The 71,712-nt window shown below is 43.8% G+C and overlaps 5 protein-coding genes and 2 pseudogenes across 5 annotated transcripts; 4 read left to right on the top strand and 3 right to left on the bottom strand.

Moving 5' to 3' along the window:
• Nucleotides 1-2,034: 2,034 nt before the first annotated feature.
• Nucleotides 2,035-7,120, bottom strand: LOC108389292 (olfactory receptor 7E178-like; annotated as a pseudogene).
• A 5,865-nt stretch (nt 7,121-12,985) lies between these two features.
• On the top strand, nt 12,986-13,951 carry LOC140845868 (olfactory receptor 7E24-like). Its single transcript, XM_073221014.1, has one exon. The coding sequence runs from the start codon at nt 13,022-13,024 to the stop codon at nt 13,949-13,951; it is 930 nt and encodes a 309-aa protein (XP_073077115.1). The 5' UTR covers nt 12,986-13,021.
• A 6,252-nt stretch (nt 13,952-20,203) lies between these two features.
• On the top strand, nt 20,204-21,160 carry LOC140845867 (olfactory receptor 7E178-like). The gene has a single exon (XM_073221013.1). It carries the CDS (start codon nt 20,231-20,233, stop codon nt 21,158-21,160), a length of 930 nt encoding a protein of 309 aa, XP_073077114.1. The 5' UTR covers nt 20,204-20,230.
• Nucleotides 21,161-25,018: 3,858 nt separating this feature from the next.
• On the top strand, nt 25,019-29,081 carry LOC118970723 (olfactory receptor 7D4-like). The gene is made up of 3 exons (XM_073219486.1): nt 25,019-25,139; nt 25,208-25,304; nt 28,040-29,081. Exons 1-3 carry the CDS (start codon nt 25,019-25,021, stop codon nt 29,079-29,081), a joined length of 1,260 nt encoding a protein of 419 aa, XP_073075587.1.
• A 6,782-nt stretch (nt 29,082-35,863) lies between these two features.
• LOC118970690 (olfactory receptor 7D2) lies at nt 35,864-39,262 on the bottom strand. Its single transcript, XM_037009142.2, has 2 exons — nt 39,214-39,262; nt 35,864-36,816 (listed from the first exon to the last, which is right to left on the bottom strand). Exons 1-2 carry the CDS (start codon nt 39,260-39,262, stop codon nt 35,864-35,866), a joined length of 1,002 nt encoding a protein of 333 aa, XP_036865037.2.
• Nucleotides 39,263-44,025: 4,763 nt separating this feature from the next.
• Nucleotides 44,026-49,320, bottom strand: LOC108403440 (olfactory receptor 7E24-like; annotated as a pseudogene).
• Nucleotides 49,321-63,344: 14,024 nt separating this feature from the next.
• On the top strand, nt 63,345-64,717 carry LOC108403441 (olfactory receptor 7D4-like). The gene has a single exon (XM_017670599.3). It carries the CDS (start codon nt 63,345-63,347, stop codon nt 64,266-64,268), a length of 924 nt encoding a protein of 307 aa, XP_017526088.3. The 3' UTR covers nt 64,269-64,717.
• The last annotated feature ends 6,995 nt before the right edge of the window (nt 64,718-71,712 follow it).

The following is a 71,712-nucleotide window of genomic DNA, read 5'->3' as shown; positions in this document are numbered from 1 at the left end:
AGAACGTCCCTTCTTGTTGGTTTGTGGCCTTCCTCTCCTGGGAGAAGAGCGATCTCTAGTGGCTTGTGCTGGGCAGCTGTGCACAGATGGGACTTCTGATTCTTGCCTGGCCGCTATGGAGTTTATCTCCGCTGCTGCTGTGGGAGTGGCCTGCCTCTGGCAGCTGCTCCGATCTGGCGCAGATGTGTTGGAGTTTGGAGGGGAAATGGCAGGGAGGTTGTTCATCTCTGTAAGGGGCCTCGGAGATGCCCTGCTATCTAGAGGTTTAGGGTGCCTGGAGTTCCCTGGTGCTGGGCTAAGTGTCCCAGGATGCTTCCATCCAGCTATGGCATCCCTGTCCATTTAAGACTTCCAAAAAGTACTCGGTTTTCTTTGTCCCAAGGGTGCTGGCTGCATGGACCCACTCACAGGTCTTACTGTCCTATTTCTCTAGTATCCAGGACCCCACCCACCTACTGTGTTTGCGCTCTGGCGCGGATGGCTAGGGCTGTGTGTTTAGCAGTCCTGGGCTCCCTCTCCCTCCCGCTCTGACTCCTCTCCTCCTGCTGGGAGCTGGGGTGTGGGACGCTTGGGTCCCACCAGGCCATGGCTTGTATCTGACCCCCTTCATGAGGCACTGGATTCTCACAGGTGTCTATGTGATCTGGTTGTTGTCCTGTGTCTCGTGGTCTCTCTTTTAGGAAGAGTTGTCTTTGTTGTATTTTCAAAAATATATGTGGTTTTGGGAGGAGATTTCTGCTGCTCTACTCATGCCACCATCTTGACCCCACCCCTATGATCCCTTTTTTATCCTGAGCTCACTTTGCAATCTTCCAGTTGCATCTCACAACGCAGCTTTATTTTCTGTATTCTGATTTATTAGTCAGGGTTCTATCAAGAAAAAAAAACCCACACTAGTGATTTTAATGAAGGTAATTGAATATAGGTATGGCTAAATAGTTATTGGAAGATGAAAGGCATATGAGAAAAAATATGGTAACACAGAGTCATCACTGAAGGATGTAGTGACAGCCCCTTAGGCTAAGGGGTACAGGGAAGTGGTTGGGCATTAGGGTGTGGTGTCGTTTATTGACCATTATTGGAAGAACCTAAAAAGAAGGCAGATGGAAAATCAGAGCCATAGTCTGAAGACTCGAAGCGCCACCACAGCATCACAACTTTAAACTTAAAGCATTAGTAAATATGTAAAAAGGTAAGTTTGAAGCAAACAAACAATAGTTTCATATCCATATATACATATGACCAGCTGTAGAGTTTGGAGGGAGAAGATATGAAAAAAATGTAACCAGGAATGTTGAGAAAAATCACACTAGGGACTGGCTGTGATAAGATAAACGCTTTTGTATCTTCTCCTTTATGCTCTCTGACCACGTTAAGATCTTCAGGATTGGACTGTGAACAGTAAGGAACCCAAACACAAGTCATTTTTGAACGAAACGTCTGATGAAATCCAAGAGTCCCGTGTTTTGGCTGTACCTTTAACCCGACCTGGGGTGCTGCTAAGTTTTTCCACACTTTTTCCACCCTCCTGTCCAACTGAATCTTAATCCTTGGTGGTGGGACTCGGGAAGATGCTTTAAAGTTCACCAGATGCACCCAATAGGAAGCCAACACTGAGGACCAGCAATATACAGTCTCTTACGCACAACCTACATCAATAGATTTGATTGAAGCCAAAGTTTTATGGACAATAGACATAGACAGTGAAAATGGTTGAGATACATTGTATACATATTTAAAAGGAGAGTTGTGAATTTCTACAGGGTGCCTGAGTCCTAGGTGACAAATGCAGAAGATTCCACAGGTGTAATAGAATCCCACTGTGCAGTGATTTTGACATACATGGGCTCCCAGAGTACTACCTTAATCCCATCGAAGATGTGCCAAAATAAACAATTTTCAGATATGATAAAACAAAGGAATGAAAACCATAAACTACAAGAATTATGTGGACAGTCATGTTTGCCAATTCCAGATGTTTGGTTTTACAATCTCTTCTAATCCACAAACTAAAAAAAAAAAATGGCCCAAGTATTAAAATGAGTCTATTCTGTTGAGGAGCTTCTGCACAGCCCTCTTGACATCCCTGTTCCCCAGGCTGTAGATGAAGGGGTACAGCATGGGGGCGACCACAGTGTACAACACTGAGGCCCCTGCACCCTTCCTGGGAGCATGTGAGACACTTGAGCTGAGGTACACCCCAAGGTCTGTGCCATAAACCAAGCAAACCACTGACAGGTGAGAGCCACAGGTGGAGAAGGCTTTATACTTCCCGCTTGTTGATGGAACTTTCAGAATGGAGGAAACAATTTTGTATTAAGAGTAAAGGATCCCCGAGATTGGAACACCCCCAAAGATGGCAACAATAAAACAGATGAATATATTATTGGTGGAGATATCATCACACATATGCTTGAGGAGTTGTGGAGCGTCACAGAAGAATTGAGGAATTTCCACTTTTGTGCAGAAGGTAAGTTGTGACACCATCAGGCAGTGCAGCTGCCTCAGACTCAGGGAGTCCAAAAGGCTGACAGAAAGAGACAGCAGGACCAGAAGGCTACAGAGGCGGGGGTTCATGATGGTCAGATGGTGCAGGGGGTGACAAATAGCTACAAACAAATCGCAGGTCATGACAGTCAGGACTACACTAGCCAAAGATCCAAAAAGATTAAAAAAAGAGAACAGAATCAGGCAGCCTACATAGGAAATGACTCTGCTGTGAGATTGAATGTCCAAAATCACCAAAGTCTGATACAGGAAGCCCTAAATAATGTTTGGTGATATTGGGGTTGCCCTTCTCGTGACTATCATGATCATCACATGCATGCTCATTTGGGAGTGCTCAGAACTGGTTTGCACAGATCCATTTCCTGCGCTGGCTTGGGCCATGCTCATGGGAGCGAGACGTGGTGGTGGAGGAGAGCGGGATTCTGTATGAGGTTCTGAAATCCCCAACAGAAAAGACAAGTGTAGGAGCCTCATCGGCTTCTGAGCTGAAACTTTGCACGTTGGAGCCCTCCCATCTGGCCACCTCAACTTCTCTCTGCTTATCTTCTTGATCAGGAAACAGCTCCCAAAGACCCTGACGCACCCACCACCTGTCAGGGCAGTCCCTGGTCTGTGCTGTACCTCAGTTGGGTCATGACTTAGGAGCCCGGATGCAGTGCCTTCTCCTGCGTGGTCAGTGATGGGGCTGAGGCTCTGTCCTCAGGACTGACAGGAAGACAGACTCAGGCATGAATCCCGGTGTGCAGATGATGAGACACGGATGAGGCGTGACCGAGACTGGCACCCAGATAAGGCTGGAGACACTGGATAATTGTTTTCTCCTCCTTGGCCCTGGGAGCTCAGTGCACAGAGCTCATCATTAAGTGAAATTGGTCCCTGTTCTCCCAACGGCTGAGGACATCCTGATCTTAACAGAAGAAAAGGATAAAGTGAATGTGTTTAGAAGGTTCTGGGCCCTACCTCCTCTCAGGAGAAGACTCATCTGTACACTTCCCTTCTGATTCCCAGTTTCAAGGATCTTCACATAATGCAGACTTTTTTTCAGTTCAATTGATGACTTTCAGAGCTTGATATTTGCAAGTCCATTGTATTAATAGTGTAAACTATGGGGAATTAGGTCTTCCATAACAAAATCAAAAGCTTTCTGTCTCCTGACTTAAGATCTGTCTCTAAGAGAAACTACTTCGCTTTCTTAGGGTTTTTTCCCTTTTATTTAAAGGACCACCCAAGTTCTAATTTTTCCCTTTCATTGATGTATGTTGGCATATTAGAAAACTACTGGTTTTTATACATTGACTCATAACTCCCTACTCCTCTTGAATAGCCCAGAGTGTTGAACAGGACTGCTGTTGGGAGGTCCGCAAGGGTGGGGACCTCTCCAGGTCTGCCTGAGCGAGGACCGGTTTCCGGGCTCCCCACGTGGGTGCTGGGAGGACGCAGGTGCTGTGCGCCGCTCTCCTGGGACCTTCCTCAGTGTCGGACCCTTGGGTCTGTCACAGGGAAGCTCCCACATGGCAGCTGGTTTCCATCAGAGCACACAGAGAGGTGACAGATACAAGGACTGGGAAGATGAAAGCCAGTCGGTTTTGTGCCCTAATCTGGGAAATGACATCCCATCAGTTCTGCCATGTTGTGCTTGTTGGAAGCCAGTCAGCAGGCCCAGGACACACCTGAGGGGATGGGTCTCCACAAAGGTGCGAATGCAAGGGGTGGAATCTGCCTCACCCTCCCTCAGAGCACTGGGCTCTAGGCACCAGAAGATGCTGGGGCTGTCTCCCTCCTTCCCATGGTAACCCAAACCCACCACACCCCAGTGCTCTCACTTAAATTTCCTGCAGAATAACTGGAAGCTGGGTAAAAATTGCCTCTGACTTGGTATTTGTGCAGATATCAAGTTCCTTGTGGACATGCAGCCAGAAGAAGCCAGTGTGGTTTCCCTTCTGTCACCAGCGTCCTTCTACTGACATTGCATCAAATTGCAGCTGTTCTGGCCCAAATTCAGCAAATGTCCCCAATGGTTTTCATTTTCTGCTCATTGAGAAGAGTTCATTTGCTCCAGAATATATTTTCTTTAAATTACTTTGGATCACAGACCCTGAAGTTTCCTCGAGTTGAAAATGCGGGCTGTGTGGTAGTGATGGTCCTTTGCAAGCTTCCGCATCCCACCCTCCGGCCCCACAGGACTCTGGGTGACGAATCCGGTGATTCATTTGTCATTACCAAGAAAGTTTGACAAAACCTTGATGGTGAAGTAGGAGACGCCAGCCTTATCCCACCAACAAACATCAGCAATTAGACAGCTATCCATGAGCACAACAGCTCTGGGACAGCTCGGGAGTCACTTAGGAAATGTCAACAACATATAGGGACAAAACACCCGGGAATAACAGGAATAGACACACTAAAGGGAAGGAAGAACAGCTTCATTTTGCCTGAATCATCCCTGGTTAAAAAGGCAGCATTACTTTCCCTCATACCAGGGTTCTTTGTCTATCATTCAGGTTTGCGTAAATGGATGTGCAAATAGAGAAATCTTGTAACGCAGTCATTTTCACTGGCTGATATCCTCCCACTGATGGCTGTGACCTCATCACCTGTCAGGTGCATTCCTTTCTCTAACAGCGGAGTTCCTTATCAATGTAGTCAGAAGGCGACATAATCCAGAGGGAAAAGTTGAGGTAAATCACATTAGTCTCAGGATGGGTTTTCAGGGAACCAAGACTAATACCAAAATCCATGTGTGACACCTTGGAGGACAGGTGGTACTTATTTTGCCATTTACACGCACATAATTAACATGCTTTCACTTATATGCAAGCATATTGGGTGAATATTCAAGTTTTCTTCCTATCAGCTAATGAGAAATCAATCTCTGAGCCCCTCATACAGACAAATCTGAGCAGGAGGACTGCAAAGAAATGGTAAAATAGATAAGACAAATCATGATTTCCATACATTACCTTTATCTTACTATATGAACCAAAATAACATTAAAAAAATATCTTGAGAATTGAAACACGAAGGTCTAAAGAAAATAAATTTGGAGACAGATGAGCCCTTACTGGTTGAGTAGAAACCAGAAGCCTCTAAAGATGCTTATAGAATTGGTCCTGAAATGGCTCTGGCTTCTCCTGGCAAAGATGGAAGGGCCGTGTTTGTGTAAGAGAAACCAGGGGGACTTCCTATGGCAGGGCCAGGAGCCCCACGGCCGGGGCTGCAGAAGTACCAGCAGAGTAAGTGCTTCTCTAGGAGAGTTTGTTGAGAAGATGGTGATGTGAATGGTGAGAACTATGTTAGAGGGAGAGAGACATTCTGGAGTCTTGTGCTTAGAGCCCAAATCCCTAATATCAGGCATTGTTGGTGCAGAGCATCTCAGATACTCCCCATGAGAGCTACCATCCATGTTCAACCCCATGTGTGCACCCAGTGATTGGACTGTTGGCCAGAGCTACTGACTCGCATCCAATGAATAATATTTAGGAAAATATTGGGGTGTCACTCCAACCTTAATGAATAAAAAGGCTCAGACTTTGAACATGCCAGCCTCAAGCCCTTGTGACAAAAAACTAAGCCAATCCTATGGCCAACTGCCCTTGAAAGCAGAAACCTGCCATGGTCACACGGGCAAGCTTGGGACTGGATCGTCTTCTAGTCGAGCCTTGAGGTGACTACAGCCCTAGCCTACATTTTGACTGTAGACACCTGTGAGACCCCCTTAAGTACTTAACCTGCCAAATTCCTGAGAAGTATGTCAGCATAGATAGTTGTTTAATATACCAACAACCATCAATTTGCAAGAAAAGTGAGAACCTAGGCTGTTCTACAATATGCACAGTTTCAGCCCAGAGGCCAAAATACTCAAAAGAGAAAAAAGAAAATCAACCTCCGATGCTAATATGAACACTGCAACCCAGGACTATGCAAAGAAAAATACAAGTTCCCCTTGGAGGCGTAAATCTCAGCTGAGGACATGGAAATATATTAGAACCTTAGTATAAGACAGTGAATTCTCCTTAAGTCTCATGATGAATTCAATGGAATTGCAGATTAAGTCACATATTATTTATTTTTAATTGAAAAAATATGATTGTTGTAAGTTCCCTGTAATTTTGAAGTCAGAAGAGCAGAGGACAGGTAAGCTTTCTCCTGGGAGAAGGGTCCAGGCTCTCCCAAGCACACTCACTTTTCTCCATTTCTCTTCTATTAATACCAGCAAGTCCTTAGAGATTCAGAGAACAGGGACCCATCGGGGTGGTTATGAGCTCTGTGCACTGAGTTCCCGAGGTCACACTATGGTAGATATTCACCGTTGTCTTCCTGCATGTCAGGTTGCTGGTTCCAGTCCAGTGGGCCTCACAGCCATGTCTTCTCCTCCCAGAATCGTTGTCTGCCTGAGCGGGTCCCTGGCTGGGTCGGTCTCCCTGCTGGTCCTGAGGGCAGGGCCTGCGTTTCCATTGCCTTCCAGGAAGGAGAGGGATTGTTGGCTCATCAGCCCTCGGTCATGCCCAAGCAGAGACACACAGTAGCCCAGTGAGTACTTGGAGGTGCTGGATGGAGGAGGGGCTAGAGGAGCTTCTTTTTCTTTATGAGGACAAGCATTTGGAACAGCCATAAGGAAGGGTGCCAGTATGCTACATTTCAGCTCAGAGGCCAGTGAGCTTCAAATCCCTGGTTCTCTTGGGGGTACAAGAACTCATGCATGCTTTAGCTTTCCTCGCACACTGGTTGTAGCTCTGGCAGACTTCTCCACAACCCAGAGCAGGAAATATGTCTTCCTATACTGTTCCCTAAGCATGAAAATGCTTCTGAAAGTAGGAATCATGTTGGTGGAAATGATGATATTGACCACACTCTCCTGAATGTTTTACCAGGGTTTCTAAGTGTTATGCTCTGAGCTTGGTTTTTTTAATGTAGCTTGTTAAATATAGTCTGCATAACCACCTCCAAAACGACAGACATTGTATTATTATCATTTTGCAGTGAAGGACAGCAATGTAACTGTGTGTCTTGGGTAGAAAGGGTTGAAGTCAGGTTTGAATCCTAAAGTCAGACTGCAATCACAGGACATTTGGATAATGTTCCGCTGTCAGCCTGACCCGGCATTTCCCTTGTCAGTCTCTGTAGGCTGAGACCCACTCCTCGCTGAGCACTTTCCTCCGAGGTCCCTGTGAGACCCCATCGGAGAGCTGTGTCTGGTACCTGATGTTACCTGCCGGGGAAGGTTACCTGAGACCATGGGTGGAGGTCACAGGAAGGGTTGGAACATGATAATTCGGGGAAGCTCTGTCTCACCCTGTTCCCTGATTTTGCTTCAGCTGTCTACTTCCTTCTGTATTCTGGTAGTTTAACCCCTTTCAATCTCTACGGGACACATAGAGCCAGAGTGTTGGATTATTTTCTTAGGAAAGAGTGAAGAGGCAAACCTGGGAAGTTTAGAGCTCTGCGCCTCTGCTTAAAATCTGATGTACAGGGAGACAGAGTGATCAAGGTCAGAACATGCGCCTCAGAGATCCATGTAATTTTAAGTCTGTCTGATCTATTCATGACTTATTGTGACACGGGGAAAGTTTTTAGTGTCCCTGAGCCTCAACGATGTCGTCTGAATTGATCTTCAGTGACACACCTGCACTGATTGAGAATTAGGTATAGGGAGTAGTGAGGATGTAAGGATGTGGTGTGTGTGTGCAGTAAGGGCAAAGTATATTTTACACATTATTATTGTTATTACTCGGTGCCATATAATCAAGTAAAATGTGCTGCCATATGAAGGTTTGGTTTTCCCTGGATCCCTGAGAAAACATTTTAGTTTTGTAAGCCTTACACAGGTGTATTCTGAGTACTGGAGGGTAACAACTGAATCTCATTCATTACTGGTTCTGTGGTGCATGCACCTTGCTTGGCACAGTGCAGGCTACGAGAAAACAATCTCGATTAAATATTTAGTAGATGCATCCCTGGTTCCCAGGAACAGAGCCTCAATGTGACTTCTGCACACTGTGTGTCTTCCCTCCCTCCAGGGATGTCCCACAGCACTAGATGAAAGATAACACCCTGCTGCGTATATCTCTGTCACAGATGTCCTAGGAGCCCTGTCATTTCCATTTAATAGAATCAACAGTATTCCATTAAAGAAATGTGGCTATTTTCTTAAAAATGAAAGTGACAAAAAAGAGTGAGAGAGAAAGGGAATAAATCTTATTTCAGGGCTTAAATACATTTTAGGACTTCTGGTCAATGCATGAATGAATTCCCTGGGACAGAATAAACTTTTACTTCTCTGCCATGTAATTTGAATAAAAGGCCATTAAACCTTTCTTGGGATTGTGTTTTAGCAATAAGCCTACTTCTCCAATAACGATTCAAATTGTGATTTGAAAACCATGACTGAATCTTTACCAAGTGATAACGTCTGTAGGTGCTGCCTATGTCCCAGAGCTGGGAGTCAGCCTCCGGGTGTCCGGGTAAGGGACACCAGCACAGGGAGCTGGAGAGAGTTACCCACACTCTGCATTTAGTATGTGAAAGATGTAGGACTCCGCTACAGGCCTCCTGATTCCCATCTGAGGGCTCTGTGCCCCTCACCAAAGCAGAATGATTATGTTCTTTTCAAACCTGCCTTACTTGTAAATGAGCAAATGCAATCAGAACCATTCATTCCTTCTCTTGGGATTTGGTGAGCTCATCTGTAGGGGCATGAGCCGAGGGTTCATGGTGGCCTTTATTGTACAACTACTGTAGGTCACAGAGTTTCTGTGCATAGATATGCATCTCATAAACCATTTTTGGAAATCTGAGGTGTGGAAATATTATTCCCTGTACAATGTGTGAATTTTCATGAAGACCTGTCATGGAAAGACAGATTCATTGCTAGACAGATCTTTCTGTTTCTATACCTTGACAACAAGAGCATATGGTGGAATTTGTGTGACTTTTCTATTGGAAAAACATATGTAGGGAACTCATGGTGAAGTTGCATATTACCAGTTTTAAAAAATCCTTTCTCCTTCATGCATGTATCTTTTGGAAGTTCTCACTGTGTGAGACAGAAGGAGCACAAGAATTTTATTAGGTGTGTCATAATAAGGAATTCACAAATGAAATTTATTTTTCAAGTAATATTAAGTATCATTCAAAGTGTTTGAAATACATATATGTACTTCACAGAGTCTCAAAATACAACATTGTGGCAAATCAGAACTCAGAAAAATTGTGTACAATGAAAATATTTAGGTAAGGTTCAAGACAACAGTTGATGGACACATAAATGAATGCTACTATCTAGCAGTATTGACAAGGAAATACATCTACCAAATTCATGAAAAGTGTTGTTTTTTGGGCAACTGGAGTTCAGAGACCTGGAATCATGTATGGATGGATATTATATATATATATGTAATATATACATATAATGGAATATTATTTAGCATTTCATGTGATACATGAATGATCTTGGAGGATATTATGGTAAGTGAAATTAGCCAGACATAGAAACACAAATACTGCTTCATTTTACTTATATATAGAATCTAAAGAAGTTGAACTCATAAAAGGAGAGATCAAATGATGGTTACCAGGGGCTTGGATGTGGGGGAAATGAGGAGATTTTGGACAAAGAACACCAAGTTTCAGTTACACAGAATGAATAAACTCTGGAGCTATAATTTACTGTTCGGTGACTATATTCATACAGATTACTGTGTTACATACTTGAAATTTGCTCACACAGTTGGTCTTCGGGGCTCTCAGTACACATGCACACTCACACACACACACACACAATCATACCCATGTGAGGTGATGATTATTTAATCAACTTGGTCATGATGATCATTTTACAGTGTATACATATATCAAAACATCACGTTGTATACCTGAAGTATGCTTAATTTTTACTTGCCAATTATACTTCAGTTGAGCTGGAAAAATGAATTCTTAAGGAAATATTATTACATATTTATATTTTTAGTATTGTTAGAGGGCAGTAATGTCAGTAGTAATAACAGGTAATGTTGTCGGATGATTTGCTACTGTGTGGTAGTGGCTCTCTGCTAGGCCTTGTGTGTGTGTGTATATACCCAAAGGAGTTAAGTGTAGATTTTACTGGTTCTGGGTGTGATCAGTGGAGCAGCACTTTTCAAAGGTCAACAAGCAATGATAATGATCCACTAAAACCTTGTCTGAGCACTTTACAGTTATCATTTTCTTTCTTACAGCAACCCTATAAGGTCATTTGAATTAATATACTTTAACAGATGAGCAAGCAACACAGGTGTTTGTATTTTCTATTCCTTTTCCTCTCTCTCTCTCTCTCTCTCTCTCTCTCTCTCTCTCTCTTTCTCTCTCTTTTCATTTCCCTCAAATGAATCATATTTTGACCTGCCAGGAGAAATGAACCCTTCTGAGTAGCCTTCAGTGAGTAGAATTGCAATTCCGCGTAAGAGAGGATAGACTTAAAAATGCCCAAGCTGGCATAAGAAGTCAAATATAAGGTTTCAGTCTGGGCCTTAGTCTTAAATTTCTCAACTGTGCATAAGAGGATTGGAACTGATGAGAGATGAACCCTTCACAAATGTGTTCAACTAGAGATGTATTTAGGGAGTTTTAACCAAGCACTACAAATAAAAACAGCAAAAAGTAAACTCAACCTCAGAGCTTTCCCTGAGATGGTATAACACTGATAGAAAATGACCTGTCAAAAAGCATTACATAATGTATACGATTGTCCAATCACTGCTATACATCTAGAAGCAATGTTGTATCGTATATCAACTATATAGAAATAAAAATAAATTTATTCCATCAAACAACAACAAAAAAAGATACAGCAGATTCACTGTAAGTTGCTTAACCGTTTAATCGCGAACACCATCTTCAGGATTAGGGATGCTGAATGCTTCTGTGCATGTAACAAAAACATATTTGTCCAAATATAAACTCCACCATGATGAAATAGTTATATATTTGAGTTATATTTGAGAAGCCTCTGACCACAGGACCCACCCATGTGAGTGAGCCCTCAGCTCCATGAGAGAATGGGGATCATAACAAATTATCATAAAAGTTCATGAAAAAATTGGCATATAAAAAATACTATCAGGTTATGCACATTCTATTTTAATTTCAAAACCTTAACTTCCCTAAGATTAAGGCTATATCCCAAATCAGGACAATTTCTTGTGTTTCCTGTGGATAAGATAAAGTACATTTGAGGGCTTGTTAATGTACTTTAATTGGAGAGTCATTTTTTTGTTAAAGAGAGGGATATTTATTACTCCGTATTTTTCTTTAGAATCATGGGCTGATATTTACTGTGTTCATTTTAGAATCAAATAAACAAGACAGATATCAAGAGGTAATGAGTTTTCAGAAGAGCTTGCAAATGAGAAATATTGCTGAAGGTACCAGGGTGTGTTGCCCTCAAGTGTGAATACTTTACTTGTGAATTTCTTGAATCAAAAATATATACACTGATGTAATATACATGATGTTGAGCATGTTTTCACAGGCCTGCTTGCCATTTGCATATCTTCTTTGGAAAAATGTCTATTCAGGTCCTCTGCCCATTTTTCAATCAGATATATTTTGGTATTGAGGTATATGAATTCTTTATATATTTTGGACATTAACCCCTTATCAGATATGTCATTTGCAAGTATATTCTCCATTCAGTAGATTGCCTTTTTGTTTTGTTGATGGTTTCTGTTGTTGGAAAACATCTTTTTAGTCTGATGGAATACTGTTTGTTTATTCTTGTATTTTTTCCCCCATATCCAGAAAAAAAATTGGTAATGCTGATATTCCAGTTTACTGCCTATATATACACAATGAGATATTATTCAGCCATGCAAAAGAATGAAAACTTGCAGTTTGCAACAGCATGGATGGACTTAGAGGGTATTATGCTAGGTGAAATAAGTCAGGCCGAGAAGAACAAATACCATATGATACCACTAACACGTAGAATGTAAAATGTAAACAGAACAGAAATAGAGTCATAAAAACAGAGAAAAAAACTGGTGGGGCTGAAGAAGGGAGATGGGAAAAAGAGGTGTGGGGGATAATGAGGGACAAACTTCCAATTATAAGGTAAATTAGTCACAGGGTTAAACGTACTGCATAGAGAATATAGGCAATAATATCATAATATCTTTGTATGTTGACAGATAGTGATCACACTTATGATGGTGTGCATTTACTAAAGTATAGAATTGTCTAATCACTATGTTGTCCACCTGAAACCAGATCAACTATATTTCAATTAAAAAAAGAAAATTCAAAAAACTAAACTTTTCACAAATTAAAAATATTTATTACACATTGTGTTTCACACAATATACAATGTATGTTAATACTACTATGTATTACGATATATATTTATAAATATATATTGCACACTTTAAATAATACATATATTTTCATACAAAATATAAGCAATACAAATTTGACTCAGTGCCTGTATTCTTGTTTTTTTAATTAAAATTGTATCTTCTTCTCCAACAGGCGTCCCACCTACATGGAACCTCAGAATCTTACAGGCGCTTCAGAATTCCTCCTCCTGGGCCTCTCAGAGGATCCAGAGCTGCAGCTACTCCTCTTTGGGCTGTTCCTGTCCCTGTACCTGGTCACCGTCCTGGGGAACCTGCTCATCATCCTGGCCGTGGGCTCTGACTCCCACCTCCACACCCCCATGTACTTCTTCCTCTCTAGTCTGTCCCTGGCTGACACTGGTTTCAGCACCACCACCATCCCCAAGATGCTGGTGAACATGCAGACCCACAGCAAGTCCATCTCCCATGCAGGCTGCCTCACTCAGGTGTCCTTTTTTTCTCTTTTTGGGTGTTTGGACAGCCTACTCCTGGCCGTGATGGCCTATGACCGGTTCGTGGCCATCTGCCACCCCCTGCACTACCCGGCCATCATGAGGCCCCGCCTCTGTGGCTTGTTAGTCCTGATGTCATTACTCATCAGCCTTTTGGACTCCCTGACTCACTGCTTGATGGTGTCCCAACTTACCTTCTGCACACATGTGGAAATCCCTCATTTCTTCTGTGAAGCTCCTCAGCTTATCCGCCTTGCCTGCTCTGACACCCTCAGAAATACCATATTAATTTATTCTCTTGGTGCCATCTTTGGTGGCATCCCAGTCTCGGGGATCCTTTACTCTTATACTCGAATTGTTTCCTCCATTCTGAGAGTCCCCTCTGCAGATGGGAAGTCCAAAGCCTTCTCCACCTGTGGCTCTCACCTGGCCGTGGTTTGCTTGTTTTATGGCACAGGCATTGGGGTGTACCTCAGCTCATCTGTGTCCCCCTCCCCCAGGAAAGGTGCGGCAGCCTCGGTCATGTACACGGTGGTCACCCCCATGCTGAACCCCTTCATCTACAGCCTGAGGAACAGGGACCTCAAGAGGGCACTGTGGAGGATTATGAGCAGAACAGCCTGATCTCAATATGTTTTATCCTTTTTGGTTCATAGGATTGGAAAATGCAGCAAAATCCAACATGCACAACAAGAAATTCTGAGTCTCCAGGCACATAGTGTATATGCAGTCATCTAGCTCTCTCTCTTTGTTTACAAAATTTGTCCTCTTAGTGTAACTGATGGAATTGGGAGATGGTTCCGGATTTACCACTGCAATCACAGCCACTCCGGGATGACGTGCAGTCATCCATCAGTCCACCCTTCTCACTGTCCTCATGCACCACCCACGTCTCTTGGGCAGGAGCAGTTTCCCTTCTATCATGGCAAAATAAACAGAGCTCCCTCTTTCTTGGTACTTATTGCTTCTTTATTCTTCTATTAATTATTTTCTGTTTCTTCAATCTCAATCCTACCTTTCAGATGAAGGCATATTTGAAATTTAGCCCCTTAATGATCTTGAGAACATTCTAAGAAGATAGGGAGAATATTTACTTTCCTGTCCAAACTGGACTCTTTTGAAATGGAAAGGTAGGCGCGGTGGAACCTAAGCACAGATGTTAAAGTTAATTCAGAACCTATGTTGTGGAGATAGAAAAGCCAATAGCGCCCTTTTTTGTACAAACCTTTTAGTGAAATTTGGAGTTCTGATTGGGTCAACTGTGGACCTCTGCTTCAGCTTCTTGTTTCCTCTGCTACAGCCTGGTTTCTTTACTCCCTTTGTTTCACCTTCTCTCCCTCCTTTTTCTATGTTTCTCCCCCACTGTGTCTCTCTTCCTTCTTTCCATACCACTGGATATACTTCAAGGCAGGTCTTCTCTATCCTGTTCATATTTGTTAATTTCTTCCCCCAGTCAGTGTCTTCACAGTCAGGGGTGTCCTCCATGCTGACAGTTGCATTATCCAATTTATGGACCCAGGCTTAAGTCAGGTTACCTTAATGCCTTCAGAGGCGCCATATATGTCCACGGATTTTTTTTGTGAAAGAGCAGCAGCAGAGGTATGCAAGGGTCTGGGCAGCAGCCCATTCTGAGGGTTCAGACTGAGCATGACACACAATGGCTGATTCCTCTTCTCACCAAAGTGCTAGAACCCACCCTTTCCCCTATAACTCTTAGCTTTCGGTGTGATTGCTACTTCCTGGAGGTAGGTCTTTATTGTGTCTGTGTGTGGTTTAAATGTTGGCTCTGTGTGAATTTCCTCTTTTCTATCACTGAGATATAATTGCCACAGAAAATTCATTTCAGGTGTACAGCAACATGATTCAATATTTGGGTATATCACAAAATGATCATGATGATGCCTATTATTAGACTCAGGTATACAACATAGTGATTCATTATTTGGGTCTTTCAAGAAATGATTACCACAGCCTCTAGTGGATTTACAAAGTAATTGATTTTATATTCAGGTTTTCCAGATGATCAGTTAATAAGAAATCAATCTCTGAGTTCCTCATCACAAGAACTCTGGCCCAGGTGGGCTGCAGAGCTGAGATTTAGAAAGATGCACCAGGTCCTCATTCCCATACATCCCACTCTAGCCCTCCATTGAAGCCCAAAGCACATTTTATTCAAGGGTTCAAACACAGAGATTCTAAAGACAATGCATTGGGAGAGAGATGAGCCCTTTCTAGTTGAGCAGAAATCAGAAGACTCTCAGCATCTTTGCTGAATTCCCTTCAACATGGAAGGACTGCAGTTCACCTTTACATCAGTGGAGGGCTCCTGCTGGTGTAGGAGAAGCCAGAGAGACTTCTGACCACATGGCCAAGAGAAACAGGGTGGGCTCTGCAGAAACACTTAAAGCAGTATAATTTCTTCCATGTGCCAGTTCTTCCCCAGCAAAGTTTTGCTGAGAAGATGCTGATATGGAGAGTTGGAGACTATATATGGAGAGTTGGAGACTATGGTAGCCAGAGAGACGTCTCCAGTCTAGGGCATAGAGCCCCAATCCCTGTGAGGGGAGGTTTTGAGAGTGGGCAGCTTTCAAGCTGCTCCTGACATCCCCTGCCTTCTGTATTCGTGCCTTGTGTATGCCATCTCTCATTGAGCTGCATCTTGGGATTTGCATGCCATGAGTAAAATGTCAAAAATATCTGGGTCATGCTCCAACATTAATGTGTACATAGACCCAAACTCCCAACTTGCCAGCCCCTTCTTCTCTGCCACCTGCTCACTCTGCTAGAAGAGAGCCACCACATTATCAGCGACCAGTGGAGAAGCCCACACGGCAGGGAACTGAAAGATGCCCAAAGTCGACTGCTCAAGAAGCACTGAATCCTGGCCTTGCCACAGGGCTGAGCTTGGCATCAGGTCCCCTGTTAGTCATGCCTTGAAAGGACCGCAGCCTCCATTGAGACTTCAGACATCTGTGAAACCCACTATAATATTTAAGCGAATTTTTCATTTGGAAATACACTGAAGTAGACTATTATTTCATGTAAAACATGCGTGCAGAAAGATTAAAACTTTGGCTTTCATTCAAGATAGCAAAAAACATACCATCCAAAACCCAAAAGCAGGACTACAGAGAGAAAAATGGGAGGTTCTCCTTAGAAACATAAATCTTAACAGAGAAAACAGAAACTGTATGAGATTCTTGGTATAAGAGACATAATTCTCCCCAGATAGCATGATCAATTCAATGAATTTGAAGACATACAAGTCGGCCATTGCTTCTTCTAACTGACAAAGAAAAGTTGTCTAAATTTAAAAAGTCTGTGAGGGAGACGCTAGGAGTAGCGCAGGGGAGCTTGCTTCTGAAAACAGGAGGGTCCGCACTTCCAAATACATTCCCTTTTCCTCCTCCTCTAATAATACCAAGTCATCAGAGACGGGGGAACATGGACCCGTTTGGCTAATTAGGAGCTCTGTGCACTGAGTCCCCAAGGACATATAAGAGTAAGTAATCTGCCTGTGCCTCCAGCCCTTTCCCGTTTTAGTCCCAATTTAGGGGCTTTGCATCTCTGTCCTCTCCCAGGATCGCCATTGGCATCAGGAGGCCCATGGCTGACTCTGCCTTCCTGCTGGTCCCGAGGACAGAGCCTGAACCGTCAGCCCGTGCTGGGCAGGACAGGGGCAGCGGATGCTCATTCCTTGGTGACACCCCTGCAAAGACACGGGACAGCCCGGTGGGTCCCATGGAGACGGTGGTGGGAGGAGGGACCGTCAGTAGTATTTTTTTTTTCACCATGAGGATAAGCAGCATATTCAGGAAAAATAGATGGGAGGCACCCGTATGCAGAGCTCAGCTCACGTTCTTGGCTAATATTCTAGTTCATGTTCTTAGTTCTGGGGGTCCCGAAAGCTCTTATTCACAGCTTTGCCGTTCTCCCACCTGGTCCTGCCATCACAGGAATCCCCCAGCCCCACCCGTCATGGCAGGAAGGAGTCCATCCGTTCACAGGCCACCTAGACACGTCTCTCCTCCCAGCCCATGCTTGCACTTCTCTCCCTGGCATTCCAGGCAGAGACCCACTGGTCACTGCGCTCTCTCCTCGGGCTCCTGGCGAACCACGGTGCAGAGCGGGGAGTCGCCCCTGCGGAGCCCGCGGCCACGGCTATGGCCGAGGCACAGGCAGAATCACCGAGCGCTGCCCTAGGGATGCACGCCAGACCTCTGTCTTGTCCCTGCTCTTTGATTTTGCTGCCAAGGCCACTCCTGCCTGCATTCTGTGCCTTTTCCCCTCTTGCTCTGAGGGAGACCTAAAGGCCGAGGGTTGGCCCCCTTGCCACCAGGACACGGCTCCACGGTAACCTCAGGGAGCCCACAGACTCTGGGTGTCTGCTTACACTCTCATTGCTAAATAGTGAACAGTTTCAGTGTATGGATCAGAGACCCAGTGTTTGATTTTGAATCTAACCTGTCCTATTTGTTACGTGTGTGACACCGGTGAACATTTTAGTATCTCTGATCCTCAGCGTTCTCATCTGCTGTCTAGTGGATGGATGAGCAGAGTAAGAGCAAATTAAATTAGACACTTTTATTATTATCAAGGCTAAGCACCAGAGACCCAGCTCAGTTATCCTGTGATCTGTAGACCTGGTTGCCCTTGATTCTGAGAGGATATTTTATTTTTGTCCTTATGCAAGTCGATGCTGAGCACCTGGTGGGAAACAACTGATTCTCACTCATTCCTGATTCCTCAGAACCTGCACTTTTCTTGGCACAATGTAGGGTATGAGAAGAACAGTTTCTGTTAAATATTCAATAGATTATTCCCGGGTTCTCGGAAACAGAGCACATGCCCTATGTGTTCCGCACACAGGATACCTTCTGCCTTTAATCTCCTTCCTTCCAGCGCCGTTCTGCAGTGCGATACAAAAGACAAAACAGTGCTTGTATCCAGGCCCCAAATTTTCCAAAGGCCCATTGTTTTCCATCTAATAGAGTCTTAATTGTGAAAAGCTGTGGAGAAAAATCTCCATGAAAATGAATAAAAGAAAAAGGAAAGAGTATGAGAAAGAAATATTTTTGTATAGGTTGAGGTTCACTTTATGATTTCTGCTTATCCCAGAAACAAGTTCCCTGGGGACACAATACACTTGTAATTCTCTGGCACATAACAGAATAAAAGGCCATGAATCCTTTCTTGGGATTGCACATGATCCACTCAGTCCACTATGCTAACGATGATCCAAATTCTGACTTAAAAATCATGAGTAAATATTGACCAAGTGATGACCTCTGTTGGGTGTTGCCCATGTCCTAGAGCTGGGACTTAGTTTCCCTGTTTCTCAGGAAAGGACACCAATCAGATCAGGGAGGCTGAGCATTACACACCCTTCATATTCAGTACATGACAGATGAAGGACTCAGCCAAAGGTCTCCTGATTCCCATTTGGGGGCTCTGTGCCCTCCACCAAAGCGGAACTACTTTCTTTTGAAACCTGCTTTACTCCTAGATGGGCAAATGGAGGTAAAACCATTCATTCCTTCTCAGGATTTGCTGAGTTCATCTGTGAATTAAGGGAATGGGCCACATGGCTTACAGGAGTCTTTATTACCTAAATGCTGTGGGCCATATGGTTTCCTGTGAATGGTAATGTACTTTGTAGACCATTGCAGAAATCTGAGCTATTGAAATATTATTCCCTGTAAAAGATGGGAATTTTCAAGTGGTTCTATCATGGGAAGACCATAGCTAGACAGACTTCAGGGATATTTCTGGTCTATATCTTGACATAAAAGTAATTACTTGATTATTCCTGATTTTTCCTTTGGGAAAAAAATGTAGGCAATTAGTAGTAAAATTTAATGTATCTGTTTTTTCAACTGAAACAACTATCTTTCTTGAATGTATCTTAGAGAAATTCTTACTTGTGTTACCGAGATAGGCACAAACATTGTATTAAGAGAGTTGTTAGAAATGGAAAATGAAAGTGAGGTCCATTCCTCAGGTAAGAGCAGGCATCATTTGCAATGTTTGAAGTATGTGTGCTTGCCAGAGACAATATCAAACCACAATACTGTGGTAAATAGGACCATCTCAGGAAACCACATGTGTAGTATGATAATATTTTGGTAAACTTTCAGGAAAACCGTGGGTCCATGAGTCAATATTTGGCATATTTTGGAATATGTTCTGGATTTATATATATATATACATATATATACATATATGGAATACATTATAGAATATTTGGAATATCTATTAATATTATGGGAATGCCAAATGGAAATCATATCCACCAAATTCATGATAGTGTCTGCTTTTGGGCCATTGAAGTACAGAGAAATAGGATCATGCAGGGATACCAAGAATAACTCAGTTTTTACTGGTAAAAAATATGAGTTCTGCAGCTAGTGTTACTAAATATGAATGTTTTCAGTACGACTCAGGGTTATAATGATAATAATTATAATAGGTAATATTAATGGAACATTTACTAAGTTCCTGGAGATATTCAGGGCAATGGTTCTCTATCCTGACTGTGTTAATGACAGAATCTTATGTGTGGAGATTCTGATTTGATTGGTTCTAGACTGTGGCCAGCACATCTGTAAATTGTTAAAGACCAATAGCTAATTATAATGATCAACCAGCATTGAGAACTACTGTCTAACCCCTTCATATTTGTTATTTAATTTGATTTCTTACAGCAACTCTGTAACATAATGCATGGGAGAAAAATAATCCATTTATTTTAACCATCTTAGGTTCTCTGGCTGGGGCTCTGTAAACTTCATGGACAAAAGACATCACAAGAAAAAACAAGCAGAACTTTATTAGTTTGTTCATGGCTAGTAGTAGTTATTTATTCCAACACTTTTTTTCTTTTCCTAAAGGTATTTCAGCTACATGGAACTCCTGAATCTTACAGGCATCTCAGAATTCCTCCTCCTGGGCCTCTCAGAGGATCCAGAGCTGCAGCCACTCCTCTTCGGGCTGTTCCTGTCCCTGTACCTGGTCACCGTCCTGGGGAACCTGCTCATCATCCTGGCCGTCGGCTCTGACCCCCACCTCCACACCCCCATGTACTTCTTCCTCTCTAGTCTGTCCCTGGCTGACACTGGTTTCAGCACCACCACCGTCCCCAAGATGCTGGTGAACATGCAGACCCACAGCAAGTCCATCTCCCATGCAGGCTGCCTCACTCAGGTGTCCTTTTTTTTTCTTTTTGGTTGTTTGGACAGCCTACTCCTGGCCGTGATGGCCTATGACCGGTTCGTGGCCATCTGCCACCCCCTGCACTACCCGGCCATCATGAGGCCCTGCCTCTGTGGCTTGTTAGTCCTGATGTCATTACTCATCAGCCTTTTGGACTCCCTGACTCACTGCTTGATGGTGTCCAAACTTGGCTTCTGCACAGATGTGGAAATCCCTCATTTCTTCTGTGACGTCCCTCAGCTGATCCGCCTCGCCTGCTCTGACACCTCCACCAGTAACATAGTCATATTTCTTGTTGGGACGATCTCTGGGTTTCTCCCCATCTCAGGAATCATTTTCTCCTACTATAGAATTGTTTCCTCCATTCTGAGAGTCCCCTCCGCAGGGGGGAAGTCCAAAGCCTTCTCCACCTGTGGCTCTCACCTGGCCGTGGTTTGCTTGTTTTATGGCGCAGGCCTAGGTGTGTACCTCACTTCGGCTGCCTCGTCTTCCCCGGGGAGGGATGCGGTGGCCTCGGTGGCGTATGCGGTGGTCACCCCGATGCTCAACCCCTTCATCTACAGCCTGAGGAACAGGGACCTCAAGGAGGCGCTGTGGAGGATTGTCCCCACCGCAGCCTGATGGCGAGGCTCGTGCTGCCCTTTCTGCTCAGAGGACTGGAAAAGGCAGCAAAACCCCAGCATGCCACCCAAACGCCTGAGTCCGCGGTCCCGTGGTGTATGTGCACGCACGCGTTCCACTCTCACAGGTGCTCCCCTCAGCATGGCTCTGAAGGAAATGGGACATCATTTTGCTCCCCCACACCCAGGACCCGGCCCTCCGGGGTTGTCTGTCGTCCCTCGGTGCACCCCTGTCACCCGCTCAGCCCCAGGGCTCTGGGTCAGGAGTGGTCTCACTGCGTCCCTGAGAAACCAACCTCCCGTAGCCCTCTCCTGCTTGTCACTCACCCCTTCTTCCCTGTTCCTCTCGTTTGTTAAGACTTGTTAGGAGGATCTAAACCATACCTTTAAAACCTGGACAAATGGTAATATCTTTCCCCTTAATGATCTTGACTGCATTCTGAGTAGATAGGATGAGTATTTAATTTCCTGTCCAAAGAGGGTTTTTTTTTAATTGAAAGGGACACTTTTAATAGTTTGAACAAACTGCTATCAGTTGGGACTTTTCTAGAGAAAATTGGATGCATATTTCCAAGGAAAGATGGAGAGGACTGTGGATAAAATGAAGGTTCTTGTTGCCAGGATTCTCACCTGGCCCTGGTCGGCTGGCTCACTACACATGTGTGGGCAATATGTTTCTATCGACACTATATAGAGAGCTCTGCCCAGTGCTCTGCATGGCACGGTGGCACGTCTGCAGGAGAGCAGAGCAGAGGCTGGAGTCATGGCAGTCCCGGGGATGGAGGCGCAGAGGACGGTTGTGTATATAGAGGGACCCAGAGGACGGCTGTGCGGACAGAGGGGCCCAGAGGCAGAGACTGGCTTTCTGCATGCAGACTTGCTCTGAGTGGACAGGATTTTAGTGACTGTCCTGCCACCATGGAAATAAAGTTGATTATAACCCTTTCACCCCAAGAGCGTTTTATTGTCATTTATTTGGTCACACTGAATCCATAGCAAACTTGCCTGGGGCTGAAACCCATTGGCAGGACAAGGACCTTTCAGAGCACAGATATATTCCCCCGTTTTTCTGATAATGATCTTTCCCATTTCATGCACTTTCCCCAATCATATTACATACGTGATTAAAGTTCACACATACCTATGTGTTAGGATATGTATATATCAGAACACATGTATACATATACATATATTAGCATACCTATATACTAATTATGTATTAATATATACTAATTATATATTAGTAATATATATGTATTAGTATGTGAAACAATATACATATTTATACATATATAATAAACAATTCACTTAATATAACTACAAGGTATGTCATTGTGTTTCCTTAAGAATTATAAAGGCTTACAAGTAATGAGCTGAACATTGCATCTAAGTCAGGAAAATAGTACTACATTAAATCAAAAGAAAGTTGATGGAAATAATGAAGATAATGACAAATATCAATTAAACAAAGAAGAGTACTGTAAAAAGTGTCAATAAATCTAAAAATTGTTTTCTTGACAGCATTAATAAAACCTATAAATTTCTTTCAAGATTCACTGAGGAATAAGAAAAGACAAATAACATTAGGAAATAAAACTGTCATGACTATAGAGATGTAAAGAAATAATTGAATGCTATAAAAATATTAATAATGTACAAACATAAATGAAGAGGACTAATTCCTAGAAACCGAGGACCAACTAAAACTGTTGGGCAGGAAAACAGATATGAGCGGGGTGGAAAGAGAATAAGGCCAGTAAGCCCACTAGAAGGGACTCAAAGAGTTAACCAGTTAGAAATAGAAAGCTCAGAAGGCCAGGAGCAACCAGGCCTAGAAGTTTGAATGCTCCCTCCCCAGATAAAGAAAAGTATCCCAGCATAGCCTATGTTTTCACTGTGTCAGTTAGAACACACCACTGTGAGAGTGACTTTAGCTTGCTCAAAGGCCCAGCTTATTCAGGAAGAAGAATTCTGTCTTAAGGTTAATATTGCATTTTAATCAAATGGACAGTGACTCAGCCCACCTTGGAGGCAGGGCAGACAGTCTTGACTGATATTCTTCCAGACAGAAGCTGATATCCTGGAACGGAATCAAAGTCGTGTGTTCCTTGTGTTAAGTTAAAAAAAAGAAAGAAACAATGTCTTAACAAAGATGAACATTCTGGGACAATTTGGCTGGTCTGCACGTGGCCGTTTGTTGTTTCCTGAAAATCCTCAACTGTCTGTAAAACCCCAGACCCTAAGCCTTTCAGTGCATTCCTCTCTCTGAGGTCGCCCGCACTTTCTAAGTGCGTAGCCTTAAAACTTTATCCCAAACTTTCAGTGCGCCTTTTCTCTGGGGTAGCTCACAGTCTCTTTCCCCAAGTGTGCACTTGCTGTCTTTAAATAAAGCTTAAACTTTTTCAGGGTGCTCCTCCTTCTCTGAAGTTGCCTGCACTTTTCTTTAAGTTTCTTTAAATAAAACTTTTACTCTGCTTCACTACTGTGTCTCTGCCCTTCAATTCTTGGCTGCGGTAGGGACAGGAACCGAGGAAAATACATACAAGGCTCCCGCCCCCACCAACATAATTGGCTCCAGAAGCTAATATAACCCTGAATAGCTAAACGTATATTTCTTTTATGATAAAGGCATTTAATCAGTGTTTTAAAATTTCCTATGCAAGAATAAAAATGTTTTCATAATTCCACCAGTGAAAGAACAGCTCAATCCAAATTGATATAAATGTTTACAAGGAAGAGAGAAAAGGGAAATGTTCACTTAATAAGAATAATTGCAGCCTGATACCAAAAGCAAACAGATGTCAACTCATTACTAAAAATAACTGAAAAATCTAAAATAGAGTGACCAGACCATCCAGCATTCTCCTTCTGGGCATATACCCAAAATAACTGAAAGCAGAGAGCCCAGCAGATAAGTGAACCATGATGCTCACAGCAGCATTATTCACAGTCACCAAATGGGGAAACTTCCCAAGTGTCCATTGTCTGATGAATGGATAAACACAGTGTCTCCACATACAAGGGAATATTATACAGCTGTGAAAGGGAAAGACATCCTGGCACATGCTACAAAATGGGTGAACCTTGAAGTCATTATTCAATGTGAAATAAGTCAGTCACAAAGGGACAAAAGGCTTTTTAATCCACTTTTATGAAGTACCTAGAATAGTCAAATTCATAGAGACAGAAAGTAAAATGGTGGTTGGTAGACCTGCACTGAAGGAAGAATGTGAATTTTTATTGATTAATGGGGACAGAGTTTCAGTTTGGGAAGATGCAAAAGTTCTGGATATGGATGGTGCAGACGGTCGTTCAACAATGTGAGTGTTTCTAATACCCCAGCACTGTACAGTTAAAAGGGTTAATATGGCCAATTGCTGTTCTATACATTGTACCATAGTAAATGAATGAAATGAAAAACCCCATCGATGTCTCTTAATCAAAAGGAAGTGAGGATGACAGGAAGGAAAGGAAGCCCCAGGCTCTTCGATGGACGTGCATTTTCTCTTTCCCCTCTTTAGTTGTATCTGGAAATCCTTAGGGACTGAGACAACATGGACCAATCTGCCTAATTATGAGCTCTGTGCTTTGAGCCCCCGAGGCTCCACAACTGTGAATAATCAGCCTGAGTCTCCAGCCCGTCGGAGTGAAAGTGCTGATGGTGTGGGTGCCGCGCCTGTGGCCCCTCCCTCACGGTCTTCCGCATCAGGACGCTGATGTCTGAGTGTCTTTCAGCAGGTCCTGAGGACAGACCTGAGCTTTCATCATCCGCCAGGCAGGGGAAGAGGAGGTTTGCCCTCTGCGGTTATGGCCCAGCAGAGTCACAGAGCAGCCCCGTAAGTGCTGAGGGTGCCGATGAATGGAGGAGGGGCTCCTGACAGTATCGTTTCCTCCTCATCAGGGCAAACAGCACAGCCCTGAGAGGCGGGAGGGCACCGACGTGCAGCTCCAGCTGCGCGCCCTGGGGAGTCTACCTCTTGGTTAGGCTGCAGCTCCAAGAACACTTGCTCAGTTCTGCTTCCCCCCACACCGGGTCTGGGTCTTACAGGCGTCTCCCACGTGGTAGCAGGAAATGGGTCGTGCTTATTTGGCCCCTGGTATGCAAAAAGGATCACAGAGGTGATGTTGGGAGGAGGAGGAGGACAGTAAGTACAACATCTAGAACCGTTTCTGGTGTGTCCTAAGTGCCAGGCTCTGAGCTGGGTATTGTATGGGGCTTCCATCTGCACAATCTTCCGCAAGGTGTACATGCACACATTACTATTTTATAGAGAAGGAAAGGAACATGGCATTTTTAAGGGAATTTGCACCCGTTATGAGTTGGAAAGGGATGAAGCTGGGTTTGAATCTGGGCAGTCTGACTCCATACTGAGGGCCCCCGGCCATCCCTTCCCTGTCATTCCAGGCAGATATCCTTCCGCTGCACCCCACCACACCCCACCAGCTCACAGTCCTCTCCACTTGGGGTTCCTGGTGGGTCACATTCCCTGCTGTACCAGCGATTGGAAGATTAGCCTAGACCACACTGTAGGGATCCCAGCAGGGTCAGTCCAGGGTAACTCAGCACAGCCCTCTCTCAGGGTCCCCCTACAGGCTTTCTCTGCAGCTGTCTGCTTCTCCCGTGTTTGTATGAACCGCCCCCTCCATCCCAAAGGAGACAGGAAGTCAGGGGCCTGGCTTCCATTGCTAATTGGAAATTGGAAAATATTTTAAATTTATATTTCAGATGTACCTGTGGTTAAGATCTCTGGACTTCTGCTCAAAACATTTTGAAGCCCAGGAAACAAAGTTGAATGCAGAGGAGTCACACTGACCGTTTACTTTTGACTCCCGTTTCCTCCATTTATTATCTGTGTGACATGGTGCAGGTCTTAATGTCTCTGAGACTTACAATTTTCATGTGAGTTGACTCCTAATTGGTGCAATGCCATGAGTAACATTTCACAGATAATGCATGCACCTTATAGGGTCCCTACATGATGGATGCATAAAATAAAATTTATTAGTAGTAGTATTAATTATAAGTGTGATCTTCATGTCATTTGACATAAATGTCTGGTGATCTGAAGTTACAGTTTCCCTACATTCCCTGAAAGTTTTTTATTTTTTACCTTATACATATAGGCACTTGGTGTATGAAGAAAAATAACTAGTATCCTTTATGTCTGATTCCCCAGAGCATTTATCTGATTGGCAAAAAGGAATCACCAGAAACAAACAAAAAATCTGTTAAATACTGAAGAGACCCTTCCATTGTCCACAGAAACAAAGCATAGACAATAAGCTTCCACACGCAGGGACTATTCATGCCTGTGTTTCATCCCTTATTTTAGGAACGTCCAAGAGGACTAGAGACGAGATAAAATAACACTTGTTTGTATCTATGTAGTGGACTTTCTTTGGGATGTATTATTTTCCATGTAATTGCTTCTGCAGCATTCAACTATTGGAAACTCATGGCAGAGATTTTTATAAATGTTAAAAACTGAAAGCAGAAACAGAAAGAGGAGGTACACCTTATTGCATGGGCTTAGATGCATTTTTGGATTTGAAGTCATTCCATGCGTCAGTGCCCTGAGATAGGAAAGCTTTTGATGTCCTTACCACATAACCCATGAGTTTTTGGTAAGATAGTTCATTAAGTACATTGTTCCAACAGTGATTGAAATTCTTGTTAAAAATAGTTTTTAAGTTCCAAATTTCCCTTAAGTCTATTTCCATTGTTTTTTTGTTTTGTTTTGTGTTTCAGATTCCACATGTAAGTGAAATCATATGGTATTTGTCTTTCTCTTTCCAACTTCATGGGTTTGCTTCATTCTTTGGTGTCTGACTTAATACCCTCTAGGCCCATCCATATTGTTGCAAATGACAAGATTACATTCTTTTTATGGCCAAGTAATATTCCATTGTGTCTATGTACCACATTGCTGTCCATTCATCCATTGATGGCCACAGATTGGTTCCATGTATTGGCTATTTTAAATAATGTTGCAGTAAACATATGGCTTCAGATAGCTTTTCAAATTAGTGATATTATTTTAAGAAGGCTGGTTAACAAATTCTTTTCATCAGAAAAACATGAGAGTATTACCAAGCTACTCCACAAAGAGTAAAAAAAAATGGTAAAGAGGGATCTCACATGCCAGCTTATATGGAGTCGATATCAATAACTGTATAAAATTAAAAATCCAAGATGTTTCCTTAAAATTTCCTCACTGTTAATCATTCACAGGTTCATTGCACAATGTCTTTGTGATCAGCAATGCTGAATGATTTATGCATTTAGCTAAACCATTTATATTAAAATTTGATGCCTTTGAAATCCAAGGATATGAATTATATATTAAATCACTTTTAAAAGCCCACCCACATATTTAAGTGAGCACATTTCCATGAAGGAGGGAAATCAGAAATCAAAGAATGAGGCACACCTATGAAGATAAGTGACACATAAAAATATCCTCTGCTTATGTGCATTGGACTTTAAACCAAATCCATCCAACAAGCTCTAGCACTTAGGAGAATCCTTATAATTATTCTAAATCAAGGGAATTCCTAGCACTTCATATGAATAAAATATATTTGACTGCTTCTTGACTTCCTTTCACTACAATTGTTTCCTTTTCTTAAGGGGGGAAGGATGGTTCTTATCTATGCTTTTGCTTTGAGAGAGTTCGCTCTATTTTACTGTGATCATGGTTTAATATCTCTACTGTTCTTGTTATTCTAACGTTCTTCACTCGAGCTCCTCTGACTGGGTGTGCATTAAGAAGGCGGACTGGAGCACAGTCAAGAAATAATTGCTCATGGCAGTGGGGTGTATGGGCTTCAATGTGGATACTTCACTACTAGAAAACTGAAATCCAAAATATAAATACAGTGATAGTTGTCATTCTTCTTCCTTTTATTCAACCCACTGTCTCTTTATTTCTTTATTTAAAATTCAAAGGTGTCAAAGCTACACAGAATCACAAAATCTAACAGGTGTCCCAGAATTCCTCCTCCTGGGCCTCTCAGAAGACCCAGAGCTGCAGCCGCTCCTCTTTGGGCTGTTCCTGTCCATGTACCTGGTCACCGTGCTGGGGAACCTGCTCATCATCCTGGCTGTTGGCTCTGACCCCCACCTCCACACCCCCATGTACTTCTTCCTGTCCAGCCTGTCCCTGGCTGACATTGGTTTCACCTCCACCACAGTCCCCAAGATGCTGGTGAACATCCAGACACAGAGCAAGTCCATCAGCTACTCAGGCTGCCTCACCCAGATGTGCTTTTTCATGGTTTTTGGAGGAATGGACACTTTTCTCCTCACCGTGATGGCCTATGACCGGTTTGTGGCCATCTGTCACCCTCTGCACTACACGGGCATCATGAGTGTCCATCTCTGTGGCCTCCTGGTGCTCATGTCCTGGCTCATCAGCTTGTCATACTCCCTGATGCAGAGTCTGTTGATGCTGCGGCTGTCCTTCTGCTCCAGGCGGGTGATTCCACACTTCTACTGCGCAATCGCTCAGGCCCTCACGCTTGCCTGCTCAGACACACTCATCAGTCACATCCTGCTGTACATGGTGACTGCCTTTCTGGGCATTGTCCCCTTCTCGGGGATCCTTTTCTCCTATACCCGGATTGCATCTTCAATATTGAAAATCCCATCAGCTAATGGGAAACGTAAGGCCTTTTCTACCTGTGCATCTCACCTGTCTGTGGTTTCTCTATTCTATGGGGCAGGCCTTGGTGTGTATCTCAGTTCCGATTCATGTTCCCAGAAGGGCATGATTGGCTCGGTGGTGTACACGGTGGTCACACCCATGCTGAACCCCTTCATCTACAGCCTGCGCAACAAGGACGTCAAGGGGGCCCTGCAAAAAGCTTTTGGGAGAAAATTGTTCAGTGATGAGAAGGCTGGTTGTGGGGTTTTGATTTGATGGTAGTAGCAGTGGCTGGCTGAGAAATATTGAGTTTTGATACTCACCCATCCTCTGTAAGTGACGTTCATGGGAATTGCCTGGCAAGTACTTGGTCTTAAGTCTTACAGTAGGTGCTCTGTTATCTCAGTTCTGCTCTCCCTATGCCCTCCTTTTACTTACCTGTCACTGCACCTCCGCATAGACTCCCAGTACTGCGGGTCAGTGCCAACTAGAAAGCTGAGTAAGAGTCTTGCAATAGAGTGTGATTTTATGGGCTTTTATCAATAATCATTGGTCATTATTATCAAATTCATTCATTTGGCAGTATTTACGGAGTACCTGTGGTGTGCCAGGCTCTTATGGTTGTCAGCAGCACAGCAGTCAGTGGAAAAAATAAAAGATGAAAATCTTTGCCTTCTTAGAGCTTAAATCCTGGATTTATATGTCCAAACAGACAATACACTGAAGGATAAATTATTTATTTGGTTATTGTGAGGTCAAACTTTTCTCCATATGTTTGTTCACTACATTTCCAAAAATAGAAGAGAGTGTATCAGCAGAAATAGAAAAACCACAGGATCCAGAGTATCAGAACCAACCAGCATCAAATCCACTGTTGGGTCCAGTTGCCTTCCTCCGCAGGTGAATTTGCCGAGGCCCAAACACAGGAGTCCAGACAGTGATGCAATGTGGGTGACAGGTTGTACCTTCAAGTGCAGTGTCAGGACAGAGCCCTTGATTACAGCTCAGGAGAGTCAGAGTCGAATCACAGGATTGCCAACCCCTCGGTATGTGATGCTGAGCAGCTCAGCGGAAGCAGAGTATGTCAGGATCGGTGGATCCCCGATGAATGTCTATTTTCCTGTCTGCCTCACCATAAAGAAATTGGATGATGTGTTAAGTCTTTAGATGGTGGTGTTCACCAAGGCACAGCAGGAAGAAAAGACAGACATCAATACATAAATATTCATCTTGGTAAAAGCGAATTACTGGCCACTCCAGGATGGAAGGAGGCTGACAGCATCAACGTACCCCCGAGCACAGTCCTAGAGGGATGTTACCACTGAGAAAACTGTACTGTGGGCTTCCAAAAGGGGACCCATCTCCCCTTCAGTCTCTTCTCAGGCTTTGAGTCTGAAGACTGGCTTGGAAACTGAGAGAAGAACTGTGATTTTGATTAATATCTCAAAAACCCAAGCATTGTTTTACTGCTCTACTCCCATCGTATGGATGTCCTTAAAAACAGGCCCTCATAGAGCTAGAGGGTATTATGCTCAGTGAAATAAGCCACGTGGAGAAAGACAAGTACCAAATAATGTCCCTCATTTGTGAAGTTTAATAACAAAGCAAAACTGAAGGAACAAAGCAGCAGCAGATTCAAAGACTCCATGAAGGGACTAGTGGTTACCAAAGGGGAAGGGTGGGGGAGGATGGGTGGGGGAGGGAGAAGGGGATTGAGGGGAATTATGATTAGTTCACATGGTGTGTGGGGTCATGGGGAAGACAGTGTAGCACAGAGAAGACAAGTAGTGACCTTGTGGCATCTTACTACACTGATGGACAGTGACTGTAATGGGGTATGTGAGGGTGGGAACTTGATAATATGGGTGAATGTAGTAACCACATTGTTTTTTTCATGTGAAACCCTCATATGTGTATATCAATGAGACCTTAATTAAAAAAAAGATAAAATTAGCATTTTAAGCCAGTGGGGAATGGGTGAATTTACTCATACATAAATTTGAATTTACTACCTAATATATTTGGGCGCAGGGGACATGTGAAGAGTTGAAACATAACTTATATCAGAGTAAATCCAGGTAGATTAAAGGCTTGAATGTGAGATCTGAAGCTTACGGAGGGGTTGGGTCATAAGCACTCATATATTTTTGGTACAGGATAATTTGCATAACTCTTTGGAGGTCAATTTGGCAATAGCTAATAAAACAAAGAGATGCTCATATAAAAAAATTGGTGACTGCTGTCATTCTGTTTGTGAGGTCAGAAAATGCTATTGGGGGTCATGCCTGACAGACCCACAGCTCACGTCATACTCAGTGGCAGAAAGCTCAAAGCTTCTCCTCTAAGAGCAAGAAGAAAGTATGCCCATTCTTGCCAGCCTTATTCAGACTGGTCCCATAAGGCCTAGTCACAGGTACAAACAGTCCTGTGTGCATTTGCTCATCAGAGGTTGTGACCACTTCGCTCACGACTGTCTTTCCAGGGACATCAATACATGAATATTCATCTTGGTAAAAGCGAATTACTGGCCACTCCAGGATGGAAGGACGCTGATGGCATCAACGTGCACACGTGCACAGTCCTAGAGGGATGTTACCACTGAGAAAACCGTACTGTGGGCTTCCAAAGGGGGACCCATCTCCAGTAGGTACACAACACACATAAAGGTTAGACGTATAATAAAGGCTGAGCCCAAAAGCACCAGCTAAAGCACAAGAACGAAATCTTCAGGCTCATCGTATGCCTGAATGTAATCACAAAACAGAGTATTAAGGGTAATTAAGATGGAGCCGTATCTGTTTTAAAAGAATAGTATGTCATGAACAAGTAACGCCTATTCTAGGATCAGGAAGCTTGTTAATACTAGGATGTGTGTTAAGATAATTCAACACAAAAATAGGGCAATGAAGGGAAATTATACCCCTAATCATGACAGAAAATGTAACATTCATTCCTGTGCTTAGCAGCCAGGACTGAGCCTCTTGCTAAATGAGGAAACTAAGGACAATTTCTTAACCCAAAGAGGAATGGTTGTTATAAAACTGAAAACAACAGGATATTCTATATGAAAAAACTGAACTCCCTGTGTTAGATTCCCGAAGAAGCCGAGGCAGTCTATTACAGCTGCAATCACTTGGTATCCTTGATATTCGCCAAAACATTAAAGAGTCTGGTAAAATGAGAAAAGGAAATTAGCCTGTGTACCAAAAGTCAGAAATAGTTATATTATTTGCAGGTGACATTGAGGATGCGTGACTGAAACAAAAATCCATGCAGAATTATTGTGTTGTCAGTAAGTTGAGTCTGCCAGAGAAATAGGGAATACAGGAGAAAACCCCAATCGCATGAGAAGTAAAATAGACAACACTTCATGCATAACAGATCTCCAGTGAGTAGTCAGTAAATGAGTGACTGGACCCTGGAAATCAAACAATAACCTGCAATTCATGTCAAAGAGTGGAGAAGGTATGGAGACTCTGGGAAATAAGTCTTGATGGAGAGTGGGACTAGATTCCAGAAAGACAGAGCAGGACACACAGCAGGAGCTGGAGAAGACGGCTTTAAAGAGAAACCAAAGCACCTGCACCTGCAGGGCTGTGTCTCTGTAGACTAAACGAACATGGGACGGTCCTCGTCTCATTTTTCTGGAGGCAAAGCCCAGTACCCACGCGCTCTCTTTTCCTTCTAACCCCACCAGCCCTCACCGGGACACAGCGACCCTCTTGGTCATTATCACTGATGCTTTCTGGTCTCTGCAGTCTGTCCTGCGGAAGCCCATTGGCTTTCCATCTAGGCTGGGATCAGAGAATTCTAGGAAGAAAGCCAATGGGACATGCTATGATCAACTCAAGGGCTGAGTTCTCAGAGCTTCTCGTTAAGTGAAATGTTCTATTGGTTTTCCTCTCTTCCAACAATTCAGCTCCATTCGGGTACAAAGATGAGAGAATGGACACTTTCCCGCCAATGTTTGTCTGTGTCGGCAACACTGGGGGATGAAGAAGGTGTTTTTTACAAGGAGAAATTCCTCTTTCTTTGGTTTGAATTCAAATGACCAGGAGTCCCCTAAGGGATGTGTGATTTCTGCAGGAACCAAAACCTGGGGCTGGCTTTCTGTGATGTTCTTCTCTTGAAGAATCTTTGGAGATTTCAAGGATCCCTTGGTCACCCACAGTGTGCTGGAGCCCAAGAGGTCCTTTCTGAAGGAAAGAAAGGTGGTTAATAGTTTTTGGTACTGTTGAAACAACTAACCAAATGAGACTCGGAAATATTTCTTGACATCTCCTGGTGACATGGAGGCATTTATTAATATTAAGGAAGGTTCCATGCATCATTCCTATAAATAGAGAGATAGGGGCAAAACACCCCAGGTAGCGTGGCTTGAAGAGTATTGAGGAAATGTTGGTGACAAAAACCAATCATCTGTGAAGTTTGTCAGGTAAGGGATGTCAGAGATGAAACCTAGTCTAAAGGGAGTAATGTATACGGTTAGCTAACAAAATTGATGGAAAATATGCCAACAGGTCCAACTCCAAAGAGGATGATTATACTTAGTGTACGCATTTGAATACAAAGTGCATTGTGGTCACATAACTCACAGGATGCAGTATACACTCCAAATCAATGACGCTCATAATGTGTGTGTCACCACGTTACAGAGCCCAAGGGTCCTGAAATGCAGGGCTGGAAGCAGAAGTGGCCCTGTCTGACGTCACCCCCAGTGAGCTGCTGGGCAGTTTCTGCCTCAGGATCCACCACTCTGGCCTCTGCTGGGTAACATGTCCAGAGACACGGCAAAAGCCCCACTAACCTTCAGGCTGTGCTGCTGCCTGCCACTTAACGTCCCTCCTGCCAAGAAGAGGAGTCACCTCCTGGCAGGGTAATTGGCCCCCGTCATCAGTGTCACTGTGCAGTGGGCATGCCCTGGTATCCTGTTGTCCCCAGCTTGTGGCTGGGAGTGGCCGGGGAGGGACCTCGGTGCCAGCATCCTGGTGGATACACGGGGATGTCATTCAGTTAGGCTCCCACAGCATGAAGTCTGAGTGGTGTGGCCTTAGGTGGGGCAGCTTCCTTTAGCAGAGAGCAATTCTCTGGGAGGATGAAGGCTGAGGGCTTTCACCTGGGGCCCCCCTGCACCTGGGACAGTGATCCCTTAATCCTGAGGGAGGATCCGGGCAGCGAAGTGTGGGATTCACTGCAGTCCCCCCACCCCCGGGATGCTTGGATCACCTTTTCAAAAAATTGAGATAGAACTGACATACACCATCATAGCAGTTTCAGGTGTGCAACAGAAAATATTTGGTATTTATATATATTGTGAAAGGATCATCACATTATGTCTAGTTAACATCCATCATCACCACACAGTTATAATGTTTTTTCTTATAAGAAATTTTATGAATTACTCTCTTAACAACTTTCATATGTACAATGCAGTATTATTATCTATAGTCACCATGCTGTCTATTATATCCCCAGGACTTATTTATTTTATAACTGAAGCTTAGTACCTTTTTACCTTCCTCACCCTTTTTGATCAACCCCCTCTCTGCTTCTGGCAACCACCAATCTGGTCTCTGTATGAATTTAATTTTGTTCTTCTTTTATTTCACATATAAGTGAGATCATATACAAAGTTGTCTTTCATTGTCTGAGTTACCCCACTTAGCATAATGCCCTCAAGGACCATCCATGTTGTCACAAATGGTCACAAATGGCAGGATCAGCAACTTTCTCAAGGCTGAATAATATTCCATTCTGTTTGTATATGTATCACATGTTCTTTATTGATTTACCCACTGATGGACACCTGGGTTGCTCCCATGGCTTGGCTATTGTAAATAACGCTGCAGTGCCCATGGGGGTGCGGGTGTCTTTTAATGTCTCCATTTCCTTCAGATAAATACCCAGAGGTGGAACTGCTGGATCATATGGTTGTTCAATTTGTTAGTTTTTGAGAAATCTCCACACTGTTTCTTCCCTGTGCGCTGTCCATAAAGTTCCATGTTCAGTCGGCTTTCTCACAGCCGTTCTTAAGATTTCTAACTTCGGAGTGAAAACACCTATAATGCCGCCATCGTTGCCCACATTCCAGAGTATTTGGATCTAGGATGCCTTCATTCCACAATATCTATGTCAAGGGAACAGTGACCATGAGGAATAATGGACCAGCTTTTAAATTGTTTTAACCTACAAGGGATGCATCACTCATATTTTCTTGAACAAATCAAAACCTATTATTACCACATTTAACTTCAATGGATTAAGGAAATGCAGTTCTCTTGGGTGTTCAGTAAGATCGAATGACCAGAAATAATGTCGATCAGCAGTGAAATACACAATAGAAATACACACATCAAAATCCATCTGAGAAGTTGTGCAGCCTTCTAGGTAAGAATATCTGCTTGTGGATAGAGTTCTGGGTTTGTATCCTGATTGTATAACTTGGTAGCTCTGTAACTTTGGAAAAGTTTTTTTGTTGGGTTGGTTGTTTTTTTAGCACTCAGAGTCTCAATTTTCTCACTGCTCAATGAGGGAAGTAATCATTCCCTTTGGGGAACATTACATAACATAATAGCAGTTAGCACAGGCTTACCATGTAATTCCCACTAAAACATCAACTATATTTTAATAGGTATTTTAATCCTATTTTAGCCAGTAAAGCAAAAAACTCACACACACATAACACTGTTGGAGATACACACACATAAACAACACAGATCTTCAATTGAAGACATAGAAATTACGGAGAGCGATCAACAGTTTACACCTTCTAGGCCACCATCTGAGATGCCAGCACGCTACTAAGTGCTTCAGATCAAAGTTCAGAGCTCACTAGCATGGAAGTAAGAAAGAAGACCCAGGACAAAATTTTTAGATCATCAAAGAAATTCCTGGTATTTTAGTTGTTTTAAAAGTATGTAAAAGCTAAGAGAGAACAAAGTCACAGGTCCTTCAGGACTGGAGGAAAGAGTAAGAAAGTTTGAGAGACTTGAGAGGAAGAACTTCTGAATCAGTTTCTTCCCGGGGGGCCCACGGATGCCTGAGCCTGGGTGGGTCCATCACAGACACGAGGCTGCACGGCCGAGGAGCCTTCCCAGGGCCCCCTTGACGTCCTTGTTGCGCAGGCTGTAGATGAAGGGGTTCAGCATGGGGGTGACCACCGTGTACATCACCGAGGCCACTGAGACTTTCTGGGAGGCCTGGGTCACAGCAGAAGTGAAGTGGACTCCAACTCCAGTCCCATAAAATAAAGAAACCACAGTTAGGTGAGACCCACAGGTGGAAAACGCTTTCTGCTTCCCCCCAGATGAGGACATCCTCCTTATGGATGAAGCGATTCGTGAGTAGGAGAAAAGGATGCCAATGAGGGGAAAAACACCCAGCACACCGGTCATGACGTGTATCAATATGCTGTTGAGGAAGGTGTCCGAGCAGGCCAAGCTGAGAATGTGCGTCAGCTCACAGAAGAAATGGGGAATTTCGAGATCTCTACAGAAGCTCAGATGCATCATCAAGGTGATGTGAAGGAGGGATGTCAGGAACCCAATGAACCAGGTAACAAACACCAGGAGGCCACAGAGGTGGCGGTTCATGATGGCTGAGTAGTGCAGAGGGTGACAGATGGCCACAAACCTGTCGTAGGCCATCACAGTCAGGAGCAGAGTGTCCAGGATAGGAAACAACATGGAAAAATACACCTGCGTGAGGCAGTCCATATAGGAGATGGCTTTGTTCTCTGTCTGGATGTTCACCAGCATCCTGGGGACGATGGTGGTGCTGAAGCAGACGTCCACCAAGGACAGGACGGAGAGGAAGAAGTACATGGGGGAGTGGAGGTGGGGGTCGGAACCGACGGCCAGGATGATGAGCAGGTTCCCCAGGACGGTGACCAGGTACATGGACAGGAAGAGCCCAAATATGAAGGGCTGCAGTTCCGGATCCTCAGAGAACCCGAGGAGGAGGAATTCTAAAATTCGTGTTTGGTTTCCTGTTTTCCATGTAGCTGATGTATCTAGGAAGGAGGGGCAAAAGCAATATGAACTGACAGAAAACTGCTGCTCCCCATCTGATGGAAATGCTGACCACAGCTTTCACTCAAGGTTTTTATGGAGTCAGTCCCTTTGTCTAAGTTGGGTCCCCTTTCACCCCTAAGTGGAATCGTACAGAATGGAGCCTCTCATCCCAAAACACGTGCATAAAGTATCCATTTTATGACAACCAAACCAAAATGGAATGCTAAGAAACAGAGTCTAGAATCCCCAACCACCTGTCTGAATCAGCTCTTTTGTAACAGTCCCATGGGAGGGTCAAAGGGCTTCAAAATGGGACGAACCATCATCACATGCCTCCCGGCACAGAGAAGGACACATCATTTCTGTAGGACTCCTGCCAAAGATGTAGGAATCCAAGCTATAGGCACAGAGCACCGGACAGACCCACATGGAAGGACATTCTGCGCAGCATCTGAGCTGCGCCCTCAGAAAATCAACGTCATGAGATATAAAGTCTGAGCTGTTACAGATGGAAGGAGGCTAGAAAGAAACTTGGCAACTGCGTGTAATATGTGGCCCCGAATCTTCTTTTGCTGAAGGTTATGTTATTAGGGTGGTTGTCACAATGAGAAAAAGTTCTGCAAATTTGACAATAGCGTAATATCAATGTTAAGTTCCTGATTTTGATCATTGAACTCCGGTTGTATGAGGAAAATGTCCTTGTTTTTACGGAGTACTGAAGACTTAGAGGTGAAGAGGTATCTTACCAGCAGTAAAGAGGTGATTTACTCTCAAGGACCCTGAAAATACACATACAAAGGAAAGGAAGGAAGAGAAACGTGCAGAGAGAAGAAAGTAAATGTGATAAAAATGCAGACATTGCAGGATCTGGTAAAGGATATACATAGGAACTATCTACATTGTTTTTTTTTTTTTCAACTTTCCCATAAATCTGAAATGAGGTCAAAATTAAAGTCACGAAGTGGCACTTCCACACAATGCCAATCATCCAGGTGGAAAATAGGAAGAAACCCCATCCATGAGATGTTATGAGAGAAGTTAGACTTTCAGGAGCTGTGCAGCTGGCAGGACTGCACCCAGACTTAGATCTGATGTCCGCAGTCACCCAGGAACCCCAAGCCGGAGGAATTTAGTCTAATGGGTGCTGGATAGATTGTTCTCTAGGTGCCAGGCAGAAGCAAGTCCAATTCTGCTCTGGAGGGAGCTGTCATCTGCTTTCTGTCCCCCGGTATTTTTCTGCATTGCACCAATCATAGTTGTACTTTTGTATATACTATGGCATTATTAAATTAATACCTGCCCCCCTCACTACTGACTCATATGCCACACGATTTCAGATCACATGTTTTACAACTTATTCATCCTGTATCTCCAGTGATTTGTACTTGAATAGCACAGGAAGGCAAATGAAGGTGGAAACAAAAAAAATGATCATATATAACAAAAAGCAGAAATCTTACAGTTCATCTCACAATAACAATAGGTGCAACCACCTGAAAAAGATGAAGCATGGATAGATGCACTTGATCAAGAATAGCAATGTTAACCCAAATGTAAATCCGTGGCACATCATTAAACTCTAAAACAGAAAAAAGTAAACAAAATGCAGAAATGGGAAATTATGTCTGCTGTTACTCTAACTATTTAACATTGTTTCTATTAACTCAAAAGAAATCCCATAAGACAAGAAAAGCAAATGAGATATAGTATTAGGACATCAATAGCTAAACTGATCACCTGCTTAGAACATCAAAGTAAGTAAAATTAACATCACTACAACTAATCAGTGTCAACAACTTGTTTACGTGTCCGCAATCACTAGCGAAGATAAAATAAAAGGTCCATTCACAATGGCAATGAGCATTATATACACTTACTTGGCATTTAGAACTTATCTGGTGAATGAAAGAGTGTTTATGACATAGAAACCAAGTGAAGGGGGCAGGCTGGAGAAGTGGCTACTTTGCCAGGGCATATTCTCCAATACAATAGGCCTCAGAATTATCTGGAGCACTTGTTAAAATAGATTTCTGGGTTCCACCCCCAGAGTATCTATCAGCAAGTCTTGGACAGAGCCTGAGAATCTGCATTGCTTACAAGCACCCAGGCTGCCGTGCCATGAACTCCACTCTAGAGAACTACTAGAGGACAAGGTGTTAGCAGGTAGACTGGAAATGCTCAAGAAAAGAGTGTACTTGAGAGAAGGCCATCGCTACTGATGCTGAGAAAGCCACTAGCCTCCAGAACGAGGTCCTGGTTTCCACCAGAGCTGGGTGTGGCAGAAAACAGCTGCAATGGAATCAAAAAAAGATATAAATGACCAGGGAAATAAATTCCAGAAATTAAAAAAGAAAATTGGGTCATTAACAACTGAGTCGCCTCCTTCCCCTACCAACCTTTTTTTTTGGAATAAAGTTGATAGGCAACACCACATCGGTTTTCCATGTACGACACAGTGACTCAGTAATTATATGCCATCTACCATTTCTCAATCCCTCTTCTTGTACAGGGTACTCACTGGGACAGTGCGGCTCACTGGGATGCATTATTTAGAGATGTGTGGACACCCCTTTCTCCTCTTGCTGTTGGAGGCTGAAGACCCTCTCTACCAAGGGAGAAGGAACCTGTCACAAAGTCAGGTCTGTGAGAGGCCCACAGGCATCACTGAAGTCTGGATGAGGGATGCTGGGGAAGTATTTATGGTCTCTCAAACCCAGGATCAGTAGGGTGGGAGCATCATTTCCCATTGTGGCTCATTTAAAAATTGTTCCTCTGATATTCCACTCTTGGAACTGCTCAGCTCCTTGGAGGAAATTGAAAACGGCAGTACTAATGCGTATGCTAATTTTGTTTTCCAGAAGGAAGCTTTGGAACCAGGTGCATGTCTGGCCCCATGGGCTTTGTCCTTCTGGGAAGAGCTCTCTTTCTTCACTATAAATTTGCCTTTGAGGAAAAGAGTTAGCCCACAGGTGTGTGTGTGTCTCTTCTGCAAGGACCCTCCTCCTGTAGCCACAGTACTTAGGGTCTCAAAGTAACACGTAAGAAAACAGAGAAGCGTGTGTCTTCCTGAATCCCTTGGGACCATACAGACAAAGCAGTGTTGATCGTGCTGTGTAGACAAGTCCTGTTTCACTAGAGGGAGAGTTAACCATGTGAAATGATGACACCAGGTCAAGTAAGAAAGGCTGAACAATATCCCTCAGGTTTAAAGACATGGAAAACAATAGAAAGAAATGTTAGTGAAGTGATGGGGAAAGGTCTGTAGGGGGCTTGGGAGTGATGTGGCCATGGGGAGATGGACTTCATGAGTTTAGGACACTCTGCCAAGAACTTTGGTTGTGAGGAGAAAACAGAGAGGGTTGTACCGTAAGATGTAGTTTCTCATTTCAGACATGAGAAAACATTTAAATGGAAGAGGAAATGTTCCATTTGATTGTAGGAAACTAAACGGAGACTAGTTTATTGTATTGGAGTAATTCCATATGTTTTTAAATGATTGAATCATTTACTTTATAAATTATTTATTCTTAATTCTAAGCAAAATGTATCATTAATTACTTGAATAAATTAAAACTAGAACCATTGAATCAAAGTTGGATGTGTTATTAACACAAGTTTAGTAAGTAGAAGCTATTTCCTTAAAAATAGCTTTCTACCACATACATATAACTTGAGAAAAACTTTATAATCTCAATGGTCTAAGCCAAGAGCCATTGAATTTATAAATATGAGACTTCAAATATTATACAGGAAACATCTTCATCCCTTTTAGTAAATGGTCTTAGAGAGCAACAACTCCATTATGTGAAAATTTAAAAAATCTGTGCCATGAGTTCATACTTTTAGGTTTTGAATTTTGAACACATTTCATAATAAACTTGGAAATTCTTTGACACAAAGTTTATCAAAAGATTAATTGGACAGGGTCTCATACTGCAAGATTCATTTAGAGAAAAGTACTTGCATTTTTTTCAGATTTTGAATCAATTGAGTTCTGATATTCTAAGAAAAGTCTTCATTCTGTTAGGCAGGAAAACAGATATGAGCAGGGTGGAAAGAGAATAAGGCCAGTAAGCCCACTAGAAGGGACTCAAAGAGTTAAGCAGTTAGAAAGCTCAGAAGGCCAGGAGCAACTTGACCTATAAGTTTGAATGCTCCCCAGATAAAGAAAAGTATCCCAGCATAGCCTCTGTTTTCACTGTGTCAGTTAGAGCAAACCATTATAAGATTTACTTTAGCACCTGCTAAAAGTCCCAGCTTACTCACGAAGCATTCTACCTTAAAGCTAAGATTGCATTTTAATCAGACAGTGGCTCAGTCCACATTGGAGGCAGGGCAGACAGTCTTGATTGATATGCTTCCAGACAGAAGCTGATATCCTGGGAAGGAATCAAAGCAGTATATTTCTTAGGTTAAATTTAAAAAAAAGGAACTTAATATCTTCACAAAGATGAACATTCTGGGGCAATTTGGCTGGTCCGCACCTGGCCTTTTGTTGCAGTCCTGAAAATCCTCAACTGCCTATAAAGCCTTAGACCCTAAACCCTAAAGTGTGCCTCTTCTTTGAGGTCACCCACACTCCCCTCTCTCTGAGCGTGCACCTTTTGCTTTAAATAAACTTCTCATTGCTCAACTTATAACATTTTGTCTCTGCATTTTTCTGGTCGTAAGTGTCTTTGTCATTCTAATTCTCCAAATTTAATCTCAAACCTTCACTCCCTCTGTCCTATTTCAGATAAGTAAGGAGGGGCTGCTTAGAGCTCAGATCTGGGCTTGCAAATGACCATTGCCTGGGTGCCCCGGACGGAACTGCGACTGACAGTCCTGCTCTTTAGTAGCCTGCCTGAAAGTCTCCTTTCTTTGTCGCTAGGAAGTTGGCAGAACATAACTTCACTCCACCCAGTGCTCTGAGGCTCCCCCAAATCCTGGGGTGGTAGGGACTCAGTTCCCTCGCCGTGCAGATCCAAGCGGACACTGGACGCCAGGTGGCACTGGCTTGAGTTAGCAGGGGTCGTGCCTCATGCTGAGTAGCACTTCAATGAACTTCCTTTACTATTCTAATCTGTCATTCCCTGACACTCTCACTTTAATAAATTTCTTCCTCACCTGAGACTCTGAGACCTGAGACTCTGACTTTCCTGCATCTCTGAACTGACCTCTTCCCCCAACAATTTTATGGGCAAATGTTCAGTGGTTGAATTGAATCTTCATGTATGAAAAAATATTCTTTCTTAAGTGTTTTCCTGATAATTTTTCTAACAAAGTTTCCATTACTGAAAAAGTTATTTTATTATCTACCTAAACATGTTTTTATTTATTCAGTATGCAAGATTTCAAGCCGTTTTATAGCTGACCAAAGTTATATGCTCAGATCCATTATAAATGGTTTTAAGACTTCTTCTGTTGGTTTTATACCCATGTTCACAGGACCATTATTTACACCAGAGCTAAAGGCGAAGCACCTGAAATGTCCATTGATGGGTGAATGGATAAACAAAATGTGGTGTATGCGCACAAGGGAATACTATTCAGCTTTAAAAAAGAAGGAAATTCTGGCACATACAACATGGATGAACCTTGGGAACACTGTGCTCAGTGAAATAAGCAAAACACAGAAGGACAGATCCTGTCTGTTTCCATTCATAGGCAGTCCACACAATGTGGACGGTAAGGTCAGGGGCTGGGGAAAGGGATGTTGGAAGTTAGTGTTTTATGGGGACAGAATTTCAGTTTGGGAAGATGGAAAGTTCTGGAGATGGCTGGTGGGGATGGTTGCATGAGAGTGTGTATGTGCTTCATGTCATGAGCCGTGCACTTAGAAATGGTTAAGACGGTGACTTTTAGTTTATATACTGTATATATTATATATATATGTATTCATATATTTCACCACAATACAAAAAAAAAAAAAACAGTTTAAAACTGCTGGATGTTCACCACCTGATATCAGGTAATGAAATTAAGCGTTTTTTTAAATCTCTTGATGGAAACTTATCAAATTCATTATTTCTTATAAGTATCTCTTAATTTTTTCCACTTCAATGTTTCTGAAAAATTTGCACACAGAATGTTTTTCATGTTGCTTGTTTCATCATACTGAACTGGCCATCCATTGTGGCATTCCTTCTTCCGGCCTCTTTTTTTTTCATATTCTGGGAACCATACTATTTTTTGTACCTTCTCTCAATTCTGACTCACCAGTGTGCCTTAATTTGAAATTTGAAAACCTATCTGTACTTATTCTTTAAAATGGAAAAATAATTTCTTTGTATTACAGTTAAATATTTCAATTATAATTCAATATTTCAGTGACAATTCACACAATCACTGTAACTTGTGCTTTGCTTTATAGTCATATAAAGCCATTATAATGTTACCTTGGGGGCATTAAAAAACTACTGGAATTTAATGCATTCATTGTACCAACTAGGTGATCTGCAATACAACCCACTACGAAACTGAAATGTACTCTCAACAGGAAACTAAAGTGTTGTGTGTGCATGTGTGTGTAGGTATTGGATAGTATTTTTGTTCATTGAGGTAAAATACACACATAACATGAAATTTGCCATCTTAAGCATGTTTAAGTGTCCAGTTCTGTGGCATTACAAATATTCACAGTGTTGTGCAACCATTCCCACTGTTCACCATGTCATTCCCCAACCCAATTAATTCTGAATCCCTGGTGATTGGACCGAGGCAGGAGGATTTTTATAGATCACTGGGGGCTTCCACTATGAAGCCAGGATTGAAGATCAGCAATAACCATGTGTTCTCTCACATAAACTGTTTCAATAGGTTTAATCAATGCCAAAGTTATTTTTTGGAAAATAGACATGGACTATGGAAAGGATTGAGAATAGTAGTATATTAAAAAAAAAAGAGTTGTGAATTTTACCAGGGTACCTGGATCAGAAGTAACAAATATAGAAGATTCCAAAGGTGTTGTAGCATTCAGACCCAATGGGGTTTTGACACATACAGAATCCCAGAATATTCCTCCAATCCCATTAAAGATGTGCCCAAGGAAGAAATATTCAAATATCAAATGTCAAGAAAATGAAGGCCATGAGAGCTACAAAAATTATGTGACCAGAAAAGCACACTTACAAGTTCTAGATGTTTGCTTTTGAAATAATTTTTAAACTTCAAAACAAAAACAAAAACAAAACAAAACAAAATCAAAAAAATCTGTCCAGGTAGTGCTATTACTTGTTTTGCTGAGGAGACTCCACATGGGACCTGTTCCTCAGGCTATAAATAAAGGGCTTTAGCGTGGGGGTGACCATTGTGTATATCATTGAGGCCCCTGCACCCTTCCTGGGGGAAGGTGACAATGCTGACCCAAGGAACCCCAACAACTGTGAGCAGACTGACAGGTGAGAGCCACCAGGGGAGAAGGCTTTGGACTTCCCCCTGCCCAGGGGACACTCAGAATGGATGGAACAATTTTAAAGTAAGAGGAAAGGATCCCAGGGATAGGGAGACACCCAGATATGGGACCAGCAAAATACATGACTATAATATTGGCAGAGGGGTCAGAACAGGAAAGGTTGAGGATTGAGAAGGGTCACCAAAGAAATGGGAAATTTCCACATTTGTGAAGCAGGTGGGTTTTAACACCATCCAAGTATGCAGCTGGGAGACCAGAAGTCTGATGAAAAAAAGATGCTAAAGCTAAGAAGCCACAGAGGCTTGTGTTCATATGACCAGTTAGTGCAGGGGGTGGCAGATGGCAGCTAACTAGTCATAAACCATCACGGTCAGAAGCACACCATCTATACATCCAAAAGGATCAAAATCTGAGTCAGGCAACCTGCATAGGAGATGACCCCGCTGTGAGCTTGGACACCCATTGTCTACCTTCTTGGGGACAGTGGTGGAGGTGAAACTGATGTCAGCCAAGGACAGGTGGGAGAAGTACATGGGGGTGTGGAGGTGGGGGTCAGAGCTGATGGCCAGGATGATGAGCAGGTTCCCCAGGACAGTGACCAGGTACACGGACAGGAACAGCCCAAAGAGGAGGGGCTGCAGTTCCTGATCATCTGAGACCCTGGGGGAAGAATTCTGAGACACATGTTAGGTTTTGTGGTTCTTCGTATGTTGAATGCTTTTTCAGAAACGGTGAGGTAGGTTGAATAAAAGGAACATTACAGTAAACAGGAACCTCTTACTGTGTTTATATTTTGGACTCACGTGATCACAAGTAGAGTATACATCTGGGGTGATACACCCCAGTGCCTTCAGCAGTATTTGTCAGTGTGACTGTAACTCCAGGAGGACAATGTGTTCCCAGCCTCAGGAAAATAACCTTTGAAGCTGAAATCATTCAAGGGGAGAAATAAAGTGAGAGAAACCCATTTATTACTTACAAGCAGTCATCTACTTTATTGCTTTCAAGCACTCATGTACTTCTAATTGCCCGTGTCTCTCACAACCCAGCTGCAAATGGGCCCCACCAAACCTCTCTGGTCCTGGTGTGCACTCGCTCTCCACCCCCTTTGCAATCATCTATTGATGTGGAGATGGATTACTTCTCTCCACTCCTTGAAAACACCTATTGATAGGGAGATGCACTAAGGCCAGGCAAGAGATTCTGGAAATACTGTGATTTTAGCCACAGCCCACCCCTTCAGATATCTCACCCCGTACTCTTCTCACTCCCCGTCTTCTGCAATGCCCCTTGCAACAGTACTGGAGCACTGCAACCAGACTAATAACATACAATAACAACTACAAAAAAATCATGATAATCCTCAATCCAGAGGATTCAGCTAGCTTCAAAGTCCTGTGCAGATTAAGCCCATAGCTCAGCCATTCCAGAGGAGGCCAGTAGCTACACTGGTAGGGAGTTCAGTGCACTCATCATGGGGCATCTGCATCCAGGGGGTGTGTCCAGGCTACAGGGACTATACAAGAAAATAACCTTAAGGGCAGTAAGATACATGTTTTAATGACACTAGCATAGGCAAATCTTGTCCATCAGATGCATGCAGGAGAGTGTTCCTCTGATAGGACAGTGGCAGGAATGGGATCATGTCCACATCTAGTACACCAGACCCTCACCCACCTCCATGTGATAGTTACACATGGGTCAATATACAGGGCTATGGGAAGTGCATGAACAGGCCATAAAGATAAAACAGAACATCCCCATAAGATGCTCTTACCTCCTGGATGTTTGGGTACACTACCATGACCTTTGGGGGCCACTCTGCTGTTACTCCAGGAACACACAGGAGGCCAGCTTCCAGGCCTTTTCCCCAAGATGCCAGAAGGGCCAGCCATCATTAGTCCATGTGTCAAAATGTCCAGGGCCATATCCATTCAACAGTGTCTCCAGGGCTTAATGCAGGAGGGGCTGGCAGCAGAATGTTGCTCTGCTGGCCATATCCTGGCTTCAATAACTCCTCTTTGGTTTGTACATACGGTTGTATAGGAGAGGCAGTAAGGTGTGTGATCATGTCCACAGGGCTCCAGGCTCTTCTCTGGGACTCCTCATTCAAATGCTGTAGCACTGTCTGTAAGTGAACTGACCAGCCCCATAGCCTACTGGTGTCCAACTTCAGACCAGATTTCAACAAACTGTTTTATCTATCATGCCTTCCCAGGTAGGGTTATATGGTACATGAAACTTCCACTCCATTCCTAATTGCTGGACCCCTTCTTGTGACACATGCCCAGTAAGGTGAGTACCTTGATGGCTCTCAATCACCTGCAGCTGGCCATAGGCTGCAAAGATATGCTCTAGGCCCCTCTTTTGCAGATTGACACACAGAAGAAACAACCAATGTCTAGTAGCCTTGTCCACATAATACCCTTCTGATATGGGCAGAGGCCCAACATAGTCTATCTGCCACCTGACAAGGGATATCAGATACTTTACTATTGTCCCATGTTGCTGTGGGACTCAGTGTAAATCCTTCTTAGAGCACACAAGGCACTCCTTCTGGGCTCTGCTGAATTCTTTGAAGGTCAATGGGAAGCCCCACCTATGGGCTACAGCCCACATCGTCTTTTTCCCCATGTGTAACAAATGCTGATGTAACCATTGGTCTATATCAGGGGCATGCTTGCCTTCTAGCCAACACACCTGGGCCAATGTGTCTGCTTTGTCATTCACTGGGGGTGCCAAAGGGAAATGGCCAGTCACATGATATATGGTAACTCTTAGTCTGAACACAGGCCTATAGGTCTTGCCACAACTCTTGCCCCCAAAGGGGCCAGTGACCAACCATCCAGTTGGCATGTTGCCATGTTGGTAGCCACAGGGTTAAGCCCTGATTGATGGCCCCGCTGTCACTGCAGACAGGGTAGGGCTCCTGGGTGACCATGAGCCATACTGCCAGCAACTCAGCCCACTGACTGCTCTTCCCCTCCCCATCCTCCATCCATACTGTCTCAGCCTCAGAATGGAAAGCCACAGCCCTCCACTTCGGGTCTGCCCACGACTGGAGCTGTCTGTGTACCAAGAATCTTCAGGTACAGGGGCTTTTCCCTCCTTATAAGGACTCTGGGTTACCAATGGCTCAAAAGCAAGTTCTTACGCTTTCCACTGGTATACGTCACTGGCCCCAACAAGTACTGGAGTTCTCCACTTAAGGGGATAATGGGAAAGGTGCTACACTGCTGTACATATGTGCCCCATCTGGCCAGTTTATGCATCTGTGCCAGCCACTCTGTGGCCTTTGGTTCCAGTCTCCCACCCATCCCATGATGGAATAGGTGGTTATTTCCTGGGTTGGAGGCTGTTCTCGTGATGGGTTCCATAGCCAGCAAGGCAAGGTACATAGCAGCGAGTTGCTTCTCTATCAAGGTGACCCAGACCTCTGCTCCTTTCCATAGCTGTGACCAAAATCCAATAGGTTGGCGTGTCCATTCAAGCCGCTGCCAAAGGGCCCATCCATAACCATCTTTGGTTACGTGAACATCTAGCTCTCAGGGCCTTGATGGGTCCATTACACTCAAGGCCTGCACGTTCTTGACTGCTCACTTAGCCCATCCTTTCTCTATCCCCAGAATATATTCAGGGTCGGGAGAAATACACACAGTATACTCTTTGGGGGGTAAACACCCTATCCCCAGTGGGATTTAGGCTTTCTTCACTCTAACTGCTCTATCCCCATAGCCATCTACCACAACACAGATCCCAGGAAAACACTCAGGGTTGCCATTAATCAGGGAACATTCAGCTCCTGTGACCACCAGTACCAGGAAACATTGTACATTCACGGGGGACCAATGAATTGCTAATTCTACCTGTGGTCTCCAGTCCTCACCATGTTCCACAAGATGGAGGCCTTGACCCGCCCCCCACCCCTCAGTCAAACCGCGAAGCCCAATCATCCTCCTGTGGGGGGCGAGGGCCTAGGTGGAGGCTAAGTACTATCCCCCAGGAAGTCTTCTAGGAACACAGGCTGGATATGCGGCTTTCCTCTGGCTTCTGTGTCCTGGACCTCCGGCTGGAACTGCTGCTCTGGCTTGAACTGGTGCCACAGTTCTAACAAGATCCTGCTGGGCTGCCTCTCAAGTTTTTCTTTCACTATCCCAGCCTCTATCAAATCAACCCACCTCTGGATCCTTTAGACTTTCACTGGGCCTTTTGCACCTCTTCTTTCAGTCGTAGAGGTGCAAATGCTCTTATTGATTCAACATCCCCCAGATCTGCTGAAGTCTGAGTAGCCTCACTTATGGGTCGCCTTATGTGGGGGCAGGAACAGTCACTGGGGACCCAAAGAAAGACAGAGCAGCTGCATGGCCAGAGCTCTCATTCCTAGTGAACAACGCCTCATCAAGCCCTGGGGGTCCATGTCATAGATGGTATTTTTCACTCCCAACTCCCATAACACCTGCTGGAGCTCTGCATATGTTTTCCAGCTAGTGGGTAAGTATGGGAAATCACCCTGATTAGGCCAAACTGCCCTGATGGCTGCTGTAACCGATTACACTCGAGGTGTGACGGGCACTTTGCACCCGCTGCTGGAGGGAAGGGTGATTTGTCAGGGAAGCCAGTGTACCAATTTCAGAACCAAACATAATATTTCCATCCCCATACCCCAAGGATGCAAAAGCCATGTAGGCAGAGGTTCTGACAGCTTCTACTGAAACCTGATGTTCATATCCCCCAGCTCATCCTGGGTACACGGATGGAGCATGGAGTGCTCCAGGAAAGGGGAAGGGGCTGCTCCTCCCCCTGATGTGCCCAGGTTGTTGCATTTTTATTTTCTTAATTATAACCAGGCCGGTGTTAAATATGGGAGGGGCTAGTGCCTCGGGTGGTAGCCTTGGCAACAGTTACACCCTCAGCCCCACCCCTCATTCTCCACTTACATCTCCTCTAACATCTCCAGGGCTGAAGGCACTGCTCTTTCCTCTCCCTCCCCAATGGTCTCCAGCAACTCAGATTCTCATGCTGCCTCCACCCTCACTGCTAACGTACCTTCCAGGAGTGTGACCTGTTTTCCCAATAACTGTCTATTTATTAAGGGCATCCCATAGGTCATTGTCCAGCTCTTCCAGGAGACATCGAAGTGTGTCTCTTGCCTCAATAACCCTTTCTATTATCTCAAGAAGCAAACATCCCACAATCCCAGCTGCTACACAGCCACTCAGGGCCACTAAGCAGTCTTCCAAACCACGGAGGGCTAACTCCACAGCTTCCAGTGTCTCCACCCTTCCCCAATCCTGGGGAACAGTCCACACATCTAGGAGGTGATTTACCCTAAACCAATTTCCCACTATGGGCTCCCCAAGTGGAAGTCCCACGGATAGGGGTTTGCTGGGTGAAGCTGCATCATCCACCCCTGCTGGAGGGAAGGGTGAGTCATCACCCCCCACATCAGCAGCCACCTGGGCCTCCCCACCATCCACATGAGTATTTGTGGGTATCTCCCCATCATCTCTCCGGGCAGCCTGCCCCAGCATCGCATCCACGAAGACAGATTTCAGGTTCACGGGTCCTGCTGATGACCACAAAGTATAACTGCAGGAAGAAAAATATGTTTCCAATCCGGGCGAAATAACTTTTGAAGCCCAAATCAGTCAAAGGGAGAAATAAACCGGGAGAAAGCCATTTACGGTTTACAAGCAGTTGTCTACTACTTCTCGGGCGTGTCTCCCATGACCCGGCTGAAAAAGGACCCCACCTAACCTCTCAGGTCCAGGTGTGTGCCCCTCCCCACCGCCTTTGTAATCACCTATTGGTATGGAGATGAACTACTTCTCTCCACCCCCTTGAAACACCTACTGATACAGAGCTGCGTAAGGCCAGGTGACAGATTCTGGAAATACTGCAATTTTACCCACAGTGACAAATCCTACCTGCCTAGAACTCTTTCCTCTTTGGTTTCTGCCATTCAAATCTTTATAGACACACTTACTTTAGACACTTGACAGAAGATTGTGGGCAGAACAAGGACATTTTAGAGGAAAATTCATGAATTCAGTAAAATACAGCCCACCCTTTTCAGCATAGAACAAGAAATATCCTTTTCTTAGAAACATTCTAATTAAAGAATACTGAGAATCAGTCAAACATACCATATGTTATTCAAATACAAGGCTAGAAATTCTCTTGATTTAGAATATTTTAACATACTGTCTAAAAGCTGGGACCATGTTATGTTGATTCTAAATTAAGGTTGAATGTACATAACCCAAAAGCATTTCTATGTGCCAATTAGTTTGGATTTTCATCAGTTTTTGGTTGTCTGATTTCCCTCCTCCATAGAAATACATGTTCACCTGTATATGTGGATTATCTTTTACAAATCATTTAATATATAACTCCTAAACTTGGCTTTGATGGACTTCAAAGTTTGATAAATAAGGTTTAATTAAATGCACAAAATCACACAGTACCACTGATCATTAAGGTACCATTGTACATTATGTACCACCTACCAGTGAATAAGCAATAATGGAATTTTAAGAAACACTTCTGAAATGTTTCATTTTATATAGTGTTCTTTGTATCAACCTTGCACAACACTTGTATCAATCAGTAAAACGTCTGGTATATGAACCTGCTCTTTTATTCCCTCTCCATTCTGTAGTGTCTTGGTAAAATTCCTTCTTTTTCTAATAAACCCTCTATTTAAAGTTGAGGATTTTATCACAGGAGAACTCTGAAATCCAGGTGTGAGTCCCAGCCTTCTTATGTCTACTTAACAGATTTTAAGGTCAAGCCTCCCTAATTGCAGGGATTGTAATTCTCCCAACCTAAAGGCACCTCAGGTTTGTTACTTTGTCAGGAGACAAGTCACATGTATCTTTGGGAGGATTGGAAGGAAGAAGTTCTATACACTTTGTCTTCCCTGAGGTGAGGAGACCAGAATTAGGGTGAGGTGTGCATCCTCTGGGCAGGAGCAGAGGCTGTCATGCCAGAGGTAGTGTGCGTGAGTCTGTCCACCCTTCCCAGGCCTTCCTGGTCTCTCTGTCCTCTGCCTTCTCCCCAGCAGTCATGAGGAGGAGGAACAGGTGTCAGATGTGGGACCTGGCTGCTCCCTTTTTTCCCTTTAGGTGCTTAGCATGTTTCTAGAATCTAGGCCTCTTTGTAGTCTTGGAAATGTGATTGTGTTCCTTTGGGCTGAACAGGGCAGAATTAAACTAACTGAAAATATTAAGATGGATGGACAGATCACAATTAAAACCTCCTTATGAGGAATGAGAGCTGATGCCATTGCTCCCCAAGATGACTGTGACACCCCTATTTGAGTCTGCCTCTGCCTGGAGCCCACTCTCTACACTAACAGAGAAAACTTAGGGATCAAAAGGGGACATCACATCACATCATGTTTGCTACAAAGTCTTCCAAAAGCTTCCCATCTCTCATGCTAAAACCCAAACTCCCCACCTGGGGAATGACCTGAAGGACCAGGGCCCTGGTTTCTGATCATAGACATCTCACACCGTTTTCCTTACTGGCCTCTGTGCTTCAGCAACACAGGCCTGTGACTCAGAAATTCCAATCATTTCCTGCCTCAGGGCCTTTGCACATTCTCTTTCCACTCCCAGGAGTGCCAGATGTGCTTTTTTGCCCTAGCCTTTTGCCCGGTTGGCATTTCTCATCATTTCAGACCTAGCTTTAAATGTAACTGTAGGACCTAAACATTCAGTGAAGACAGCAGGTTAGCCTGAGCACAGCCATCTTAAGAAACCCAGAGGCCATTTTCCAAATATGTTCAGAAAGCCCTTGAAAAACAAGGTGAAAAACAAGTTAATCATGAACACCAGGTGGTGGGCAGCTGCGGCCTTCAGACAGCTAACCTTGGTCAGTTAGTCATACATACCAAGCTTATCTTGCTGAAACACTGTATGGCTGAGGGTGTTCTTATCTCGTGAAACCCCCGGGATGTGGAGCCAACCGAAGATTTATGCGTCCTTGGAAAAAAAACCCTGTTACGTGCTTGTAGAACAATACTGTCTTTTTAGAAAATGCTATAAAAACCTCCAGCTTTGACTGCTTGGGGTCCTTGTTGAGACCCGCTGCGTCGGGCTAACACTTGGACCCCAGCTAGCTGGTTCCTGAATAAATTCCTCTTGCTTGTTGCATCAAGAGACGCCTTTTGTGAGTGATTTGGGGCAGCGTCCTCCTCTGGGAGAATCCAACATTTGGGGGCTCGTCCGAGATCGTGCGCTCACCCCGCTTCACTCCCGAAGTTGCTCTTGGAGGAAAAGGTAAGGTTAGTGGCGCCTTGAGTTGTCTGTGTTCTGTTTTCTGTTTTTCAGTGAGACAGGTCGGAATTCTGAAAGGGTACCCTCTGTCTGGCAGTCGTCCCGATCCCATAAAGGGGTCGAGACTGCAGTCGGTAGATGTACTTGGAGTGCCGGAGGCTGCAACCCTGGGGGACGCCTCCGGGAGATTGGAGGGCCAGGGACGCCTGGTAGCCTCTCATCTGTTTTTCTGGCAAAGTGAACCTGATGAGATAGGGTTGATTTTTGGGCGCCAGGAGTATCAACCCTCCGATTCATTTTGGTTTCTGATTGAAAATCTGAGAAAAAAAATGAAAAGCCGCCACTGTGTGTCTAATTTGTGTGTGTCTTTGTTTTTTGTGTCTTTTACTTGCCTAATTATTGTTGTACTGACAATGGGACAGACAGTGACGACCCCCTTAGCCTGACGTTAGATCATTGGACGGAAGTCAGAGCGAGGGCGCATAACTTGTCAGTAGAAGTAAAAAAGGGACCATGGCAGACTTTCTGTACCTCCAAATGGCCCACATTCAATGTTGGGTGGCCCTCGGAGGGGACTTTTGATTTCCCCACTTATTAGCAGTAAAAGCCGTTGTCTTCCAGGATTCGCCTCAAGGACATCCGGATCAGCAACCCTACATTGTAGTCTGGCAAGAGTTGGTGGAAAACCCACTGCCCTGGGTAAAGCCCTGGGTGCAAAAGAAAAAGGGCCCTCGAGTTCTAGCTGCCCAGACCAAACTTCAGGGCAAGGAAAAAGAAACTACTACCAGAGTTCACCCTGACACTCAAGATTTGCTTATGGTTGATGATTCCCCCTCCTTATCCCCTTGCTCCCCCTGCCCCTACAGCACCCCTGGCCCTGGCGCTGCCACCCCCGGCTCCCCCAGCACTGCCGGCGCCACTACCCCCAGCACCCTCAGTCCCTGATGCCGAGGCAGTGGGGGTGGCTCCGGGGCCTGCCCAGGGAACTCGGCGCCACCGAGGGGCCACCTTGGACCCGTCGGGTATTTTTCCTCTCCTGTCCTATGGAGTTCCCATCGTCGGGGAAGAGGGAGAACCCCCTTTCCAACCTCTGCAATATTGGCCATTTTCCTCTGCTGACTTATATAATTGGAAAGCGAATCACCCTCCCTTTTCAGAGGAACCACAAAGACTAGCTGGGCTAATAGAGTCCTTAATGTTTTCTCACCAGCCCACTTGGGATGATTGTCAGCAGCTTTTGCAGGTGCTCTTCACCACGGAAGAGAGAGGATCCTCCTGGAGGCACGAAATCCTCCTGGAGGCACGAAAGAACGTGCCTGGGACCGATGGATGACCATCGCAACTCCCTCATGACATAGAGAGGGGTTTTCCATTGACCAGACCCAACTGGGACTTTAATTCTCCAGAAGGTAGGGAGCGACTAACCATCTATCACCAGGCTTTGGTGGCGGGTCTCCGTGGGGCCGCCAGATGCCCCACCAATTTGGCCAAGGTAAGAGAGGTCAGTCAGGGAGCCACTGAGGCACCCGCAGTGTTCTTAGAACACCTGATGGAAGCCTTCAGGTGGTACACTCCTTTTGATCCCACTTCTGAGGAGCATAGTGCTTTAGTGGCCCTTGCTTTTATCGGGCAGTCAGCACCCAACATTAGAAAGAAGCTTCAGAGGCTAGAAGGTTTACAAGATTTGTCGTTGAAAGATTTGATAAAAGAGACTGAGGAAGAGAAAGAGTTAAGGAAAGAGAAAGTAAAGAAGAAAAAAGAGATAGAAGGCATGAGAAGAATTTAGCAAGGATCTTGGCCGCAGTAGTAGAAGGTAAGGGACAGTCGCCCTCCAGTGGCAGAACTAGCAAGGCAGGGCACCTGGGCAACCGGACCCCTTTAGAGAAGGACCAAAGTGCATACTGCAAAGAAAAGGGGCATTGGGTGAAAGAGTGCCCTAAGAAGCCACCGCAGGGACCTCCGAAGGTGTTGTCTCTGCTGGAGGAAGAAGATTAGGGAGGATGGGGCTCGGAGCCCCTCCCCGAGCCTAGGGTAACCCTGAAGGTGGAGGGGCAACCCATTGAGTTTCTGGTGGACACCGGTGCTCAACATTCTGTACTGACTCAAGCTAGGGGCCCCCTCTCTGGCAAAAAGTCTTGGGTGCTCGGGGCTACAGGTCAGAAACAATATGCATGGACTACCCAAAGAACGGTAGACTTAGGAGTGGGACGAGTAAACCACTCATTCCTTGTCATACCGGAATGCCCCACACCCCTATTAGGAAGAGACATCTTGACCAAAGTCGGGGCCCAAATATCCTTTCAGGCTGAAGACACTCGAGTGACTAATCGGGAGAAAAAAACCTTTGGGCCTAAGTATCCTGACCGTTAGATTAGAAGATGAGTACCGTCTTTTTAAGGAACCAGAACCCTCCCGAGTTAGTCAGGGGTGGCTCAACCAGTTTCCAAGGGCCTGGGCGGAGACGGCGGGTATGGGGCTTGCTGTGAACCAGCCCCCGGTGGTCATAGAATTAAAAGCCTCAGCCCTATCAGTGACTGTGAGACAATATCCAATGAGTAAAGAAGTCAAAGATGGAATTAGACCCCATATCCAGCGACTCATAGAGCAGGGGATATTAGTAAAATGTAAATCCCCATGGAACACTCCCTTACTGCCTGTAAAGAAAGCGGGAACAGGAGATTATCGACCAGTGCAAGATTTAACAGAAGTTAATAAAAGGGTACAGGACATTCATCCCACTGTGCCAAACCCTTATAACCTGCTAAGTTCCCTGGCCCCAGAAAACACCTGGTATACAGTCTTAGATTTAAAAGACGCCTTCTTTTGTTTGCGCCTGCACCAGAGTAGCCAACCGCTGTTTGCTTTTGAATGGAAAGACCCCTCCACAGGAACTACTGGACAATTGACCTGGACTCGCTTGCCACAAGGATTCAAGAATTCACCCACGCCCCCGAAGAGACTGGAGAATATTTGAGGCAATTACATCAATTGACACATTTAGGAGTCAAGAACCTAAAAGCCCTGGTTCGACACTCCCCTTATCATATCATTGGTTTAGAAAAAATGGCAGATGAGGTGGTGAAGAATTGTGTTCCTTGCCAACTAGTAAACGTGAATAGACATCAAATGATATGTGGAAAAAGGCTTCGCGGAGATTGGCCGGGAGCTTACTGGGAAGTTGACTTCATTGAAATTAAGCTTGCTAAATATGGACATAAGTACCTTTTAGTTTTTTTAGATACTTTTTCAGGATGGACAGAGGCTTTCCCCACCAAGACCGAGACAGCCCAGACGGTATCCAAAAAGATACTTGAAGAAATTTTTCCGAGGTTCGGAATCCCCAAGGTAATCGGTTCCGATAATGGACCTGCTTTCGTTGCCCAGGTAAGTCAGGGATTGGCCAAGATCCTGGGGACAGATTGGAAATTGCATTGTGCATACAGGCCCCAGAGCTCAGGACAGGTAGAAAGGATGAATAGAACTCTAAAAGAGACCTTGACTAAATTGTCCATAGAGACTGGTTTGTGTGATTGGTTGGTCCTCCTTCCCTTCGCTTTATTTCGAGTCCGAAACACTCCCGGCCGCTTTGGGCTAACACCCTTTGAGATAATGTTTGGAGCCCCGGCTCCGCTTGAGTCGGCTTACCTCCACACATCCCCCGAATGTGTAACTAATAAGTTTCTGCTTGAAAGGTTACGGGCCCTAGAAGTTGTACAGAGAGAAGTGTGGGCCACCATCCGGGAAGCCTATCGGCTGGAAGACCTGTCAGTGCCTCATCAGTTCCAGGTGGGAGACCCCGTTTACATAAGACGACACCAAACAGGAAACCTTGAGCCTCGGTGGAAAGGACCCTTCATCGTCCTCTTGACCACTCCCACAGCCGTGAAAGTAGATGGCATCTCCTCCTGGGTACACGCTTCACATCTGAAGAAAGCACCCCAGTCGGACTCAGATTGGCGAGTAACTCAGACTGATAACCCTCTTAAGCTTCACTTGTGTAGAAAGAATTATGTTATTAGTGACTCTAATGCTCCTACTAACCCCAACCCACCAGAACACTAACCCTCGTGAGCCTAGGTTACTGACATGGCAGGTCTACTCCCAGTCAGGAGAGGCAGTGTGGTCTATTTCTAAGGCCGCCCCCCTTTCCTGGCACTGGACAATGCCTCCTCAACCTTCTTGACGGGGCTTTCCGGGTTTTAAACACTACCAGTCCTAAAACCACTGAAGCCTGTTGGCTATACTTTTCCTCTGGGCCGCCATACTATGAAGGATTGGGTTTGACAGGAAGTGTTGACAATACAACCAGCCATGAAATCTGTAGCTGGGGCAGCCATAAGAAGCTTACTCTGACTGAAATAACGGGAAGAGGGAAATGTCTAGGTACAGTTCCCCCCACCCACGAACATTTATGTAATGAGACCATACCCATAGCCTTCCCCGGTAAAAACAGGTATTTAATCCCTCCTCCCAAGGGATGGTGGGCTTGTAATACTGGACTAACCCCATGTGTCTCCACTTCCACCTTCAACTCCTCCCGTGACTTCTGCATTATGGTCCAACTAGCACCTAGACTGATGTACCATGATGATTCATCATTCATAACAGAATTTGAGTCCAACCAGAGGTTTAGAAGAGAGCCAGTCTCGCTAACCCTGGCCGTGTTGCTGGGAGTAGGAGTTGCAGCTGGAGTAGGAACAGGGACAGCCGCCATTATTCAAGGAAACCAACACTATGAGGGACTAAGGGCAGCTATTGATGAAGATTTGAAAACTATAGAACAATCCATTACTAAACTTGAAGAGTCCCTAACCTCTCTTTCTGAAGTAGTGCTGCAGAATAGGCGAGGACTAGATCTACTGTTCTTAAAAGAGGGAGGATTGTGTGCAGCCCTAAAAGAAGAATGCTGCTTCTATGCAGACCATTCCGGAATAGTAAGAGACTCGATGTCTAAACTCAGAAAAAGACTAGATCAAAGGAAGAGAGAACGGGAGGCTAGCCAAAGTCTATTTGAATCTTGGTTTACTCTATCCCCATGGCTTACAACCCTGATATCCACCCTAATGGGACCCCTGCTTATTCTTGTATTGCTTCTCACTTTTGGTCCCTGTGTTTTAAACTGGCTAATATCCTTTGTTAGAGAAAGAGTGAGTGTCATTCAGGTACTAATGCTGAGGCAGCAGTATCACTCTTTTACGCAGCAAGAAGAAACGAACATTCCATGATTGGAATGATCAAAGAGAAAGTGGGGAAATGTAGGACCTAAACATTCAGTGAAGACAGCAGGTTAGCCTGAGCACAGCCATTTTAAGAAACCCAGAGGCCATTTTCCGAATATGTTCAGAAAGCCCTTGAAAAACAAGGTGAAAAACAAGTTAATCATGAACACCAGGTGGTGGGCAGCTGCGGCCTTCAGACAGCTAACCTTGGTCAGTTAGTCATATATACCAAGCTTATCTTGCTGAAACACTGTATGGCTGAGGGTGTTCTTGTCTCGTGAAACTCCCGGGATGTGGCGCCAACCGAAGATTTATGCGTCCTTGGAAAAAAAACCCTGTTACGTGCTTGTAGAACAACACTGTCTTTTTAGAAAATGCTATAAAAACCTCCGGCTTTGACTGCTCGGGGTCCTTGTTGAGACCTGCTGCGTCGGGCTAACACTTGGACCCCAGCTAGCTGGTTCCTGAATAAATTCCTCTTGCTTGTTGCATCAAGAGACGCCTTTCGTGAGTGATTTGGGGCAGCGTCCTCCTCTGGGAGAATCCAACATAACCTCCTCTGAGAAGCCCCCAGGCATGCTCCAGCATGTATCCCTTTTCTATTTTAATCCTTTTACCTGTTAACTTGTTTATTGTTTGTTTCCTTGCATGACTGCACCCATAACCAGTAGGAAATTCCATGAAGGTGGGGTCTTCAACTCTCTTGTTTATTGCTCTATCACATGTGAAAGGTACTCAAAAAACGTTTCTATGTTGAATGCTAGATGAACAAGAGGGCATCTGCTTTGAGTGAAAAGCACACCACAGAGTCCTGTGAAGGCCCTGACACTCCAGTCATTCAGTTGCTCTTGACCTTGGGCTCACTCTCCCCAATACCCAATGGGATCAAGGTACCTCATAAGTTTTTGGGTCTGGTTGTGGCCAAGATCATTGCCCAGTCACTCTGCTGACCCTTTGCAAAGCCTGCTCTCCTCTCTATCCCTCCTCTCCACTGCTTGGATTTTTTTTCCAAAGGGTGGCTGTAGGCATCTCTGAAAACCTTGGAGAAGGCACTGGACACCTAGCAGGACTTGACCAAAGAGGTTTCCAGATTCTGAGACTTGTAAAGGAACTGTACCTGGAATTAGATATTCCCTAAGGGAAGCTGGGTACCCCCAGAGGCCACACCCAAGAGGAGAATTGTTTTAGGAATAAAAAGGCCCAGTGGGGTCTCTGGGTGGGGCTGGGAGACATGAGTCGGGGCCAGAATGGATCCTACATGTGGCTCCAGGTCTGCTCCAGTGGGAAGATGCGATCACTCCCCTGACCCTGGAGGGGGAGGAATTCTCCAGAAACAAGCAATCAAAACAGCAATTTAATGAGAAGTGAAGGGATTCAGTCCTCAGTAATCCTCTTGTGCATTTCACCTCAGGCTCAACTTTCCCAGACCAGGAGGAAATGCCCCTGGGCCCTGCCAGGTGTCGTTCTATCTCTTTGTTCCTGCTCCTCTGTCTTTATTTATCCTCCGCTGTCTTTATTTATCCTCCGCTGGGAGAAGCAATATCAGAGTCAAACCTTCTGAAATTCCATTGTGATGCCCTAGCATTGCTCAGAAACTGTAGTGGAAAAGAGGTAAGTGGGGCCAAAGCTTTTCCCTTCATTCTTTCCTGCCATGCACACAGAGACGCAGAGGGAGAAAAGCCCAGAAGAGCCAGAAAAGTCCCTGCTACACCTCTGGTCTCTACCTCTATCTCTAGGTCTCTCTTCATGGCCTCTTAGTTCCAGGCCTTTACCCATAATCCTCTCTCCACCTACTTGAACATTTTCTTTCGGAGGTGGGGTGGGGGTGGGGGGACATTCCCACATCCATAGTGTCTCTGCAGTGCCTAACATTGAGCCAATTAGAATGTGTTGCTCTCCTGGGAGGAAGAAAATCTAGAAACAAACATACTTGTAATGTGGTAGCCTTACCCATGTATGGTCTAGATTCTAGCAGGTATGGAGGAAGTCCAAAGGCCAAGTGGCTGGTGCTGCCTGGTGATGTCAGTGAGGATCTCAGGAAAGAATGGGGAAGAAGGGACAGGCCTTTTCCAGGTGAATAAGGGAGAATGAGGACTCTGGGCGAGGGTAAATGCAAAGTCCCAGAACTATGAAACTGCATGGGTTGTGTCTATCATTGCAAGATGTAGAGTTTCACATGTCAATGCATTATTTTCCAAGAGATGTTTAAAAATGTGATTCTCATAAAGGGGAACCCCCCTACACTGCTGGTGGGAATGTAAACTAGTCCAACCATTGTGGTAAGCAGTATGGAGGTTCCTCAAAAAACTCAAAATAGATGTACCATTTGACCCAGGAATTCCACTTCTAGGAATTTACCCTAAGAATGCAGGAGGCCAGTCTCAAAAAAACATATGCACCCCTATGTTTATCACAGCACTATTTACAATAGCCAAGAAATGGAAGCAACCTAAGTGTCCATCTGTAGATGAATGGATAAAGAAGATGTGGTACATATACACAATGGAATATTATTCAGCTGTAAGAAGAAAACAAATCCTATCATTTGCAACAACATGGATGGAGCTAGAGGGTATTATGCTCAGTGAAATAAGCCAGGTAAAGAAAGACAAGCACCAGATGATTTCACTCATCTGTGGAGCATAAGAACAAAGCAAAAACTGAAGGAAAAAAACAAGATCAGACTCACAGAACCCAAGAATGGACTAACAGTTACCAAAGGGAAAGGGACTGGGGAGGGTGGGTGGGAAGGGAGGGAGAAGGGGAATGAGGGGCATTGAGATTGGCACACATAATGTGGTAGTAGGGCATGGGGAGGGCAGTGTAGCACAGAGAAGACAAGCAGTGTGACTCTATAGCATCTTACTATGCTACTGGACAGTGACTGTAGTGGGTTATGTGGGGGGGGAATTGACTGGGGGCGGGGGAGTCTAGTAACCACAATGTTGCTCCTGTAATTACATATTAATGATACCAAAATTTAAAAATGTGATTCTCATATAAATATATAGTGAGTATATGTTAAAGACTTATTTATTAATGAGACAGCCAGAAGAGTAAAGGTAGTTTGCAGAGCATTTGAGAAACAGGGATTTATACAGATAGGAAAGAAATGACGGAATTCATTTTCCAAATTAGATGCAAAAATACAGGAAAATAAAAGTGTAGACTTTGGGTTTATCTTTTATACCAGACAGAGATGACCCTCATGGAAAAATACATGAACTTTTGGGCTAATTATTTTAGCTGATCAAAAATAATTTGCATCTCTACTGAACAAAAAGCACTTGTACTTTATTAATCTTTCCTAGGAGTCAGCACTAAGTTCAAAGAGTCTAGATCCCAGGCAAAGGAACATTCCCCCAGAAAATGGGAGAAGTCAGCAGGCCCATTAGGCGATACTTCAGCGTGATAATGAAAGGAAAGGCTATCATCCTTCTGCTGAATTTAAAGGTTTTGTCTAATTTCCTCCTTGATACAAAGGATGGATTAGGAGACAGGAAGAGAGTAGTGGGATGGGAGATGAAGCCAGAACAATAATACAGGGGGCAAATCATGGAGGGCAGTGGGGCCTAGGCTTTCTCCCAGAGGGATATGGCCCACTGAATGACTTCCAAAAGATGTGTACAATGATGAGATTGGCACTACTTGGATGTCCCCTGGGCAATGGGCTAGAAGGGTACCAGACTGTCTGTAGCCCAGATGGAAGGTTATGAGGACCTGAATCCAAGCAGCAATGATGATCGAAGAAAGTGTCCAGTGTCCATTTTAATACCAAAGACTGTCAGGCTCTCCCTAAATAACCACCTGCACGTACTTATCTACTTTATTGGTAAGTACCGAGGCAACCCCCCACTCCCAAGTCTTACTGCATGTCTGAGTCTCTGATATTCCCACTGGCAAAGTGCCTCTTGCTTGGCTTCCTGCGATGCATGAAATCCCGAAGCAGTACAATTCACATCTTCCATCTGTGCTGATTATGTTCCTCTCACATCTGAAAAAACTGATTTCAATTTTGCTAGTCACTTTCTTTTCTATTATCTATTTTGAGATGTTTTAAAATTTTTTCTATGTACCACTCATTAAATCGCTTACCTTTTATGGGCTGCCTTGTGATACCACCTGTATTTGTGAACTAAATTCTCATACTGGTTCGTGTCTGTTTCTTGACTATCCAATTTGTTCCATTGATCTCTCTGGATTTATATTTACCACACTGTTTTAAAAGTTGCTCGTCTTCATCACTCACCTTGTTTTACAAATGTTCTCAGATTTCCAACCAAGTTAACATTCCTCAAGCTTGACCAGTTAATAAGCTACATGACTTTCCTCAAGTAGATCATAAGGGTCTGAATCAGAATCATTGATCACTGCAGAGCGGTCAAAGACAGACGGTACCCCTAAGGCACTGAAGCCGCAAGAAGACGGAGCCCATTCCTCCTACTTTTCTATGCTTAGTCCTAAGCCGGTGCCTGGCATGCAGTAGGTACTCAAATAATTGTGGAATAATGAAGGATGAGGAGACACAGAGTCATTTAGATGTCCACAAATATTTAAGTATCATGGAAAATAGAAATGATCTTGAGAGAGAGGAATTAAGACATTGTATGTTAAAAAGAGATACATTTCAACACCAAAGGATTTTCTTATATGGGTATAAAATTGAAGACAACTGTTTCAGAGTTTAGAAATTTCCTCCTATGGCAGAAACTTAATATTCGAACAGAAACTAAGGCTTTTTTTTTAATGAGGTGAAATAAACAGAGAGCTTTCTCATTCTCTGTATGTTCAATTGAAAAGCGTTCAGGATAAATGGTGTCTTGTTCTCTATTAGATTTTATGATAGGGAACTTCCTCTATTATACCCTGAAAATTTCTCTGTCATTCATTCGATATTTATAGAGTACCCAGTATGTACCAAGTACTGTGCTAAGCTCTTGGGACACAAAATAAAAAATAAATGGAAAAGGCATAACTCTCCCAGCCTAAGTAAATTTAAAGAACTACAACAGAAACATGCAAGGGCCCTATTATAGTGCATGGTGGGGCTCTGATTTGGTCTTTGGGATTAAGGTATATTATGGTACATAGAGAGGGATAAATTGGGACAGTACAAGGGACATGCTGCTATAATAATGGAGGAATTATCTATAACACCATTGCATTGCACAGTATCCTTCTGTGAGTCAAACTTGAAGCAGAGAATGGTCTAGGTCACGATGCTGGTAAATGGCACCAGGGCAAAAAACATCATTCAATTGTGCAACTCCCTCTGAGATCCACCTCTTCTCTGTACATTTCCCTGCCACGGAAGAGACCACAGCCACAAGGCAGAAGAAAGGTGTTCATGAGACTGATGGTCCTTTCACAGGAATTGCAAAGCAGATGTGGAATAGCCACGAGTTGGGGATGACGCAGAGGACACTCAATTTCAAGAGGTGCTCCAGGTAGTCTGGCAGAAGCCCAGAAGAGTAGGTATTATCGAAGAGATGTTTGCCAAGTAAAGAAATCAGAAGTCTTAGATAAAAACCTAATAGTTCATCAGTTAATGAGTTTCAAATGTATGGCACATTCCTTTTTGTTGTTGTTTTAACATTATTCATGCCTCTTTCCAGGCAGTTTCCATAAGTTAAATGGAAGGAGGGAACCAAACAGCTATTTCATTATTTATTCTTCTGGGACTTGCAGAAAATACAGACTTGCAGCCCCTCCTCTTCAGCCTGTTCCTCTTCATGTACCTGGTCACCGTCCTGGGGAACCTGCTCATCATCCTGGCTATCATCTCCGACCCCCGCCTCCACACCCCCATGTACTTCTTCCTGTCCCACCTGGCCTTCACTGACATCTGTTTTACCTCCACCACAGTCCCCAAGATGTTAGTGAACATCAAGACACAGAGCAAAGCCATCACGTATGAAGGCTGCCTCACCCAAATGTATTTTTTCATGATTTTTGCTGGGCTAGATGATCTGCTACTGACGGTGATGGCCTATGACCGGTTTGTGGCCATCTGTCACCCCCTACGCTACACAGTCATCATGAACCCTCACCTTTGTGGTCTCCTGCTTCTGCTTTCTTGGTTAATCTGCCTGATGTATTCTTCATTGCAAAGCTTGATGGTTTTGAGAGTGTCCTTCTGCGGAGAGACAGAAATCCCCCACTTCTTTTGTGAACTTGCTCAGATTCTCAAGCTTGCCTGCTCTGACACCCTTATCAATGACATCCTGCAGCATTTTGTAACTGGCCTGCTGGGTGTCATTCCCTTGACTGGGATCCTTTTTTCTTATTCTAGAATCATCTCCTCCATAATGGGCATTTCATCAGCTGGGGGTAAGTATAAAGCCTTTTCCACCTGTGGGTCTCACCTCTTAGCTGTGTCCTTGTTCTATGGTGTGGGCCTTGGGGTCTACCTCACTTCTGGAACAGCCCATCCCTCCAGAAAAGGCTCAGCAGCCTCGGTGATGTACACAGGGGTCACCCCCATGCTGAACCCCTTCATCTACAGTTTGAGGAACAGGGACATGAAAGGGGCTCTGAGGAGACTTTTCAGCAGATGAGTTCATTCCAAATAAGATAATGGAAGTCAAAGACAGACACCAGAGACACAAAGTGCTGAAAACTGGTGTTCCTGTGGATGTTATCTGAAGGTTATAGAAAAGAAGTACTGTTCATGATATACTGGAAGAAAACATTCCTGAACCAAAGGCAAACTTGAAGCAGCACATCAAAAGGCTTACCATCTACTAAGGAAAGAGAATGGCCAACTGATGACGAAACTTTTCATGAAAGTACACTGTTTCAATGATATGGACTCTTATGAGCACCAAAGGAAGTAAGTTAGGAGGTGCTGCAGGGGAGAAGACAGGACCAGAATGACAACAAATGTTTACACATTAGTGACTCATCTTTACCCCTGTGACGTTCTGTCTTCAAGCATCATGCCTCCCCGACTATGCTTCTCCCTGGTCTCCATCTGGGCTATCTCACACTGACTTCCCTCACTCCATAAAACTTTAATTACTGAATCTTGTTTTGGTGGTGGCCATTGACATATATTAGACTTTAATAAGAAACTTCTTTAGGAAACTCATGGTAGTGTCTACTTTAAGAGAAAGAAAATCCTGGTTTTGTCAGTCCACATATACCAGCAAGCCTGAAATAAAAGTCCAAAGCAATCTATCCTCTGCCTCCCTTGCTTGACCCAGACTTTGCCAAATCTTCATATGCCTGGATCCTCCGCGCAAGGCTTCAAATAAAAACTGTGAGCTTTTCAGAGGCCTAGCCTGACCACCATTCTCCTACTTGTTCCAGTTTTCATAAACTTATCCTATTTTGAGGGGCTGCTGAGCACAGTGTCTGAGTGCTTTGAATTCAAATCTGTATTCACTATTCACCGATGGTGTGGTCTTGTGCTAGTCACTTAATTTCTCTGTGACTCTGTGCCCTCATCCATAATGATGAAACATATTTCCTGAAGAATTCTGGTGGGGATTAAATATTACACATGAGAGCTCACACCATCTGGCATAAGCACTCCATAATTGTTAGCCATCACAAGATCCCCGAGGGCCATACAAAGCTGCAAAGAGATTGTGAACAGCCAGCCAGGTACTTGGATTCTGTCTCTTTAACCCTATTCTACAATAGCTTGCACTACCAGGGGAAGGTGTGGGGAGGGTAGGCAGTCAGAGGAGGGATCCATTATCAGCACAGCAGAGTTGGAAAAACTGACTAGAGGGGGTTGATCAGCTCTGGGTTTTTATGGGGCTGCCTGCATCCCCAGAGCTGACTCAGGGCACCCAGGAAGCCATGTAGGAGGACTCAGTTCAAAACTAAGCTCTCTGCACAGCCCAGGAACACAGCATGCTGGAGGTCAGAATTGTAGTCCAGGAGAAATCTTCCCTAAATCTAGAGATGAAGGATTGGACCAGGACATGGCCCCAGACAAGGACTCCCTACAACAGGGAACGGGAGGCAAAGCATCCTTTGTACCGGTTCAGCTCCATGAGGGCTATTCCCTTGAACAAGACAGCAAAGTGTAAAACTGTCTTGGGTTGACTTGAGGGAATGTTGAGCCCTCTTGGTGATAATTGGATTTGAAACTCAGGCAGATTTCAATGTTTGAACCCTAACTTTCCCATTTATTAGGGTATTTACTCTGTCTCTAAGCAGCCTCAGATTCTTCATTGTAAATAACTGTTGGGGTGATTGTGGAAAACTAGTGTTAAGTGTCCAGTATGTAGATTCTCAAAAAGTAGCAGGTATCATATTTATGAACACAGCACCTATTTATTCATTCCATCTTGTGCCAAAAGAGGTAGGTCAGTTGGCAGGATCCTGTACCCCAGAAAGCTCTGCCAGGCTCCATCCTTCCCCAGCAGGGGCTGAAGCTGAGATAGCTCCCGTGGAAAAAAAATCACTGTATTCAGTGCAATAAAGTCTCAGCTTCCAACCATTCTATGGAGCCCCTGGCCCTGGTGACCTGGCAGAATTAGATGAAGCCACGAGTTTGCCCTCCATCTTTTACTTAGTTCCTGGTATAGAGTCTATGACTCTATCACAGGGGTTGTTTGCTATTTGGGTCCAGATAATCCTTTGTGGTTCAGGCTGTCCTATTAATTGTAGGAATTTGAACAATATATGTGGCCTCTATCCACTCAATGCCAGTAGGGTCCTCTGCTCTGCCCCACAGCAGTTATGAAAATCAAGTATGTCTGCAGACACTACCAAATGTCCCTTAGGGACAAAATCACTGGATGAGAACCACTGATCTACTATAACCCCAAAGAGTCAAGGGGAAAAAAGGTAGGAAATACAAAGTGATGGGGAGGCCCTGGTTTTCCTATGCATAGCCCAGAATAGAATGGACCTGCAAGCCAGGATACTCACCTCTAGTTAAGAGAGTCCTTATATGGTCGAAGAGGCCTCAGGTCTGGAATAGCAGCAGCAATATACATTGGTTGAATGAACAGTTAACATTTCTAGTGATCTCAAAATTCTATAGAGGGCAAGCACATTGTCTGTTCTTGACATCTGCTTTTATCTCCAATGTCTATTACAAGGAAGAACCTGAATAAACACTTTCTAAGGTGATGACAAATGTTCTGTGCTCACAGTATACTGGGCCATTACTCCACTTGACAGGTTTTAACTCAGTTTATCCTCACATCCTAATGAGTCAGGTGCTATTATAATCTCTACTTCGAAAAAAGACAGTGGCACATAATGAGTTCAGAAACCATCAACCTGTTACAACATTATCTGCAATGCCCACTGTCCAATCCTGAAAGTGAAACATTCCTACTCATTCTGTCTCCACACCTAAAAATGCTAAGACAAAGGCTGGAAGACCACCTTCATGTAAATGCCAAGTTAATTTTAATATAAGGACTCTTAACAAAATTCAACGAAATGGAAGAATCTCTAAGTACTTATGCTGAATGAAGCCAGACAGAAGACTAATACTGCTGTAGTATTCTATGATATAAAGCTATAGAAAATGCAAACCGATCTGTACTAAGAGGGAGCAGATCCTTAGTTGCATGGGGAAGGACTGGGAGGAATCATTAGATGGACAAGGGGAAATGTTTTGGGATTTGCCATCTTGACTGTGGTGGTTTTGTGAATACACACATAGACCAAACGCAACAAATTAAGCATGTGCAGCTTATCGACATCAATTACATCTACATAAAGCTATTTCCTCCCATTTGGACTCTTGCAATAGAACAATGGCCCTGTGATAACTGCAGAAAGGGTCACCATTTCTTCCCTTTCCTGTACCCACACCTCTTCTATGTTAACTGAGGACCCTTCCACTCTGGGCTCGCCCATGCGATTGCACTGGCCAAGAGGGCTCATGCAAACACAAGCAAGGACTTGAAAAGCATTTACAGTGAAACTTTTTCTCTTCTGGAACCTTCCAGCATGTATACAGGCCTTGTGTAATTTTGCAGGATGAAATCTTGAGTGAAATTGCTTGCCCCAAACCAAATGGGCAGCCTATTGCAGACATGAGCCCAGCCAAGCCCAGCCCAAATTGTCAACAGAATCATAACCTAAATAAATGGTGGTGGCTTTAAAGTATAGTGTTTTGGATAGTTTATTGCACAGCCAATATAAACAGACCCCCTTCATTCCATTCTACTAAAGGGTGTGGGTTAGCTTTCTACACTGCAAATCTCATCAAACCCCAAAGGATTTCCATCAACTTCCAATCAGTATTTGAGACTGATATATAAAATATTTGTGTGTGTGTTACATAATCTGTCCCATATTATCCCCTCCAACTTTATTTCCTACTTCAAAGATCTCTCCTCTTACACGCTGGAGAACGTGATTTTCTCCCTGGGCCTTTGCACTCACAATCAGCATACTTATTCAATTCTGAGCCTGAACACTGTTCATGCGCCTACTACGTGTAACTTGCTACACCTCTTCCATGTGGCTTTCCTGGGTGGCTGCAAGTTCAATATCCCCTCCTTGGGACTCCCTGAACAGGTTTGCTGGCCATACTAGTTATTTTACTGTCTCTCTTCCTGGACCTTTACTCTTTTAAGGGCAGTACCATGTCTTACTGTCTCTTCCCAAAGCTTACTTCAGTATATGAGGCACTTTACTGATAGCGATTGGTTAACCTAGAGGGGAAAAATTCCTGAGTGGACTGGAGTTACCCAAACATTATATAAGTAGAGCTGGTTCCTGCAGAAGCCCCAGGAATTCAAAGCGGAATTGAGACATGAAGATTTAAGAGTGTGAAATTAGAAATCCCCTCCAGAGCGAATTTGGTAAAATATTGTATTTGTCCTAAGAATTGGTGGGAAGTGCTATGAGATGCAAGAGGTACAGATAGGTTTGTTTCCTTCTGCCCTGGTGACTGACATGATGCAGGAATTGGTCACATGGGGAGTAGCTCTGTTGGATTCCCAAGGCTCCCAATCAAAGAAATAGTCCCATTTTACTCAATGCTAAGAGGAAGTGCTCATCTCCCCTTGGGTCTGGCCTCTAGGGTAGACATTTTTTTCCCCTGAACTTAGGCAAGAGTTAGTCAATCATTGCTTTTTCTTCATTAATCAGGCCAGGAAAACTTTTGATCAAGGCCTATGGGACATTCAGCACCTTCGCTCAGAGACGTTCAAGTGTTCCACTACTCACCCAAACACCTACACAGAAGCATTCCAAGTGGAAAGAAGGGTGCAGGGATTTCAGGAAGGTGAATGGAAGACAGAAGCCCTGTGGCCATGCACTCCTCCCATCATGCACCATCAGCCCAACTGATCTGATTGAGAAATTAATATTATATACTTTATTAATAAATCAGAGGAAAAGAATCATGATCTTCTCCAGATGTTCAGAATAAGTGATAAAATACAACAGCCATTCATGATAAAACATTCAAGAATATAGGACATCTTAATATGATAAAATAAATATATGCCTTAGTCCTAAAAGACATTATCTTAATTAATGGAAAAACTAAAGGGGCATTTCCTCTAAAACAAGGCAAGGATGCCCACTACCTCTGCTATTTATCATTGTACTAGAGATTATTAGCAAAAGCAATTAGATAAGCAAAAAACAATTAGAGGCATAAGAATTGGCAAACAAGCTGTTTCAATTTGCAGATAATGCAGTGGTATACTTGGAAAACCCCAGAAAAATAAAACTAACAAAAAATAAAAGAATCCAGTGCAGTAGCAAGTTATAAAATTAGTAGCTTTCATGTACAGAAACTGTGAACAGAAGACTTATGATAGAGAAAAATCTCATTTATAATAAAAGACTACATATTTAGGGAAATGTTACAAGGATGTAGAAAACTTAAGAAAAATTTTTTGTGAACATTCCTGATAAATACTAAAATAGACTTGAACAAATGAAAGCCCCTGTTCTTGGAAAGATGACAACATCATAGGGTTGTTAGTTCTCAAGTTATCAATTTAATAAAAATATCAAGTTGATTTTATGGAGATGGACAAAATAATAAATTATTATTTAAAAAATGCAAAAATCAAGTGAGAAAACCTAGGAAATATTGACGAAGAAAGGGAAACTAGATATTCCAGACACTAAAACTTCTTACAAAGCCTCTTATAATTTAAACTGTGTGGCATGATGTTATGAGCAAATAGATGAGAAGAACAGAATGAAGTTCAGAATTAGACCAAATACATATGAAAATTCAGTATATGACAAAAGTGATATCTCAAATCCCTGGGGTAAACACATAGTCTTAAAATAAATGATGCCGGGTCAATATGGAAAAAAAGTAAAACAATCATATCTCACACAGTACACACACACACAAAAAACAATTCCAGGTATATATCTAAATCTGTATGCTAGAACAATAAACTTGTAGAAGAAAACGTATGAGTATCTTCTTGCCTTCAGGGTAGGCAAATATTTTTACAACGGAACTGAAGAATGCTATTCATAAAGATTACATGGCAGTAAAATTAAGAACTCATTTCATCAAAGGTCACCAATTAAAACACTGAAGAGCCAAGCCACAGAGTGGGAGAAAATATTTGCAAAACATATCCACCCAGAGGGCTCACATCTAGAATATACAAGGAAAAGGCAGGCAACTTTAATATCATCTTATTCAACTCCAAAAAAATAGCTTGTTGGAAGACAAATTTGCACAACCACTTTGGAAAATTGGCATCATTGACAAGAAATAAACATATGCATCCTCTGAGACCCAGCAATTTCGGTCCTGGGTATTCACCCAAGAAAAACACAGACTTGTGCACTACCAAAAATACCAAATACGCTCATAGCAGCATTATTCACAATGGCCCCAAACTGAAAAGCCAAACGTACACCAACACAAATTGCTTAAATTGTGGAACATTCAAACAATGGAACACAAGAAGTGTATGAGCCATGTTGTCCGAGCCAGAATACTGGTTGCCTGTGGAGAATGAGGCAGAGTTTGTTATCTGGATGGGGCAAGAAGGGGTATGAGGAATACTGGTAATATTCTTTTCCTTGCATGGAGATTACATGTGTTCATACATGGATTAAGCACTTCTCTGCATTTCAGCAGAACCTGTTTAAAATGTTATCACATGTGCACATGGCATCATTATACAACCACTGTCAAAATGATGTTGGTGTTAATACTGGTGAGTTAAACATGTACAGGCCTTACGACCCAGCAATTTGCACTGGAAAAACTCACCCATACTCCAGAAGATTATTTACAAAGTTTCTCAAAGTAGCACTGTTCATAACAGGAAAAAATGTAAACAGCCAACTGCACATCAGCTGCAGGAAAGATAAATTGCAGGATAGTACAAAGGATCGCTATCAAGAAGTTTTCTTGACACAATTATAGCTAAGCTACATTCGTTTGTGACTCTCAAACCAGTACTGCTAATCTGACCACCATGATCTCCAACTGGGATCTGTGATGACTAACAGGCTTCTGTTTGTACCTTGTCCCTCTTAGCCCATCATCCCATAAGATACTGTGATCCATTCAAACAGACACTGGACAATTGTCACTCCTCTGTTCAACACCCTCCAGACTTCCCATCACACTGAGATACTTCCCATTAGCCCACAACATGCCCGTGATCAGGACCCTGATGCGGTTCCGACCTCACCATCTTCATGCTCCAGTTGCATGGCTGTCCCAAGCAGTTTTTTCATGGCCTACCAACTGACAAGGCTGTCACTCCCCAAATTACAATATGGCGCACACTCGCAGTTCATTTATATCTCTGCTCAAATGTCCCCTTCAACAAAAAGCTTTCTCTACTTTCCCTAAGGCTCTGCTGAATCCCCTCATCACCATGCTTAATTTTTCCTCCACTGCATTTACCAACATCTAATACACATTTACTCATTTGTTTACCAGGTTCCTGATCTCATACAGAATGTAAGCACCATCAGGGCAAAAATCCCAGTTCACTGCTATAGACATAACGCACAGAACAGAGCTTGACGTAAGGGTTGTGGACTCAAGTTCAAGCACTACTACTTGGTAAT

This window comes from Manis javanica, chromosome 13, assembly GCF_040802235.1.
Source record: "Manis javanica isolate MJ-LG chromosome 13, MJ_LKY, whole genome shotgun sequence".
Classification (NCBI taxonomy): domain Eukaryota; kingdom Metazoa; phylum Chordata; class Mammalia; order Pholidota; family Manidae; genus Manis; species Manis javanica.
This window is presented reverse-complemented; position numbering and strand designations above follow the sequence as displayed.

Bases quoted from the DNA above. Each gene is read 5' to 3' on its own strand.
- LOC140845868 (XM_073221014.1), top strand. From the start codon at position 13,022: ATGGAACCTCAGAATCTTACAGGCGCTTCAGAATTCCTCCTCCTGGGC.
- LOC140845867 (XM_073221013.1), top strand. From the start codon at position 20,231: ATGGAACTCCTGAATCTTACAGGCATCTCAGAATTCCTCCTCCTGGGC.
- LOC118970723 (XM_073219486.1), top strand. From the start codon at position 25,019: ATGGAGGAGGGGCTCCTGACAGTATCGTTTCCTCCTCATCAGGGCAAA. The intron at 25,140-25,207 runs GTTAGGCTGCAG...TGGGTCTTACAG, and splicing joins CCTGGGGAGTCTACCTCTTG to GCGTCTCCCACGTGGTAGCA. The intron at 25,305-28,039 runs GTAAGTACAACA...ATATAAATACAG, and splicing joins TTGGGAGGAGGAGGAGGACA to TGATAGTTGTCATTCTTCTT.
- LOC118970690 (XM_037009142.2), bottom strand. From the start codon at position 39,262: ATGGAAAACCGATGTGGTGTTGCCTATCAACTTTATTCCAAAAAAAAA. The intron at 36,817-39,213 runs GTTGGTAGGGGA...CCTCCTTCCTAG, and splicing joins ACTTTATTCCAAAAAAAAAG to ATACATCAGCTACATGGAAA.
- LOC108403441 (XM_017670599.3), top strand. From the start codon at position 63,345: ATGGAAGGAGGGAACCAAACAGCTATTTCATTATTTATTCTTCTGGGA.